This window comes from Saccopteryx leptura, chromosome 9 (assembly GCF_036850995.1).
Source record: "Saccopteryx leptura isolate mSacLep1 chromosome 9, mSacLep1_pri_phased_curated, whole genome shotgun sequence".
In the NCBI taxonomy this organism is placed as follows: Eukaryota; Metazoa; Chordata; class Mammalia; order Chiroptera; family Emballonuridae; genus Saccopteryx; species Saccopteryx leptura.
The window spans coordinates 43,459,910-43,528,649 of record NC_089511.1 but is presented as its reverse complement, the minus strand read 5'-3'; the positions used below and the strand labels follow the sequence as shown (position 1 = coordinate 43,528,649).

General features: G+C 43.7%; 1 pseudogene; it reads left to right on the top strand.

Annotated features, from left to right (window-relative positions):
* The first annotated feature begins 27,366 nt into the window (after window positions 1–27,366).
* On the top strand, window positions 27,367–49,813 carry LOC136381485 (Wilms tumor protein 1-interacting protein-like; annotated as a pseudogene).
* The last annotated feature ends 18,927 nt before the right edge of the window (window positions 49,814–68,740 follow it).

The window sequence follows — 68,740 nt, the reverse complement described above, 5'->3', positions numbered from 1 at the left end:
CCGGGTGAACCCCGGTCGGGCGCATGCGGGAGTCTGTCTGACTGTCTCTCCCCATTTCCAGCTTTGGAAAAATACAAAAAACAAAACAAAACAAAACAAAAAAACCCAACAGCTGACACCAACCCAAGAAGAGAAAGAACCAACACAACTGGTAGTGGGTGGCACACAGCACTAAACCTAGACTAAGCAACTACAAAAGCACCACGCCCCAAAAGGAAGAGTCTAGCAGGCACTGGACATGGTGGAGAATAAGTACGCCCAAAAGAACAGACACTGCACAATGTGGAATACAAATGATCAAGGTTGACCCATAGAGCCAACCAGCCTGAAGTAATAACCATATTCACAAAAGAAGCACCTGCATTCAATACATACAAAAGGAGGGAAAATAGTCCCTCAAAAAGACTTTTTAGAACAAGGAAAGACTTTGTAGAAACTGTCCAGAGTGTGGGCATACCACACTTCTGGGAAACTGAAGCAACACTCACCAGACTGCTGGGGCAACATCCTACTGAGGACTGTGAAAAAAGTCTGGACAGACTGACACCTGGGCAAAGAGGCAAAGTCACACTCATCGCCTTTCCTAATCCCTGAATTGCTGCAGGCTTTAGAATTTACCAGAAGTTTTTTCAGTGGTGGAGCACAAAGTGCAGCCTGCAGACAAAGGTTTCAGAAGGTAGAACTCAGAGAATCTTGGCATTTTCAGTGGACCTTCCCCAGGCCCAGTGTGGGTTAAAGTCAGCCTAGGTGTGCAACTTGGGATTTCCATTTGCACCTGGGCCCAGCAGAGGCAGCCACAAACTCTGGACTGCTTGTAGCTCCAAGAAGGATGCTGAGGGTTAATGACGGGCAGTGTCCTCCACTGGTCTGCATCAGGTTTCTGCCAGGGAGGCCCAGGGCTGGCACATCCAGTGCCCAGCCGCAGACAACAATGGTTCAGAACCTAACAACCCTTGCTAGAGTGGTATCCTAAGGAATGGCTCCTCACACCTGGCGCATCTGAAACAAGTTCTGCTCTCTGTGATCAGCTCTGACACAGCGGCTCATGTGCATTAGATAAGGTGGAGCTTCATATTCAGTGACCTGGAGGCTGGATATCCTGCCCTGCTGGGCTAGATTCTACAGGAGGAAGGACAGAGGCTTGGAGCATGGACATTTAAAGTGTGGGTCCCTGTGAGCCTATTGTTGGATTTGGTCAAGAGGCTTAGCCACATACTCTGGGGCCAAGTCAGCCCAAGGAGAGGACTCTTTCAGTCTTCCTCCCTGAGACCAAGGTTCACCAGCTCTAAGAACTTCTACAGAAGAGACTGTCGGCCCCACTCGATTGGACCCTGTTTTTCACCTAGCTGGGAGTTATAAAATTTGAGTATCCAGCAAACACTGAGGGATTGGGCTCTGAAGCAGGATCCACATTTCCCATACTGAACTCTGGAATAATAGACCCGTGAAGTAGGGGGTCTCACTGAAATTGTATTCACGACTTCAACTGCCCTAATCCAACAAGCTTGCACCCTGTAGAGGAGTTCATTGGGTGAGGCCAGACTGAGAACACACTATAGTCTTTCTACCAAAAACTCGTTGGGAAGACAGGAAGCTACAAGAGGAGGTGAAGCAACTGAGAAGTGGAGGCAAACCTCAAGAAGATTGAGGCTCTTATGGATCTGCAGTCATCTCTGAGCAGGAGGAAGCTGATCCTTATCCACTGGTTGGCCCATCCCATACTACCCAGGCACCAAAAACACAGACACAAACAGCAGAAAGAGCAGTGGCGCAGGCCCTGGCCAGTCGGAACAGCGGTAGAGCATCGGCCTGGCGTGCGGGGGACCCGGGTTCGATTCCCGGCCAGAACACATAGGAGAAGCGCCCATTTGCTTCTTCACCCCCATCCCCTCCTTCCTCTCTGTCTCTCTTTTCCCCTCCCGCAGCCAAGGCTCCATTGGAGCAAAGATGGCCCAGGCGCTGGGGATGGCTCCTTGGCCTCTGCCCCAGGCACTAGAGTGTCTCTGGTCGTGGCAGAGTGATGCCCCGGAGGGGCAGAGCATCGCCCCTGGTGGGCGTGCCGGGTGGATCCCGGTCGGGCGCATGCGGGAGTCTGTCTGACTGTCTCTTCCCGTTTGCAGCTTCAGAAAAAAAAATACAAAAAAAAAAAAAAAAAAAAAAAGAGCAGTGGTGCAGACAAGTTACCCATAGCAGGTTATAAACAACAGTTGACACCAACCCAAGATCTAGTACCAACACAACTGATAGTGGGTGGCAGACAGCACCAAACCTAGACTAAGCAACTACAAAAGCACCACGCCCCAAAAGGAAGAGTCTAGCCGGCACTGGACATGGTGGAGAATAAATACGCCCAACAGAACAGATACTGCAGAATGTGGAATACAAATGATCAAGGTTGATCCATAGAGCCAACCAGCCTGAATTAATAACCATATTCACAAAAGGACCACCTGCATTCAATACTCACATATGACAGGAGGGAAAATAGTACCCTGAAAAAGAATTTTTAGAACAAGGAAAATAGGTGCCCTGGAAGTTTATAACAAAAAGGCTATCTTCCTCATAAAGACACCAAAAAATTTCAAAGTCAGACATTGCTACCTAATACACAGAAAAAAATGGGCAGACAAAAAAATGCAACCCAAATGATCAACAGGAGAAATTTTCAGAAAAAGAACTGAATGAAATAGAAGTAACGCAAATACCAGATGAAGAGTTTAAAATAATGATTCTCTGAGTGCTCAAGGGTCCTAGAGCAACAATGGATGGGCAATTGAACACCTACATAAAGAGAGAGCAAGCACCAAAAAGGACACTGAAATCATAAAAAAACAACTCGTTAGAAATGACAAATACAATATCAGAAATGAAGACTGCACTAGTTGAATCAACAGCAGGCTGGATAAAACAGAGGATCAAATCAACTATTTTTTTTTTTCTGAAGCTGGAAACGGGGACAGACAGTCAGACAGACTTCCGCATGCGCCCGACCAGGATCCACCTGGCACGCCAACCAGCGGCGACACTCTGCCCAGCAAGGGGCGATGCTCTGACCCTCTGGGGCATCGCTCTGTTGCGACCAGAGCCACTCCTGCACCTGGGGCAGAGGCCAAGGAGACATCCCCAGCGCCCGGGCCATCTTTGCTCCAATGGAGCCTCGGCTGCGGGAGGGGAAGAGAGGGACAGAGAGGAAGAAGAGGGGGAGGGGTGGAGAAGCAGATGGGCGCTTCTCCTGTGTGCCGTGGCCGGGAATCGAACCCGGGACTTCTGCACGCCAGGCCGACGCTCTACCACTGAGCCAACCAGCCAGGGCTCGAATCAACTATTTAAAAGATAATATAAGCAAGGCTCTGGCATTTGGCTCAGTGGTAAAACGTCAGCCTGGCGTGCAGGAGACCCGGGTTTGATTCCCGACCAGGGCACACAGGAGAAGAACCCATCTGCTTCTCCACTCCTCCCCCGCTCCTTCCTCTCTGTCTCTCTCTTCCCCTCCCACAGCCAAGGCTCCATTGGAGCAAAGTTGGCCCGGGCAGTGAGGATGGCTCTGTGACCTCTGCCTCAGGTGCTAGAATGGCTCTGGTTGCAACAGAGCGACACCCCAGATGGGCAGAGCATCACCTCTTCGTGGGCTGGCTAGGTGGATCCCGTTTCCAACTTCAGAAAAATACAAAAAGAAAAAAAAGATAATATAAACAGAAGCACAAAAGTAGAGCAGCAAATGCAAAGAGGTGAAAAGAGACTGAGGAAAATCTAAGAGACCTCGGTGACCACATGAAGAGAAACAACATCCACATCATAGAGGTTCCTGAAGGATAAGAGAACGAACAAGGGATAGAGAACCCGTTTGAAGAATTCATAGCTGAAAATTTCTTTAAATTGATGATGGTAAAAGTCACCAAGGTCCAGGAGCACAGAGACTCCCATTAAAGAGGAAACGAAGGAGGCCTACATGAAGGCACATCATAATTAAAATGTCAAGGTTAGGAGACAAAGAAAGAATACTAAAAGCTGCAAGGGAAAAGCAGTTAATTACCTGCAAAGGAGCCCCCATAAGGATGATATCCAATTTCTCAACAGAAACACTTGAGGCCAGAAGGGATTGGCAAAAGATATCCAAAGGGGTGCAAAACAAGAACCTCCAAGCAAGACTGCTTTCTCCAGCAAGGCTATCGTTTAAAATTGGAGGAGAAATTAAAAGCTTCCCAGACAAAAAAAGACTCAAGGAATTCATTACAACCATACCAGTGCTGCAAGATGTATTAAGGGGCCTGCTGTAAAAGGTCCAAAGGGAAAAAAAGGAGAAGAAATTGAGGAACAGTGGATTGTAGATTTAAAGAATAAAATGATGGGGCCCTGGCCGGTTGGCTCAGCGGTAGAGCGTCGGCCTAGCATGCGGAGGACCCGGGTTCGATTCCCGGCCAGGGCACACAGGAGAAGCGCTCATTTGCTTCTCCACCCCTCCGCCGCGCTTTCCTCTCTGTCTCTCTCTTCCCCTCCCGCAGCCAAGGCTCCATTGGAGCAAAGATGGCCCGGGTGCTGGGGATGGCTCTGTGGCCTCTGCCTCAGGCGCTAGAGTGGCTCTGGTCGCAACATGGCGACGCCCAGGATGGGCAGAGCATCGCCCCCTGGTGGGCAGAGCATCGCCCCTGGTGGGCGTGCCGGGTGGATCCCGGTCGGGCGCATGCGGGAGTCTGTCTGACTGTCTCTCCCTGTTTCCAGCTTCAGAAAAATGAAAAAAAAAAAAAAAAAAAAAAAAAAAAAAAAGAATAAAATGATGGATTCTAAGATGGCGACAGAGTAGACACACATTCCAATTGCCACTTCCTAGGACCAAATTGATTAAACCTAATTTAAGAACAATCATCTCAAAAAAACCAACTTTGGACTGAACAAAGCGTAGTATATAACCAAGGATCATAGAAGAAACCACATTGAGACTGGTAGGAAGGGCTGAAATGCAAAAGCACTGCCCTGCTCCCAGGTGTGAGTGGCAGCTGAGGGACTGGAGGGACTCTCAGTGTGGGGAGCGTCGCCCTTAGAGTTGTGGGCACTCAGGTCCAGGCCCAGAGTCCCAACCTAGGGCCTTAGAGCCTAGAAGCGGTGCCTACACAGCCTGTGGAGGTGAAAAGAGCCAGGTTACTGTCTGCGGGAAAGAGTCAGAGCTCTGAGACGCCATTCCATCTGAAAGGGCCCATGCAGAAAATCTTATTCACAGCCACTTACCCTGGACCCTAGTAGAGGGAGAATTGAGTGGACTAGAGTTGCATGAGGGGAGTTTAAATTTGGAGGCCCAGGGAAAGACACTGTTGGGGAAGGCCACAGGAACCCCTGTGCTGAGTCATTCTCCAATACTGCAGTTACCATCATTCTTGGGTGAAGCATTCCCTCTGAGCAGCATCAGCCTAGGGAGAAGCAACAGCTCCGTCCTCTGAGTCTCTCCTGCACGAGTCATGGTGACTTGGTTGGGCTGAGTAATCCGGAAGCAAGGGGCATGTCAGTGACCCAGTTTTCTAGGTGTAAAGGCTGTGGCTATCCCCAATACACTCCTGAGTTTAAGACCAATACTTTCACCTCATGAAAGACTCTGTAGGAACTGTCCAGAGTGCAGCGTACCGCACTTCTGGGAACTGAGGCCACACTCACCAGACTCCTGGACCCACAACCTACTGATGACTGTGCAAAAAGTCTGCACAGACTGACTCCTGGGGCAGAGAGGCAAAGTCACACTCATCACCTTTTCTTAATCCCTGAATTGCCGCAGGCTCTAGTATTTACCAGAGGTTTTTTCAGTGGTGGAGTACAAAATGCAGCAGGCCGACAAAGGTTTCAGGAGATGGAACTCAGAGAATCTTGGCATTTTCAGCGAACCTCCCTCCAGGCCCAGTGTGGGTTAAAGTCAGCCTAGGTGTGCAACTTGGGATTTCCATCTGTACCTGGGCCCAGCAGAGGCAGCCATAAACTGTGGACTGCTTGTAGCTCCAAGAAGGTTGCTGAGGGCCAGTCACGGGCAGTGTCTTCCTCTGATCTGCACCTGGCTTCTGTCAGGGAGGCTCAGGGCTGGCACATAACAGAGCCCAGCTGCAGAGGACATTGGTTCAGAACCTAACAACCCTTGCTAGAGTGGTATCCTAAGGAATGGCTCCTCTCACCTGGCCCAGCTGAGGCAAGTTCCGCTCTCTGGGATCAGCACTGGCACAGCAGCTCATGTACATTAGATAAGGTGGTGCTTCATATTCAGCTGACCTGAACGCTGGATATTCTGCCCTGCTGGGCTAGATTCCACAGGAGAAGGACAGAGGCTTGGAGCATGGACATTTAAAGTGTGGGTCCCTGTGAGCCTGTTGTTGGGTCTGATCAAAGGGCTTAGCCATATACTCTGAGGCCACGTCAGCCCCAGGAGAGGACTCTCTCAGTCTTCCTACCGAAGACCAAGGTCTCACCAACAGTAAGAACTTCTACAGAAGGGACTGTCGGCCTCACTCGATGTGACCCTACTTTCCACATTGCCTGGGAAAAATAAAAGTTGAGTATCTAGAAATGACTGGAGGATTGGGCTCTGAAGAAGGAGCCACATTCCTCATACTGAACTTTTTACTAAGTACCCCTGAATTTGGGGGTCCCACTGAAATTGTATTCCTGACTTTAGCTGCCCTAATCCAACAAGCTTGCAACCTGTAGAGGAGCTCTTTGGGTGAGGCCAGTCTGAGACCACACTACAGTCTTTCTATTGAAATCTTGTTGAAAGACAGGCACCTACAAGAGGAGGTGGATCAGCTGAGAAGTGGAGGAAAATCTTGTGGAGTTTGAGGCTTTTATGGAGCTGCAGTCAAATCTGAGCAGGAGGAAGCTGATCCTTTTACAGTACTTGGCCCATTCCATACTAGTCAGGCACAGAAAACACAGAAAAAAACAGCATAAAGAGCAAAAGCACAGACAAATAGCCCACAGCGGGTTACAAACAATAGCTGACTCCAACCCAAGAAGATCTAGAACCAACACAAATGGTAGTGGGTGACAGACAGCACCAAACCTAGACTAAGCACTACAAAAGCACCTTGCCCCAAAAGGAAGAGTCTAGCCGGCACTGGACATGGTGGAGAATAAATACGCCCAACAGAACAGACACTGCACAATGTAGAATACAAATGATCAAGGTTCACCCATAGAGCCAACCAGGCTGAAATAATAACCATATTCACAAAAGGATTATCTGCATTCAATACTCACATACAACAGAAGGGAAAACAGTCCCTCAAAAAGAATTTTTAGAATAGGTGGCCTGGAGATTAATACCAACAAGCCTATCTTCATCAAAAATTCACCACTAAAATTCAAAGTCAGACATTGCTACGTTATACACAGAAGGAACGAGCCGATAAAGAGATGTGACTCAAGTGATCAACAGGAGAAATTTCCCAAAAACAGAACTGAATGAAATAAAAGTAACCAAACTACCTGATGAAGTGTTTAAAATAATGATTCTTAGGGTGCTCAAGGGTCCTAGAGCAACAATGAATAGTCATAATGAGCACCTACAGAAAGAGATAGCAAACACCAAATAGGACTCTGAAATAATAAAAAAACAACCCATCAGAAATGACAAATACAGTATCAGTAATGAATACTGCACTAGTTGAATCAACAGCAGGCTGGATAAAGCAGTGGATCGAATCAGCAATTTAAAACTTAAGATAAACAGAAGCACAGAAATAGAGCAGCAAAATTGAAAGAGAAAACGCAGACACAAACAGCATAAAGAGCAGTAGCACAGACAAATACCCCAAAGCAGGTAGAAATAATAACGGATGCTAATCCAATATTTATAACTTTAGAGAGGTTGGTTGGGTGAGGCCAGTCTGGTCCAACTCTACAGTCTTTCTTCAGAAGCCTCTGTAGGAAGAAAGACAGCTGCAAGAGAAGGTGGAGCTGCTGAGAAATGGATGCAAATCTAATGGAGCTATGTGCTTTATAAGAAGCCTGAAGTAGTAGTGTGTAGCAGACAGGACCAACCCTAGACTCGGCTAGCTGCACAAGCAGCATGTGCATAGGAAGAATCTAGCAGGCACCAAACACTATGAAGAATAAATACACACAAGAGGACAGACATTGGACAGTGTGTAATACACATGATTATGGTTGAACCTTAGAGCCTGGAAGCCTGAAGTAGTAATGGTTCTGACTAAATGAACAATTGCATTCAATATTCACCAGTAGGAGGGAATATAGTACCATTAAGGTGCATTCCTAAGACAAGGAAAATAGCAGGCCTAAAGGACAATATTACCAGGTTTATCCTCCTCGTAAAGAGAACACAAAAATTTCAAAGTCAGATAGTGCTACCTAATACAGAGACAAAGAAAGCAAACGAAGAAATGTGACCCAAATGAATCAAGAATAGAAATCTCCAGTAAAATAATTAAATGATATAAAAGTAACCAAACTACCATACACAAAATTTAAACTAATGATTCTTACAATGCTCATGAATTGTAGAGCAATAATAGATGGACATAATTAGCACCTAAATAAAAAGATAGAAAACATTAAAAAAGACATTGAAATCATTAAATTTGACAGGGTGACATTTCCCTGTATTGATGAAGAAAAAGTCATACAAGTTGAAGAAGCACAGAGACTCCCATTAAAGAGGAAAACAAGGAGGTCAGAAATGAAAAGTACAATATCATAAATGAAGATTGCACTAGAAGGAATCAACAGTATGCTGGATAAAGCAGCAGATTGAATCAGTGATTTAGAAGACATGATAAATGCACATGCCCCTCTATTTTCATCTCAGCATTGTTCACAGTGGCCAAGACATGGAAACAGCCTAAGAGCACTTCAATAGAGAATTGGATAAAAAAGATATGGTACATATATACAATGGAATACTACTCAGCAATAAGAAATGATGACATAGTATCATTTACAACAATATGGATGGACCCTGAGAACATTATACTGAGTGAAATAAGTAAACCAGAAAAAGCTAAGAACTGTATGATTCTATACATAGGTGGGATACAAAATTGAAACTCATGGTCATTGAAAAAAGTACATCGGTTACCAGGGGGATGGAAAGGGAGATGGGGAAGGTTTTGGGGGGAAAGGGGAAGGACTTTAAAAGAAACAAAATATAAAGTGACAGATGATAATTAGACTTTGGGTGATGGATATACAGCATAATGGATTGTTCAAGTGAAGTGGAGAAGTTTTCTCTAAATTTATGTACTCTGGTTGACCAATGTCACCCTGTCAAATTTAATTGTCTAAATAAAAAGAAAAAATAGAAGACAAGATAAACATAACCAAATAAGTAACGCTGCAAAATGCAAAGAGTTGCAAAATGACTGAGGAAACTTTAAGAGACCTTGGTGATAACATGAAGAAAAACAACATCCACATCATAGGGGTTCCTGAAGGATAAGAGAATGAACAAAAATTGAAAACCTGTTTGAGGAAATCATAGCTGAAAATTTCCCTATATTGATGAAGAAAAAGCCATACAAGTTGAAGAAGCACAGAAACTCCCATTAAAGAGGAAACCAAGGAGGCCTACACCAAGACACATCACAATTAAATTGCGAAAGTTAAGAGACAAAGAAAGAATACTAAAAGCTGCAAGGGAAAAGCAGTTAATTATCTGCAGAGGAGCCCCATAAGGAGGATATCCAACTTCTCAATAGAAACACTTGAGGCCAGAAGGGAATGGCAAGAAGTATTCAAAGTAATGCAGAACAAGAGCCTACAACCAAGACTGCTTTGTCTGTGAAGACTATTGTTTAACATTGAAGAAGAAATAAAGAGCTTTCTAGACCAAAAAAAGAAAAAAACATTCAGTGAATTGATTAAAACGCAATCAGAATTGTAAGAACTGTTAAGGGGCATACTATAAAAAAAAAGAAAGAAAATTGAGAAAAATAGGATTGTACATTTAAAGAATAAAAGGGCAATAAATATGTACACATCAATTATAACCTTAAATATAAATGGATTAAATGCTCTAATCACAGGACATAGGGAAGCTGCATGGATTAGAAAATAGAACCCAAAGTTATGCTGTCTACAGGAGACTCACCTCAGAACAAACGACACACATTGATTAAAAGTGAAGAAATGGAAAAAAGTATTTCATGCAAATGGAAATGAAAAGAAAGCTGGGATAGCAATACTTATATATGATAAAATAGACTTTAAAACAAAGGTTAGTGTAAGAGATAAAGAAGGTCACTACATAATGATGAGAGTAATCCAAGAGGAGGATATAACCATTGTAAATTCTCAGCAAACAAAAGTCCTGGACCGGATGTCTTCACAGCCAAATTTTACCAAACATTCAAAGAAGAATTAACACCTGTCATTCTCAAGAAATTTAGAAAAATTCAAGAGAAGGAAAAACTTCCAATCTCTTTTTATGAGGTAAGTATGATCCTCATTCCAAAACCAGGTAAAGATACCAGAAAAAACAACAACAAACAAGCTATAGGCCAATATCCCTGATGAACAGATATGCTAAAATTCTCAACAGAATATTAGCAAACTGGATCCAACAATACCTTAAAAAACTAATACATCATGATCAATTGGGATTTATTCCAGGGAGGAAAGGCTGGTATAATATCTAATATATAATATTTTCTAAAATCAATAAATGTGATTCATCACATAAACCAAAGGAAGGATAAAATTACATAATTATATCAATAGATGCAGGAAAGTATTTGATAAAGTATTTGTATTAGGTGATATTTATGCACCTAATACAAGAGCATCTAAATCAGTGGTTCTCAACCTTTCTAATGCCATGACCTCGCAATACAGTTCCTCATGTTGCGGTGACCCCAAACCAAAAAATAATTTTGGTGGCTACTTCATAACTGTAATTTTGCTACAGTTATGATTCAGAATATAAGTACCTCATATGCATTATGTATTTTTTGATGGTTTTAGGCGACCCTGCTGGGTTCGCGACCCACAGGTTGAGAACCGCTGATCTAAATATATAAAACAACTTTTTACAGATATATAGGGAAAGATAAACAGCAATACTATAATAGGGGATGTTAATACCTCATTAACATCAATGGAAAGATCTTCCAGACAGAAAACTAACCAAGATACAGTGGCCTTAAATGACACACTTGATCAAATGGATTTAATTTATATCTTCCGAACTTTTCACCCCAAAGCAACAGAATATACATTCTTTTCAAGTGCTCATGGTACATTCTCTAGGATAGTCCACAAGTTAGGACACAGAATGAGTCTCAATAAATTTAAGAAGATTGAAATCATATCAAGTATCTTCTCTGAACACAATGGCATGAAACTAGAAATCAAATACAATAGAAAAACTGAAAAACATTCTAACACTTGGAGGTTAAATACCATGTTATTACATAACAAATGGGTTAACAATGACATCAAGGAAGAAATCAGAAATTTTCTTGAAACAAATGAAAATGAACATATAACAACTCAAAATTTATGGAATACAGCAAAAGAGTTTTGAGAGGGAAGTTCATAGCATTACAGGCTGACCTTAAAGAAGCAAGAAAAAGCTCAAATAAACAACTTAATGCTGCACCTAAAAGAACTAGAAAAAGAACAACAAATAAAGCCCAGAGGAAGTAGAATGAAGAAACTAATAAAGATCAGAATGGAAATAAATACATAGAGGCTAAAAAAACATTAGAGAAGATCAATGAAACTAAGAGCTGGTTCTTTGAAAAGGTATACAAGATTGATAAATCTTTAATCAGACCCATCCAGAACAAAAAGAGAGAACTCAAATAAAATTAGAAAAGAAAGTGAAGATGTAACAACTGACATCACAGAAATACAAAGGATTGTAAGAAAATACTATGAAGAACAAAACGCCAAAAAGTTGGACAACCTAGGTGAAATGGATAAATTCCTAGAAACATAAGTCCTTCCAAAACTCAATCTTGAAGAATCAGCAAACCTAAACAGACCTATTACAACAAATGAAATTGAAATAGTTATCAAAAAATTCTCAGCAAACAAAAGTCCTGGACCAGATGGCTTCACAGGCAAATTTTACCAAACATTCAAAGAAGAATTAACACCTATCTTTCTCAAGCAATTTCAAAAAATTCAAGGGAAGGAAAAACTTCCAAGCTCTCTTTATGAGGTAAGTATGATCCTCATTCCAAAACCAGGTAAAGATACCAGAAAAAAACAAAACAAAACTATAGGCCAATATCCCTGATGAACAGATATGCTAAAATTCTCAACAGAATATTAGCAAACTGGATCCAACAATACCTTAAAAAACTAATAAATCATGATCAAGTGGGATTTATTCCAGGGAGTGAAGACTGGTATATATTAGCAAATCAATAAATGTGATTCATCACATAAACCAAAGGAAGGATAAAAATTACATAATTATATCAATAGATGCAGGAAAGTATTTGATAAATCCCAGCACCCATTTTATGATCAAAACTCTCAGCAAAATGAGAATACCGGAAACATAACATAATAAAGGCCATCTATGACAAACAGACAGCCAACATAATAATCAATGCACAAAAATTAAAACCAATTCTGTTAAGATCAGAAACAAGGCACAGGTGCCCCCTTTCACCACTTTTATTCCACACAGTTGTGGAAGTCCAAGTGGAAGCATATATTGTGTTCATGGATAGGAAGAATAAACATCATTATAATGCTTATATTACCCAAAGCAATTTATAAGTTCAGTGCAATTCCTATTAAAATTCCAATGGCATACTTCAAAAATCCAGATTAAATATTCCAAAAATTTATATGAAACTAAAAAAGAACACAAATAGCCTCAGCAATCCTGAGAATAAAGATTGAAGTGGGAAGTCTCACACTTCCTGATATCAAGTTATACTACAAGGCCATTGTACTCAAAACAGCTTGGTACTGGCATAAGAACAGACATACAGATCAATGGAAAAGAACAGAGAACCCAGAAATACACCCACGCCTTTATGGTCAATTGATATTTAACAAAGGTGGTAAAAGCATACAATAGAGTAGAGACACTCTCTTTCATACATGGTGTTGGGAAAATTGGACATGTACATGCAAAAAAAAAATGAAACTAGATCACTAACTTACACCATTCATAAAAATAAACTCAAAATGCACAAAAGACTTCGATGTAAATAACGAAACCATAAATATCTTGGAAAAAAACATACGCAGTAAACTCTCCGATATTACTTGCAGCAATATTTTTGCTGATTTATATCCACAAGCAAGTGAAATAAAGAACAGGATGAACAAATGGGACTATATCAAACTAAAAATCTTTTGCACAGCAAAGAACTCCATGAACAAAATAAAAAGAAAACCCACACAATGGGAGAACATATTCACCAATTCACTTGATAAGGGGTTAATAACCAAAATTTATAAAGAACTTCTAAAACTCAATACCAGGAAGACAATCCAATCAAAAAATGGGCAAAATAAATGAACAGACACTTCTCCAAAGAGGACATCCAGATGGCCAATAGGCATATGAAAAAATGCTCAACATCACTAATCATTAGAGAAATGCACATTAAAACAACAATGAGATATCACTTCACACCAGTCAGTATGGCGCTCATCAACAAAACAACACAGAGTAAGTGCTGGCGAGGATGTGGAGAAAAGGGAACCCTCCTGCACTGCTGGTGGGAATGCAGACTGGTGCAGCCACTGTGGAAAACAGTATGGAGATTCCTCAAGAAATTAAAAATCGAACTGCCTTTTGACCCAGTAATACCACTTTTAGGAATATACCCCAAGAACACCATAGCACTGTTTGAAAAGAAGAAATGTACCCCCATGTTTATGGCAGCATTGTTCACAGTAGATCTGGAAACAGCCCAAGTATCTGTCAGTAGACAGGTGGATTAAAAAGCTTTGATACATGTATACTATGGAATACTACTCAGCTATAAGAAATGATAACTTTGGATCATTTACAACAACATGGATGGACCTTAATAACATTATACTGAGCGAAATAAGTAAATAAGAAAAAACTAAGAACTATATGATTCCATACATATGTGGGACATAAAAATGAGACTCAGAGTCATGGACAAGAGTTTGGAGGTTACAGGGAGGGGAGGGAGAGGAAGGGGGTGGGGGAGGGGGGGTACAAAGAAAACCAGTTAGAAGGTGATGGAAGACAATTGGACTTTGGTGATGGAAATGCAGCATAATCAAATGTCAAAATAACCTAGAGATGTTTTATCTGAACTTATGTACCCTGATTTATCAATGTCACCCTATTAAAATTAATTTAAAAAAATACCTACTGTGATTTTCTTTACTAATTTTGAACTTTGTAATAACAAAGTAGTATACAATTTAGAGTATGATAATATATTTATTTTAAATAAAAAGAAATTCCTGGGTCTACTGTAACACTTTTCTTAGAACAAAATGGTTGAACTAAAAAAAAGAAAAATAAAAAAACCCTAAGTAATACATGGAGTTTATACATTGCTTTATAATTTATTTGTAATATGCTTTTACTTGCTTTGTCAATAAAATTTATTTTTATATTTTATGGATAAGAAAATTCGGGCTTTGCCAGGTTCATCCCCTACTCAAAGTCCAATCACCAATAAGAGTTGGATTCAGAGGTGAACTTCACTCTTATGAAGCCATGTCAGAACTACTTGGATCCCAGCACCTTCCCTCTCAGCCAAAAATACACTGTTACTTCACCATCGGAGTGCAGTGTACAATTCCGTAGAGGAACATCATGCTTTCCATATTTTTTGAGTGGAAGTGCTTTGGAAGCAGTAACATTTTAAGGTGTTCTTAGCAAGAGACACCTGTATAAATTAAAGATTTAAGAATTTACTAGGGAAAGTGAAAAGAGGTATCTTTATGTCACAATTTAACACAAGCTAGTTCTATGACAAGTTATATATGCATGAAATAAATACTATAGCAAAGAACATGTCCTGGCTAATAATATCATATATGGCTATATTAGAGTTATAATTTGATTAGCACGATTAGACAATCAGACATATGGCAGGGATCATATGAAATAAACTTTGCAAAATGTGTGCATAAAATTTACTAAAATCTGTTAGCACAGTACAGTAGTGTTACATAGAATTTTTAGTTTTAAAATGAATAATTCTGCAAATTCTAAAATTATTTGTGAGGAAGGTCTAATTTTAGAAACTTTTGTTGCTGTGGAAATAGAACTTGAAAGGTAGGGGACACTTCAAACATAGGGTGTCACCCAGGAAAAATCTTCAAAGGCAGTTTGAGTGGAATAATAATACCAGAACCTTAAAATGGGCCAAATTTCTTATAGAAAAAAATTAAGTTCTTGACTAATATTCGTCTGAATCACATTACATCTACCACTCATAGAAATATATAAAGCTATTATAAAAAACAGTAATGAGAGCTGGGAAAAGACAAGGAAAGTAAAGAAGGTAATAAAAGTCATGTTCACAATGCAATTCTTGGGGGATAAAATTGAGTCAACACCCCAGAGCTATGAGATTGTGGTTTTGTCTAGCACGGAGGACCCAACAGGCATGTGGATGGAGGGACTGAGTGTAGTCAGAGACCCTGATCCATCCCTTGTCTATGCTCAGAAACGAGCCAGGAATTCCTAAATCACAGGGGAGTGCTCATTGCAGTTGCCAAGCTATGTTCAGAAAACTTTGTTGTCTGCATGCTAATAAAATATTATTCAGAGTTCTTCCTACAAAAACCATCTATCAAATAAGAAGGTGAGATGGAATGACCTCCAAGATCTCTTGTAGCTTTAACAAGATAACTTTATGGTAAGTAAAAAAGGTCTAATTGTATTTTTAATAAATAAAATAAATAGTTAGGAATTTTTATTAAAAATCCATGAGTCAGGGACTCTTTTATTCAGAGGGTAGGAGAATGGATAGCTCAGTTTATACAACCAAATTTCTCTTATGTTTGGAGTGCAATTTCTGTGTGTACATAATGAATGCAATCCTCCCAATTGATACTTGTTTTTAATTCCTTTTTCCCCCTCCATTTGGCAGTTGCTTTTTTTTTTTTTTACACATCAGTTTAGCAATTTGTTTGGTTATTTTCTTCCACGTAATGACTATGTTTAAAATAGTCTTTGGCTAGATGCCTAGAGGCTCTTAGGCAGGGGTCCCCACACTTTTTACACAGGGGGCCAGTTCACTGTCCCTCAGACCATTGGAGGGTCAGGCTATAAAAAAAAAACTATGAACAAATCCCTATGCACACTGCACATATCTTATTTTAAAGTAAAAATACAAAATGAGAACAAATACAATATTTAAAATAAGGAACAAGTAAATTTAAATCAACAAACTGACCAGTATTTCAATGGGAACTATGGGCCTGCTGTTGGCTAATGAGATGGTTAAAGTGCTCCTCTCACTGAGCACCAATGAAAGAGGTCCCCTTCCGGAAGTGTGGCGGGGGCGGGATAAATGGCCTCAAGGGGCCGCATGCGGCCCGCGGTTCATAGATTGGGGACCTCTGTTCTTAGATGTTGGGTGTCATATAAACAAAACTAATTACTCAGTTCAGTGCCAGTATCAGATGAGTGGCAATGAGAACTTAATTGAGAAAAAAAAAGTAAGAATTTTAACATAATGTTTTATAAAATAAATAATAGACGTTATTCTATATTTTTATACATTTATAGTACGGGAGGGGTGTTGGCAAGGGTGTAAAGAAGAATAAATCAAATATAAGGTGACAGAAAATGAGTTGACTTTGGGTGATGGACACACAACATAATCAACAGTTCAAATGCTATAGAAATGTGTACCTGAAACCTCTGTACTCTTATGAATCCACGTCACCCTGTTATATTTAATTTTTTAAATAAAATTTTAAAAATATATATGTTTAGTGTTTATTTTTTTCAAATGTTCTCAGACACATCATTTTATCTGGTTATCAAAACTAATCTTGTGCTGGACACTAGAGATATCATCAACCGCATTTTAGAAAGTTAGGGGACAAGCCTCAGAGCCCTTGTGCTGCCACAAATGTTTTCCTTGTAATCATTGGCTCGACAGATACTTACTGAAAACCTACTAATTGCCAGATGTCGCAGAAGGAGTTGTAACGCGACCAACCACCCCACCTTGTCCAGAGCGGAGGAATTTTTTGGGAAGCAGACTTTCAGTGCTAAAAACAGGACTGTTTTGGGAAAATTGTGATGTTTTGTCATCTTAACAGCACATCACGGGGGTTCAAGTCATGAAAGAAGCTACGTGCCAGATGGAGAACTCTCTGGCTTACACTATTCTGTCCTCACTCAGGCCCTTTCTCTGGACCCCACTCCCAGCTCTCTACCAAAAGTTCTCTTCAGTGTTGACAATAATCCCATAAGTATCAAAAAGAACCTCCTGCTCCCCAACTGCTCAAAGCTATTCAACATTCAACTACCTGATATTCCCTTCGACTTCATGTTTTTCCCTTTGCCTTCCTCTTTTTCTTAGTAATGACCTCCATTTTACAATCTGAACTTCCACCATTAACCACTGACACCCAAGTTTATATCCACAGCAGCAATATGACACACATGGATGCATCTGGTGGAAAAAAACCCATTCCACTGTCCATCCCACTAAGTATTCAAATGAACTAAATTTCCAGACAAAATGATTTTGTTTCCTCCACAGTCAATTCCTCCTCTCAACTCTGTTGTTTGGCCACACCCCTTGGTCCCCAGGTCTAAATCACAATCATCATTTGTTCTTTTCAAGGCCTCTACTGTGTCACCGGTTTTCAGCAAGCAGTTCTTTAGAAAGTTTTTCCCATGTCCCCCCCCTTTTTTTTTTTTTTTGCTTTTCCTGCTGTTACCACTATAGCTAAGTTCCTCTTTCTCTCTCTTGGATTGCTGGTTCAGTCTCCTGGTAAAGCATACCCCTCCCCCCTCTCCCATTCATTTCTTTCTTTATTCTAATTGAGTCTCACTGGTCCCAGATGACAGTGCATTCTGGTCCTTAGCCCTGCTGTGCTTTCTATGCACTACACTTACTAGTCAAAATAAAGTACTCGCCACGCAGTCCTTTCCTCTCTTATTATGTTTTTGCATATGTTATTCTTTACATATGAAATATTTTTGATAGATGCATGAATTTACCAGGAATAACAACTGTACTTTTGCTGTTCCGCTTGGCTGCCTGACCCCACCCTTAATTACTGGACAATCGCCCCTGGGACAGAGGGGTTCCAGGAAGCTGGTCAATTACCCAAGAAAGAGAATTCAGAAAGCCGAATATACCAGCACACCCTTGCTCGAGGCTATCCCCAACCCTATAAAATTTTGCCTCCATCTGTTTTTGAGGCCCTTCTTCCCGAAGAAGTGCCCCGGCAGGTCTTTCTCCTCTAATAAAGCCTGCACATCTGGTGTTCGAGTGCCGTCTCATTCTTTCAAGTTTTACTTGTCAAAATCTTACTCATCTTTCAAGCCAATTTTAAAGTTTCATAGATTTTGTTTTTTGTAGTTCCAAAAGGATGTCAGCATTGCCTCCTTTGAACTCATTTCACTTGTATCCTGAACAGCTCACCTCACCTGCTTTATATTATAATTATTTGTATCCTTTTCTTAGGCTTCCAACTACTGTGTACAGCTTGAGACCCATTTGGTGTCTTGCTCATTCCAGAATCCCACAGACATTAAGTTTCTATAAAAGATTGAATTGCTCTAACTTCTCTCCCAGTTCCAGCTTTAAAAATGCATTTTGTACATAAGACATTTTGGATATTTGAAATATAGTGTGATTTCAACAAATATATAATTAATACATTGACATTATTATTTTTTAAAAATGAAACACGCCAGGATTATCCAACATCAATGCAACATTTCCGAGTACAGAGGCATTCACTCCCGATTCCAGCACGACCTGAGTGCGCATGTCTGTACACACATGGTGTCGGCCCGGCCAGCTCCTTATCAGCACCTCTGCAGAAAGGGCCGCAGAGACGGAGACCCATGTCAGGATGGGCAATCACTTGTGTTCAGAAAATAGATTTTAATTGAGTAATTTTTCAGATGGTTGAAACTGAATTGGTATAGCACCGCAGAAAGAATGCCTGTTGTGGGCCTGAATTGTTTCTACCCATTTAGTGAGGGCCACAATGTAAGTCTGCAATCCATGAAATTTGGGAATTATAAATGTTTGGCTTTTTAGGACAGTCCAAAAAGAAACCCCTCAAGTTGGGCCTTAAAGAGTTTCACTTAATTAACTTGGACTCAACTAAAATATTGGAACTAAAAGATTCATCATACTACAGTATTTGCGGAGTCTTTCCAGAGACAATTTCAAAAATAGCAAAGTTGAAGAAAGCTAGTCATTGTTCATGTTTTCAAAATATTCTCCTAAAGGCTTTGGGTTTGCATCTGGAGGGAGAAATAAGAGACTGATGAGAAGAAAATCATACTATCTCTCACTTTATTTAGTCACTGTACCCTCCCCTTTAACGCAGTTGGTCATAAAGTTCCTTGGGCCATGCATGAACAATTCAAGGACTGCTACTTCACACAATGCTGTCAGCCAGCCCACCCAGCATCGCCACTCATACTGCCCACTCCGCATGACAACTCAGCCTGCCCACTCAGCCTGTCCACTCCACGTGGCCACTCAGCCTGCCCAATCTACCTGACCATTCCACATTGCCATTCAACCTGGCTACTCTGCATGGCCACTCAGCCTGCCCATTCTGCATGGCCATTCAGCCTGGTCACTCAGCCTGGCAAATCCGCCAGGCCACTCAGCAGGGCCCCTTGGCCTGGTCACTCCGCATGGTCATTCAGTTTGTCCACTCCACATGGCCACTCAGCATGGCCCATTTACATGGCCGCTCTGACTGGCCATTCCACATGGCCACTCGGCCAGCCCACTCAGCCTGCCCACTCTGCATGGCCACTCAGCCTGGCCCCTCAGCCTGCCCACTCCGCATGGACACTCAGTCTGCCCACTTAGCATGGCCACTCAGCATGTCCACTCTGCCTGGCCCGTCAGCATGATTGCTTTGACTGGCCACTCCGCATAAACACTTAGCCTGACCCCTCAGCCGGCCCACTCAGCATGGCCACTCAGCATGCCCACTCCGCATTGCCATTCATCCTGGCCACTCCACATGGCCATTCAGCCTGGTCACTCAGCCTGGCAAACTGCCAGGCCACTCAGCCTGGCCCCTCAGCCTGCCCATTCTGCATGCCTACTCCACATGGCCCCTCAGCCTGCCCATTCTGCATGCCTACTCCACATGGCCCCTCAGCCTAGTCCCTCAGCCTGTACGCTAAGCCTGGCCCCTCAGCCTACCCACTGCACATGGCCCCTTGGTCTGGACCCTCAGCATGGTCCCTCTGCATGGCCCCAGACTGGCCACTTAGCCTGGCCCTTCAGCCTGCCCACTCCACATGGCCACTCAGCCTGCCCACTCTGCCTGTCCCATCAAGTTGGCCCCTCAGCCTTGCCACTCAGTCTGGCCCTTCAGCCTGTCCACTTAGCCTGGTCCCACGGCCTTTCCACTCAACATGGACCCACAGCCTGCCCACTCCACATGGCCTCTTAGCCTGGCCCTTCCGCATGGCCCATCAGCCTGGCCACTCAGCCTGTCCACTCCACATGGCCACTCAGGCCCCTCAAACTGCCCACTCAGCCTGGCCCATCAGGCTGGCCCCTCAGCCTGGCCACACAGCCTGCCCACTCCACATGGACCCGCAGCCTGCCCAAATAGCCTGGCCACTCAGCCTGCCCATGGCCTCTCAGCCTGGCCTCAAAGCCTGCACTCAGCTGACTTGTTTGAGGTCTCTGGGTCTGCAGGCGGGATTCCCAGCAGGACTCAGACTCCCAGGCCACATGTTGTGCCCACTATAATTAAGTCAAAGGAGGTTTCTTAGTAAGAGATCCTTTGAGAATCACACTCAAGTTTGTACAAATAATTTAAGACTTAGCCACACTCATTGTACCCCTTTACTCATAGCATGCTGGGAACTTTCTCAAATTGTTAAAAGAATAAGAAAATAGAAGACTAAAACAAAATTTCTATTATTATCGTATGTTTAATAACAGGATAATTTCATTGGGCTTTGATATTCGTTCACTAATGAGAAATGTGTGCACTCAGTCACCACATAGTCATGTGGGAGTTACAGACATAGGAGCAGGTGTTCTCTCATCATTCTTCCAGTCACTTCTAAAGGTTTAAGGGATAGTCTCCCATAGGTGTCTTTCACAGAACTTTCTGGGCGAGTTCTTATGTAGGAAGAGCACTTCCTTGGCTGGTCAGATCAATCATAACTTCATTGCCTTCATTTTCCTTCTCCGGATCTGCCTCCACTTTTATAGTCCTCCACATATTTCCAAGAGCAGCACAAAATGAGTAAATCTCTGGTGGGTTTTTCGGATCATGTACTTCTTCCCTAGTTTGTTGGATAATATACCTTAGGACAGTGGTAGTCAGCCTGGTCCCTACCGCCCACTAGTGGGCATTCCAGCTTTCATGGTGGGCAGCAGTGGAGCAACCAAAGTATAAATAAAAAGATAGATTTAACTATAGTAAGTTGTTTCATAAAGATTTATTCTGCCAAACTTAGCAAAAATTCGACATAAAGTACTTGGTAAGTAATTATTATTATATACTTTCACTTGCTGTAACTCTGCTTTCTAAATTTTAAAAAGTAAAGTTACTTCCTTACTTTATAAATCAGCATTACTGTGGAACCAGTGGGTGGTTAGAAAATTTTACTACTAACAGTGATACAAAAGTGGGCGGTAGGTATAAAATTGTTGACCTCCCCTGCCTTAGGAGGTGGATAGTTCAAACTTTAAAATGGGAAATTAGAACCAGATAATTAGACAAAGATATACTTAGAGAAATCAGAGCAGCAGGTCAGCATAAGGCATTTCTGTCATTTTCGTATGTGTTGATAGCATGATGCTCTAGAACTCTTAAAGTCACATTACAAGTTGTACCTAACCAAGGTCTACCCGGCATGCCCACCAGGGGGCGATACTCTGCAAATCTAGTTGCAACTGGAGCCATTCTAGCCCCTGAGTGGAGGCCATGGAGCCATCCTCAGCACCTGGGCCACTTTGCTCTAATGGAGCCTTGGCTGTGGGATGAGAAGAGAGAGAGAGAAAGAAAGGAGAGCTAGAAGGGTGGAGAAGCAGATGGGTGCTTCTCCTGTGTGCCCTGGCTGGGAATCAAATCCAGAACTTCCACACGCCGGGCCGACGCTCTACCGCAGAGCTAACTGGCCAGGGCCTAGAAGTTCTTATTTTCTTGATGTCCATCTCCTCACTAGCTGGTGTGCACTCCAGGCCAGTGTTTGTCTGGGTCTCCAGAGTGCCTGGTGCATGGTTGGTACCATAGCCTGAATCAGACCTGCCTTGGCCTTTAGGATCTAGACTTAAGACTTCCCGCCCCCATTTATTTGCAAGTCCAAGTACAGCCTGAGTTGCCCAATAAGGAGCCAAGGGTCGGACATAAAGAACCAAGAACCGGGGTTTACTTGAGTGCTATGCACGGTGCACCAAGTGTGTGTGTGTGTCCAGGCAGTATACACAGGGCCCTTGTGCAAGGCCAGCCATTCAGTGCTCATGCCTGGAAGCAAGACCCTTGAGTGCTGGATCCACTGTGTGTGTGTGTGTGTGTGTGTCAAGTGGACCCTTTCCTGTCCTATAAAGAGAGTTACCTTGGAGTACAGAGAGGACCTGAGAGGCTCCCAAGGACACCAGGTCTCTGTGGGCCTCCTTGGCCTGGAGGATTATGGTCCTGAAACATTTGGCTCACCTGCTGTCTATGCCCAACTGCTCCCTTTCACTCCCGTCTTCTCACACCAATGCACACGCTCCTCCAGGCCTGCTGTGCCCATGGAGCTGCCCACATCACATATACCTGCTCTTCCCGCTGGTTCCCGGACTGTCCTATAACCTCTGCCTTACCTTCCTGATGTTACATGCCACACACCTGTCATAGGCGGCTGCACGACACAGTTGACTGTAACCTCTTTGTGACAGTGCCTGGGCCATCAGTGCCCTGTCCACTGTCAGCCTTGTGGAGACAGGCTGGGGTTTGAGGTCAGGGAGATGCATTTCACCAGGCTTGATGTTTACTCCCCCTTCATCAATCCCAAATTAGTTTGGAAATTCAGCTTTTACCTGAGCCAGTGGTGCTGATGAGAATTTCCAGCCTCTTCTGAGGGTCCTGTGCCTGGGCTGTGGCCTAGTGTTGCCACATTCCTGAGCTGTGTCCTCCCATGCCCTGTCTGTGTTCCTCTTTTGAGGACAAGGTCTGCCTCTTGTGTTACTATTTCAGTTATCACCTTTATCTTTTTTTTTCTTTCTTTTTTTGTGTGACAGAGACAGAGCGGGAGAGATAGTGACAGGCAGAAAGAGAGAGATGGGAAGAATCAATTTTTCGTTGCAGCTCCTTAGTTGTTCATTGATTGCTTTCTCATAAGTGCCTTGACCAGGAGGCTACAGCAGAGCGAGTGACCCCTTGCTCAAACCAGTGACCCTGGGCTCAAACTAGCAAACAAGGGGCCATGTCTATGATCCCATACTCAAGCTGGTGACCCTGCACTCAAGCTGATGAGCCCGCGCTCAAGTCGGTGACCCCAGGGTTTCGAACCTGGGTCCTTTGTGTCCCAGTCCGGTTCTCTATCCACTACGCCACTGCCTGGTCAAGCTGACATGTTTATCTTGTTTTCTTAACTATTTAATTGACTCATCAAAGGTGGAGGATTTACATTACTCAAAACCTCTGTCGCACAGGGAAGAAACTAAATTTGAGCCAGCTAAATTAAAATTTTCTACTCAATTCTATACCCGTTATGCATTTTCATAACACCTAAGTAGAGTTCAGATGATGAAATTAATGCACAAATGAATGCAAACAGGCTAACATATTCTCATAGAACTAAAGTCTCCTATCTAGTATAAAACCCTCTATTGGATGAAAACATTTTCTCTTCCTCTCCCCTTTCTCCTTTTCTCTCTCTCTCTCTCTCTCTCTCTCTCTTTTTCTCTCTCTCTCCCTCCCTCCCTCCCTCCCAAGATTTTTTATTACCTGACCAGGCAGTGGTGCAGAAGATACTGTGTCGGCTTAGAACTCTGAGGACTCAGATTTGAAACCGTGAGGTTGTTGGCTTGAGCCCAAAGCTCTCTGGCTTGAAGCCCAAGGTCACTGGCTTGAGCAAAGGGTAACTCGCTCTGCTATAACCTCCCGGTCAAGGCACATATGAGAAAAGCAATCAGTGAGCAACTAAGATGCCACAAGTATGAGTTGATGCTTCTCAGCTCTTTCCCTTCCTGTCTGTCCCTGTCCGTCCCCTTTAATTGCGCCCGCATGTGTCATAAGACAAAATTTTTTTAATTATTTAAAATTTTTGACAGAGACAGAGTCTGAGAGAGGATCCCATGCTCAAGTCAGCAACCCCTGCTCAAGCCGATGACCTCAAGGTTTTGAACCTGGGTCCTTAGCATCCTCGGCTGACACTCAATCCACTGTGCCACAGCTTGGTCAGGCAGAATTGCTTCTGTTTCTGATTTGGGTTGTTGTTGTTATTTCCTATTATTATAGTGAGTTTTAGCTGAATCTGAGCTCCAATATACTTTTTAAATCTTGGAAGCTTTAAGTAGGGCAGGTAGGGATGGAACAGTTATTTAAGGACCCCCTTTGAGAGAAGAGATCTCCCTCTGAGCTCCTTTTTAGAAGGTTGGAGAGCTTGAGCTCTGGTGGTGCAGTGGGTAAAATGTCGACCTGGAGCACTCAGTTCACCGGTTTAAATCCCTGGGCTTCCCTGGACAGGGCACATATGGGAGTTGATGCTTCCTGCTCCTCCCACTTCTCTTTCTCTCTCTCTCCTCTCTCTAAAAATGAATAACAAAATCTAAAAAATAAAAGAAGGCTGGAGATACTAGGACTGTGGATTATATATATAATGTGATAAACAGTTTTTGCTGACATTGTTATCTGTATTTTGCGTTGTTTCCCTGGAATAGATCCTTGGAGCACTACTGCTTATAGGAGCTTTCATTTAAAAAATATTTAATTTATTAATTTTAGAGAGAGGAAGGTAGAGACAGACAGAGAGACAGAGAGAGAGATAGGAACATGGATCTGTTCCTATGTGTGCCTTGACCAGAGATAGAACTGGCAACCTCTGTGCTTTGGGATGATGCTCTAACCAACCGAGCTATCTGGCCTGGGCAGAGTTTTCATTTGGGAGGATGTAACTCTGAAGTTGGTCTTCCTAACAGGATGTGCCAACTTATACCACTACCAATAAAATATATGCAAGTTTCACCACACTCGACCAAATTTCCATTAAAAAAAATGTTTTTCCTAAAAATTTATTGTCTGACTGGTGATGGCACAGTGAATAGAGAGTTGGCCAGGAACGCTGAGTTTCCTAGTTTGAAACCCCAAGGTTGTCAGCTTGAGCAAGGGGTCGTCAGCTTGGGTGTGGGGTCGCTGGCTGAGTTTGAGCAGCCTCCCTCAAGCATGAGAAGCAATGAACAACTAAAGTGAAGCAACTATGAATGGATCCTTCTCATCTCTCTCCTCTCTCTAAAAAAATTTTTTTTAATTGCTTGATTTTAGAGAGAGAAGAATAGGGACAGAGAGGAACATTGATCTGTTCCTGTATGTACCCTGACCAGGGACTGAATGGGCCAGCTGTGCACTTTGGGATGAAGCTCAAACCAACAAAGCTATCCAGCCAGGGCAAAATTTCCATTTTAAAAAGGGAGATAATGGGAAAATGATATCTCATTGTTGATAATTTCTTTCGTTTCTCAGATAATTTTTAAAAAAGATTTTAATAATTTTAGAGAGAGGAGCTGGGTTGGGGGAGGAGTGCGAAGTATCAGCTTATAGTAGATACTTCTCTTACGTGCCTTGACTGGGCATGCCCCGGATTTCAAACAGGTGACCTCGGCATTCGAGGTCCATGCTTTATCCCCTGTGCCACCATAGGTGAGGCTCAGGTCACTTTTTAATCGCCAGCTCTTTGGATAATTGTTCCCCAAAACGCTTGTCCTCACCTGTGCCTGCCCCATTACCCTGAGCATGGGGACTGGGGGTGGTGTTGATGCTGCAAGCTCTGAGAGGTGCTGGGGAGGAGCTGCGGGGTGGGACACTGGTCAACTGCCTGCTGAGGACAATGGGCCACGACGGGCTCCTCAGCAATGTGGGGGCCCACGTCCTGACCAGTGTGCACCAGGACAATTCCGGGTTCAGGCTCCCCGCTTCCAGAGTCACTGTGGGTTCCCTGCTGGAATTCTCTGCTGCGGGAGGGGCTGGAAAAGAGACTCATCCACTGGAGATCCTGACAGATAAGGGTTTGCATACCTTATCGGCTGTGTGAAATTAATGACAAGGGCTTTGTAGCTTGTGTTTTTGGGGACAAAACCTTAGACACCTCTCTTCCTCCCCTCACCTCGTGTGGCCCCCAAAGCCCCACCTCATACCTGAAGGCAAGTGCTGGAAAAACGGGGAGTCCTAATATGTCTTGGTGACTGAAAATGGTGGCCATAGCCTAGGGCTAGCCATCCACTGGCTCAACCTGACATCTGCTTGGGCCTGGCTTGGCCTTGGAGTCTTGCATAGAGCAACCAGAAGCAAGGAGTAATCCGCAATTAACCCCAGCTTCCTGCACTAGGCGCCTTCGCCAACAGACAGATGGGGGTTCCGGAAAGCAGTGAGGAACCGCATGGTGCAGGGCTGGACTGGGGTCTTGGGGTCACGCGAGATCCTGGGGGGGCATATGCTCCAGATGTAGAGGATTTTCCAGGGCCCTGGATCTGGCGGAGCGTTTCAGGGGAAGGCAAGAGTTTTGAAAGTGTGGCAGATCTGGGAAGTAGGACGAGGGAGTTTGTGGGAAATGTTTGTAAGCTTCTATTTCTCCCGCTAGAGGGCGGGACCCGCCTACAGCTCAGCTCGCGCGGATCCGTGACCCTTCCACAGACCCGACAGTCCCGGCGCAAGACGGCGGCCACAGCTCGCCTCTGGACCGCCCAGGGGCAGTTCCGAAAAACAGCCAGGGCGACCCGGCGCGGGGTTCCGGCGGTGCCTCTGCGCCCCTCCATGCTCCTCCAGCTCCGGCGCCGCCACCTCCACTCCCCACACACCAGGGGCCGCAGTGCCGTCTCCTTCCTCGCATTCCCGCCCCACAAAGGAGTTCCCCGCAGTCACCGCGCCGCGGGGAAGGGGGCGTGGCCGGCGTCTCCGAGCGCACATTTCTCCGCCGCGAGCGCCCAGGTCCCGGACCGCGCTCCCGGGCGGGCTCGGGTTTCGGGCGGACGATGCGGCGGCGCGGCCGGAGCGGCGGCGGGAAGCTGAAGCGGAGGTGAGGCGCGAGGGCCGGCGGGCCGGGCCAGGCAGCGCTCCCGGGTAGCCGAGCACGAGGCGGCTCTGCCCCTGCGGGAGCTGCAGCCTGGCGGCGACTCTCCGGACCGGGGTCGGCGGGGGCCGAGGCTCGGGCTCGGAAACGAGGCGGCGCCGGCGCTGGGCCTCCGAGGGAAGGCGGCGCCAGTGGCCCCGAAGCCGGGACGGACGGACTGAGCCGTGGGGAGCGCGGCCCGCGGCGCGCGGCGGCCCCGAGATGAGCGCGCAGCCAGCGGGCAGCCCGCGGGCCAGCCTGCCGGGCTCCGACAGCGGCGACGGCAGCGGCAGCGCCCGTTCCAGCGGCAGCAGCCTGGGCTACGACCAGCGCCACGGCAGTCTGTGCTCAGGCCGCTCGGACCCGCGTCCCGGTCCGGAGCCGCCGTCGGTGGGCAGCGCCCGCTCCAGCGGGTCCCGTCTCGGCTCCCGCGGCTCGGCCGGCGCTTACCCCGACCTGCTCCTGCCCGGCCCCGGCCCCGCGCCGACTCGCTCCCCCGAGTCTGCCGGGCCGGCCCCCTTCCCTCTGCCTTCGCTCCAGCTGCCCCTGGGCCGAGAGGGCGGCCCGAGCGCGGCGGAGCGGCGGCTGGAGGCGTTGACCCGAGAGCTGGAGCGGGCGCTGGAAGCGCGCACGGCGCGGGATTCCTTCGGTGAGCGGTCGGGACGGCCCCGGGGTTGCGTCCGGCTCGGGCGAGCACAGCCTGGGTGACTGGGGCTGGGCGTTGTTAGGGGCCGGGATGGGAAGGGGAGCCGGTGGCCTGTTTTGCCGGAAGTGTGTGAGTGTGGACCGCCGTCCTCGCGTCTCAGTCTCCCAGCCAGAAAGGGGCTCTGGGAAAGGGAGTTGAAGCCCTTACCCCAACTGGGAGAAAAAGCCATGTAAATATGTAGGCACAACAAGCCATTTCTGGCTAATTTCTTCTTAACTCCTGGCACTTACTTCTGTTCATCCTACTGGATACTTTGTGACCAGGGTCGGATAAATTGTGTAGGGACCCATCCCCCTGGTGTTTGCTCTCCCAGCAGCAGTGTCGTTTGTAGACAGTAAGCAGGGCGGTGGAGTGGCCGGGTTGCCACCGGACAACCTCTTACCTGAGTGTTTGGTGATGGTAGCCATTGGAGGTAGAGTGTGTGAGGGAGGGAGAGTCCACCCTGTAGCAGAAGGGACCAACCAGTCTCTGGGCTGTCCTCTCTCTAAGCTTTGCTTTGTATGTGGCATGTTTCCAGAGGGGATCCTGCTGGGCAGCATTTGTAAACCTCAGCAGTTTCTGAGTCCTCATTTCCCATTCGGACCCTGGGTCTCACAGAACCCTGTTAGTCCTTTGGACAACAGTAAGACTCTTAGGCTTGAGGTTCTGAGAAGATGCCTGGGGCTTCCTTCCCTCCCTTACTGCTGGGCTGGACAGTTCAGGCAGCGGACTCTAATGGGAGGTAAGGGGGTAGCTGGTGTTCATCCTGCCAGGGATGGAGGCTGTCCTGGGTTCCCTGCATTCATTTCAGCTTGCAGCTCAGGACCGCCCTGAGCTGGATCTGGAGGGAGGAGGAAGCTGTATGTGACAGGTCAGATGGGGGTATTGCAGGCAAAGGGAAGAATGTGGGCAAAGCAAGCCAGGAGCAGGTGGCTTGTTGCACTCCATTATCTTGGGTTGCAGACCAGGAGGGGTCAGGTGGTCCAGGGAGTGTGTGGGCCTGCCTTTGGGAGAGTAAGCACATCTGGGAGCTCTAGGGTAAGAATTTGTGGTGTGGCTGCTATGACATGGTCTGGGAGTGTCCTGGGAGCAAGGCAGTGAGTTAGGAAGCTGTTTCCTCTCTGGACTGTCTTCTGAGGAGAAAGACTTTCCATTGCTCTGTGGACAGATCATTCATTCTCCTGTCCCTATGCTTTGCAGAAGCTGTTGGAGTGTGTTCTGGGGACCTCCGCAGGTACTTATGAGTCTGTGTGGCATGGAGGTGGCTATACCCAGGCAGCTAATGGGAGAAGTGAAGGGGTCCCAGGCACAAGACCATAAGAGCAGTGGGTTCTCCTTTCTAAAGGGAGCTGCTCCTAAGTTCCGGCCCATTAAAGTCATGTGGGAGGGGGAGGTGAGGGATGATATATCTTTTTTTCTCTAAGAGAAGCCAGATTTAGGTAACATTTTTCTTTTTTTTCTTTTTTTTTTTTTAAATAAATTTTTATTTTAATGGGGTGACATCAATAAATCAGGGTACATACATTCAAAGAAAACATTTCCAGGTTATCTTGTCATTTAGTTCTGTTGCATACCCATCCCCCAAAGAGAGATCGTCCTCCGCCACCCTCCATCCAGTTCTCTCTGTCCCCCTCCCCCTCCCCCTCTCCCTCCTTCCCTCCCCCCACCCCCCATAGCCACCACACTCCTGTCCATGCCTCCTAGTCTCGCTTTTATGTCCCCCCAATGTATGGAATCCTGCAGTTCCTGTTTTTTTCTGATTCGCTTATTTCACCCCGCACAATGCTACCAAGAGTCCACCATTCTGCTATAAGTGATCCGATGTCACCATTTCTCCTAGCTGAATAATATACCATGGTGTATATGTGCCCCATCTTCTTCATCCAGTCCTCTATTTTTTTTTACAGTGATTAAAAGCCTTTAAGCAAACTCTTGGCCCATACAGCAAGAATCCCTAAAAGAGTAGTGTCCTTAACATGTTCCCCAAGTCGAAGATGGCCCCATCACCATGCCAAATCCCTGAAAAATACAACCCAACCCCAGTTCAGTCTGTTAGGAGCTGTCACAGGGAGCAGGAGTCCAGGAAAGTTCCCCACAGGAAAAGTCCACATGGCACTGGAATTGTTGTCACCATTCTATACTTTGCAGCTCATGTCCAAGTCCCAATGACCGCTGCTTCTAGCTGGTAATGATTCAGGTAGACTGGGAAAAGCCATTTGGCAGCATGCGTGGATATGGAGCTTCTGTTCTCCTCTGCCTGGAGAGATGAGACCAGGTTGCTTTTCCCTGGAGCTCTGTGACTGTGGCCTGGTAAAGAGAACCTTGGGATACACTAAGCTGGGTGGCAAAGGTAAATTCATAATACAAGTTGGCAAAAGGAGGAAAGAGAGCTCTAAATTAGGAGTAGGTCCCAGCCTGAAATATGAATGGGGCATTGAGGAAGGAGGGATAAAGGAAACACTATATATTAAGCAAAGCAGCAGAAAATAGGACTATCAACACCCACAACAGAGATCTTTGAGGGAAGAATAAAAAACCTGACTATTCAGGCAAAATATAGTTAAGTGGCCCTTGTGCGAATGAGATCAGTTTACCTGCTTCTTGGAAGAAATACCCTAGGCTCGTCCACAGTATCGTAGATGGGGCCCACGGCCCTGGGTACCTTCAGCCTTCAGTGGCAAACCCCAGCTTTCTGGGCAAGGTTAGGTCATAGGTGGCTGGAGCAGGGCTGGAAGAGACTGAACCCTCCCTTAGAGGAGCGAGGGGGAAGCCCACCTTCCAGTGTCCCTGTTTCCTCACAGCAGAGGTGTGTAAGCCTGGCAGGCTTTAGCTCAATGACCTTTCCACTATTGAAGCAGGACCCAGATGGCATCCTATGAGACCCCTTTGGGGTGTTGGAGCCTTTAAGGGTGTATCCTAAAAGCTGGTAGTTCCCCTGATCTCTATTGGGCTTTTTCTGCCTCTAGGTATCTTAAAAGCCATTCTCAGAAGATCTCGCTGAGGGGTTTGAGGATCCCCATCTGCCTATATAAATCTTTTCCATATATCTGGAGCTATTTGGAAAAAAGACAGAACAGTGTTATTAGCTAGATCTAATAAAGAAGGTAGTAGTTTGCAGGCGAAAAAGATTTGGTGTCTCCTGTTCAAAATAAATTAAATTTTTTTTTTTTTTTAAGTAAAAAGCATGATATGGTAGACCCGTCGGAGTCATTGGCCAGGTGTGCAGGATTCCCGGGTTCGATTCTTGGCCAGAGCACACAGGAGAAGCGCCCATCTACCTCTCCACTCCTCCCCCTCTCCTTCCTCTTCATCTCTCTCCTCCCACCCACAGCCAAGGCTCCACTGGAGCAAATCCACCCTGGGCACTAAGGATGTCCCCATGACCTCTGCCCCAGTCACTAGAATGGCTCCGGTCCTAACAGAGCAACACCCCAGATGGGCAGAGCATTCCCCCCAGTAGGCATGCCAGGTGGATCCCAGTCAGGCGCATGCAGGAGTCTGTCTGACTGCCTCCCCATCCCCATCCTCAGAAATATACAAAAAATAAATAAATAAAAGAAAAAATACTAAAAAAAAAAGGGGGGGGGGCATTCCCTTGTGCTTAAGCTCCAGGGAACATAGAGTGAGCTTGAGTATGTCCTATGAAACATGGAGCTCTATGTTGACATATAAGTCTTTGAAGAAGGAGGAACTGCTGAGATAGTTTATCAGCATTTGTCCCTAAGACACCAGTCTTTATAGTGGGAACACCATATGTAAATATTTGCTGTCTGTCTATAGATTAAGGGAGGAATATGGCAAATGCTGAAAAGCCATAATCTTTGTGCCCCTCCCTCTCCTCCCCCCACCCTGTAACCCCAACACTGTTGTTCATGTCTCTGAGTCTCATCTTTATGTCCCACCTATGTATGGAAACGTATAGTTTTTAGTTTTTTCTGATTTACTTCTTTCACTCAGTATAATGTTATCAAGGCCCATCCATGTTGTTGTAAAAGATCCTATGTCATCATTTCTTATGGCTGAGTAGTATTCCATAGTATATATATATACCAAAGCTTTTTAATCCACTCGTCCTCTGATGGACACTTGGGCTGTTTCCAAATCTTTGCTATTGTGAACAATGCTGCCATAAACATGGGGGTGCATTTCTTCTTTTCAAACAGTGCTATGGTGTTCTTGGGGTATATTCCTAACAGTGGTATAGCTGGGTCAAAAGGCAGTTCAATTTTTAATTTCTTGAGGAATCTCCATACTGTTTTCCACAGTGGCTGCACCAGTCTGCATTCCTACCAGCAGTGCAGGAGGGTTCCCTTTTCTCCACATCCTCGCCAGCACTTATTCTATGTTGTTTTGTTGATGAGCGCCATTCTGACTGGTGTGAGGTGATATCTCATTGTGGTTTTAATTTGCATTTCTCTAATCATTAGTGATGTTGAACATTTTTTCATATGCCTATTGGCCATCTGTGTGTCCTCTTTGGAGAAGTGTCTATTCATTTCTTTTGCCCATTTTTGGATTGGATTGTTTGTCTTCCTGGTATTAAGTTTTACAAGTTCTTTATAAATTTTGGTTATTAACCCCTTATCAGACGCTATGTCAAATATATTCTCCCATTGTGTAGTTTGTCTTTTTATTCTGTTCTTATTGTCTTTAGCTGTGCAGAAGCTTTTTAGTTTGATAAAGTCCCATTTGTTTATCCTGTCTTTTATTTCACTTGCCTGTGGAGACAAATCAGCAAATATATTGCTGCGAGAGATGTCAGAGAGCTTACTGCCTATGTTTTCTTCTAAGATGCTTATGGTTTCACGGCTTACATTCAAGTCTTTTATCCATTTTGAGTTTGTTTTTGTGAGTGGTGTAAGTTGGTGGTCTAGTTTCATTTTTTTGCAGGTAGCTGTCCAGTTTTCCCAACACCATTTGTTGAAGAGGCTGTCTTTACTCCATTGTATTGTCTTACCTCCTTTGTCAAATATCAGTTGTCCATAGAGCTGTGGGTTTACTTCTGAGTTCTCTATTCTGTTCCATTGATCTATATGCCTGTTCTTATGCCAGTACCATGCTGTTTTGAGTACAATGGCCTTATAATATAACTTGATATCTGGAAGTGTGATACCTCCCGCTTTTTTCTTCCTTTTCAGGATTGCTGAGGCTATTCGTGTTCTTTTTTGGTTCCATATAAATTTTTGGAATATGTGTTCTATGTCTTTGAAGTAAGTCATTGGTATTTTCATTGGTATTGCATTGAATTTATAAATTGCTTTCGGTAATATAGACATTTTAATGATGTTTATTCTTCCTAACCATGAGCACGGTATATGCCTCCACTTATTCGTATCTTCCCTGATTTCTTTTATCAATGTTTTATAATTTTCCGAGTACAAGTCTTTAATCTCCTTGGTTAGATTTATTCCTAGGTACTTTATTTTTTTGGTTGCAATGGTAAAGGGGATTGATTCCCTGATTTCTCTTTCTGACAGTTCATTATTAGTGTATAAAAATGCCTCTGATTTCTGAGTATTGATTTTATATCCTGCCACCTTGCCAAATTCTTTTATCAGGTCTAGTAGTTTTTTGACTGAGACTTTAGGGTTTTCTATATACAACAGCATGTCATCTGCAAATAATGATAGTTTTACTTCTTCTTTTCCAATTTGGATGCCTTTTATTTCTTTTTCTTGTCTGATTGCTGTGGCGAGGACTTCCAGAACTATGTTGAATAAGAGTGGTGAAAGGGGGCACCCCTGCCTTGTTCCTGATCTTAAGGGGATTGCTTTTAATTTTTGCCCATTGAGTATGATGTTGGCTGTGGGTTTGTCATAGATGGCCTTTATCATGTTGAGGTATGTTCCCTGTATTCCCACTTTGCTGAGAGTTTTGATCATGAATGGGTGCTGGACTTGATCAAATGCTTTTTCTGCATCTATTGAAATTATCATGTGGTTTTTCTCCTTTCTTTTGTTTATGTGATGAATCACGTTGATTGATTTGCGAATGTTGTACCAGCCTTGCCTCCCAAGAATAAATCCTACTTGATCATGGTGTATGATTTTTTCCATATATTGCTGGATCCGGTTTGCTAATATTTTATTGAGGATTCTTGCATCTAAGTTCATCAGGGATATTGGCCTATAATTTTCTTTTTTTGTGTTGTCTTTGCCTGGTTTTGGAATCAGAATTATGCTCGCCTCATAAAAGGAGTTTGGAAGTCTTCCTTCTTCTTGAATTTTTTGAAATAGCTTGAGAAGGATAGGAGTTAGTTCTTCTTTGAATATTTGGTAGAATTCACTTGTGAAGCCATCAGGCCCAGGACTTTTCTTTTTTGGGAGTTTTTTGATTACTGTTTTGATCTCATTTGTTGTAATTGGTCTGTTTAGGTTTTCTGATTCTTCCAGATTGATTTTTGGAAGATTATATGATTCAAGGAATTTGTCCATTTCATCTAGGTTGTCTAGTTTTTTGGCGTACAGTTCTTCATAGTATTTTCTTACAATATTTTGTATTTCTGTTGTGTCAGTTGTTATTTCTCCACTCTCGTTTCTAATTTTATTTATTTGAGTCCTCTCTCTTTTTTTCTTGGTGAGTCTTGTTGAAGGTTCATCAATCTTGTTTACCTTTTCAAAGAACCAGCTCCTGGTTTCATTGATCCCCTCTGTATTGTTTCTTTAGCCTCTATGTCATTTATTTCTGCTCTGATCTTTATTATTTCCTTCCTTCTACTAGCTCTGGGCTTTACTTGCTGTTCTTTTTCTAGTTCTTTTAGATGCAGGGTTAAGTTGTTTATTTGAGCTTTTTCTAGCTTCTTGAGGTATGCCTGTAATGCTATAAACTTCCCTTTCAGGACTGCTTTTGCTGTGTCCCATAAATTTTGAGTTGATGTATGCTCATTATCGTTTGTTTCTAGGAATTTTTAAATTTCTTCTTTGATCTCCATGTTAACCCATTCGTTGTTTAATAACGTACTATTTAGTTTCCAAGTGTTTGAATGTTTTTCAATTTTTCTATTGTGGTTGATTTCTAGTTTAATGCCATTGTGATCAGAGAAAGTGCTCGATATGATTTCAATCTTCTTAAATTTGTTGAGCCCGCTTTTGTGCCCTAACATGTGGTCTATTCTAGAGAATGTACCATGAGCACTTGAAAAGAATGTATATTCTGCTGTTTTAGGGTGAAAGGTTCTGAAGATATCTATTAAATCGAGTTGATCTAGTATGTCCTTTAAGTCTGCTGTTTCTTTGTTAATTTTCTTTCTTGAGGATCTATCTAATGATGTTAATGGGGTATTGAAATCTCCTACTATTATAGTATTGCTGTTGATCTCGCCCTTTAAGTCTATCAAAGTCTGCTTTATATATTTAGGTGCTCCTGTATTAGGTGCGTAGATATTTATAATGGTTATATCTTCCTTTTGGATTGCTCCCTTTATCATTATGTAGTGACCTTCTTTATCTCTAACTATGGTCTTTGTTCTAAAGTCCATTTTGTCTGATATAAGTATTGCTACCCCAGCTTTTTTTTCATTTCCATTTTCATGAAATATTTTTTTCCATCCTTTTATCTTCAGTCTGTGTGCATCTTTTGATTTAAGGTGTGTCTCTTGTAGACAGCATATGCATGGGTCCTGTTTTCTTATCCATGAAGCTACCCTATGTCTCTTGATCGGATCATTTAATCCATTAACATTTAAGGTTATTACTGATATGTAATTGTTTATTGCCATTTTTTTTTCTTTAATACTGTTTTTCTCTTTTGCTATATTCTTTTTTTCCTTTGATCTGTTTACAACAGGTCCCTTAGCATTTCTTGCAGCCTTGGTTTGGTTGCAGTGAAATCCTTGAGTTTTTTTTTGTCTGTAAAGCTTTTTATTTCTCCTTCAATTTTAAATGATAGCCTTGCTGGATAAAGTAGTCTTGGTTGTAGGTTCTTGTTCTGCATTACTTTGAATATTTCTTGCCATTCCCTTCTGGCCTCAAATGTTTCTGTTGAGAAGTCAGAAGTCATCCTTATGGGGGCTCCTTTGTAGGTGATAGTCTTTTTTTCTCTAGCAGCTTTTAATATTTTCTCTTTATCATTTAGCTTTGGTAATTTAATTATGATGTGTCTTGGTGTTAGTTTCTTTGGGTTTCTCCTTAATGGAGTTCTCTGTGCTTCCTAAACATGTGAAATGTTTTCCTGCCTTAATTGGGGGAAGTTTTCCGCTATAATATGTTTGAACAAAGTCTCTATCCCTTGTTCTTTCTCTTCTTCTTCAGGAACCCCTATGATGCGGATGTTATTTCTCTTCATGTTGTCACAGAGCTCTCTTAGAGTTTCCTCAGACTTTTTGAGTCTCTTTTCTTTTTTCTGCTCTGCTTCCATGCCTTTATTTATTGTGTCCTCTAACTCACTGATTCGATTCTCTGCTTCATCCATCCTGCTTTTAATTCCTTCCTTTGTATTCTTTATTTCAGATATTGTATTTGTCATTTCTGTCTGATTCTTTTTTATTATTTCAATGTCCTTTTTTATATTTGTTATCTCTTTATTTAGGTTTTCGTAATGGCCATCTATGGTGGTTCTAATATCTTTGAGCATCCTAATAATCATTATTTTAAACTCTGCATCTGGTAATTTGGTTATATCTGATTCACTTAGGTCCTTTTCTGGGGATTTCTCTTGGGTTTATTTGTGTTGTATTTCTCTGCCTCCGCATTTTCTCTTCACGGGAGTGGCTGTGATCACGTGCTTGGGTGCGCAAGGGTTGGTGGCCTTGGCCTTTGCCCCGCCCCCGTGTGTGACGTTATGCTCGTTCCTGAGGGCACTGGCGAGCACCTTTGTTCAGCTGCGGGTCTCCGCCTGTTTCTGAGCTTTCGCCCTGCCTTTGCAGGATGATCCCACTCAAGGAACAGCTGCTAGCCTTGGCTCTACTGTCGGGCAGGGCTGCGTGCTCAAGCTCAGCTCCGTAGCGGAACTCCGCCTCTTCTGGGTTTTTGGCTCCACCCCCGCGGGAGGAGCCGGCTACCAAGTCAGACCGCAAGCCTGGGTTGCACGGGCAGGGCTGTGCTCCTCTACCCTTGCTCTGGGGCTGGTTTCTACCCTTTCCAGGTTTCCCGCCCTTCTCCCGGAGGCTGGATTACAGGCTGCTGGCAGCTGAGCTTGGCCGCTTTTGCACGCCCCCTTCTCCCTAGCCGGGCAAGATTGAGCTCACACCTGAGCCCAGTAGTGGCCAGCCGGCTTCCACCCCTGCCAGCAGAACCGCGCTTTTGTCTCCCGCTGCCGCCCGCTCTCCGGTGCGCCCTCAGCCGCGTGGGTGGGGGCGTTGCAGCTCGGACCCTAAGACTCACTACTGTAGACCCGAAAGCTCCCTCCTTCTATGCTACTCTGCTCTGAATGCTGCAGGGGAGCTTGTTTGGCTGCTCTCCTGCTTCCCTTTGCTGGTATTGCTGTTTCCGGGGGAAATCTTCACTTCAGCTTTGGGGAGTGACTCGTCCCAGGGGTTAGGGTGGCTATCTCCCAAAATGTTTCTCCCTATGCCTCCTAGATTGCACTCTCTTCCTGTTACTGTGGTTCTCTCCCCTCTCCTTCCGTCCCCAGGAGCCCCGGGTTAGTGTTTGTGAGAGAGATGTTCTGCGCGGTCCCTTTAAGAAGGATCCTGGGTCTGAGAAATCAGACTCTCTCTCAAATAGTATCCTGACTTGTTTCCAGCTAAATACTGTCCTTACGTTTCTTCTGGGCTCTGGGGCTGCAGGCTGGGGCTTTGTTCCTGGGGCTCAGGACCTTTTCCCCTCTGCTAAACTCCCTTCCCGCCACGCGAGCCTCTCCCTGCTGCCGTTCGCTCCGAGAAGCTGGGCAGCCCTCTCCGTGTTTCCGCTTTTCCTACCAGTCTCTGTGTGGCTTCTTCAGCATTCCTTGGTTGAAGAGTCCTTTTAGTTTAGTCCAAAGTTGGTTTTTCCAGCTGATAGTTCATAAAATTAGTTTTTAATCCACTTTGGTTCTGGGAGGTAGATGCTGGTACGTCTGCCTACTCCAGCGCCATCTTGTCTCTCTCGGTAACATTTTTCTGATTTCAAAAATACAAGTAACTGAATAGTTTAAAATTTTGCACAAGGACGTCTGCAGGTAGCCTGAGCTCAGGGATCTGTGATGAACCTGTTTCTCAGGGTGTTTCTTCCTCTCTGGCCCCTTCCTTCCTGGCTCTGGCAGTAGCTGACCTCCCGTTCCCTCTGTCTCTCCTCACCCAGCTTGGAGTCCATTGCCTTTACCCAGCCAACAGCCTCAAGCTTCCGGATCCTCTTTAAGTTTGGTGACCTCTCTGCCTTGTCCTCAGCCACCCACTCCCAAGCCACACCCTGTTTTTTCTGCGCTGCTGCCATCTCCAGTTCTGACTGTGGCCTGCATCTCATTAGTACCTCTGTCTCCTACAGTCGCTATCTGTCCTGCAGAGCCCAGCTCTGTGCCTGAGCTGCAGCTCCATTTTTCGCTGCGTGCCAGGGGCAGAGCGATGGTCTTCTGGTCTTCTCGGCACCATCCATCGCCCTTAGCCTTGGTCAGTTCCCTCTAATTCCCTCAGGAACCTTCCTCTCTCCTCCAGCCCTGCCTTTCCTGCTTTGCTGAGAAAGTTGAGGTCAGCAGCTGTCTTCCCCAGTGGCTTCCTGTTCCCTTCCCCACAGCTCTCAAGTCCACGTCATCTGAGGACAAATACCCTTCCATCTCCAACCCCATCTTCACCTTTACTGTTCCCACCCGTGCTTTTCCTTTGGTTACAAATATGGTCAAGAGTCTTCCCTGCCCTGTGGTGGCGCAGTGGATAAAGTGTCGACCTGGAACCCTGAGGTTACAGGTTTGAAACCCTGGGCTTGCCTGGTCAAGGCACATATGATATGGGAGGAGTTGATGCTTCCTTCTCTTCCTCCCCTTCTCTCTCTCTCTCTCTCTCTCTCTCTCTTCTCTTTAAAATGAATAAATAAAATACATTAAAAAATCTTAAAAAAAAGGTTTTTCTTATTAAAAATAAAAATCCCCAAAGCTGCATGGCCACGCGGTCTGGTTGCCCCTTTCATCTCATCTTTTCAGCCGGGCGTCCGGTTAGCATCGTCTTTGCTCATCCACTCTGATCTCCTCTTACTGGGCTGACCCTGTTCTTGCATATGACCTTGGTGACTCTCCTGGGTGTTTGCCAGGCCTTGTGGGTCTGGACCTCACTGCTACATCTCATGGGTGGAGTTGTCTCTCCTTAAAACTTTCTGCTCTCTGAATTGTTTTCAAAGGTTTATATTTTATTTATGTTTTTAGAGAAAGAGGATGGTGGAGAGAGAGAGAGAGAGAGAGAGAGAGAAAAAGATTGATTTGTTGTTCCACATATCTATGTATTTATTGTTTAATTCTTGGATGTGCCCTAACTGAGGATTGAACCCACAGTCTTGGCTATCAGGACGACACTCTGATCAATTACGTTACTGGCTTGGGTTGCTCCCTGACTTTCTGAGGTCCCTCCTGCTTCTGGTTCTTCTTCAGTATATTCTTGTTAAAATGATGCAGGCACATATTTAGGGAAATGTCAAAGAGAACTAAAAACCTCATGATGCAGGGTCATAGCCCATCATTCTTCCTGTGTCCCGCAGGCAGCTGACCTCTATTTTCTTTACCACATAGGCCGATAACTTAGACAAGTGAAAGAAAAGATTGGGGATTCAGAGTCGATGGACTAGAGCGAAGGTTTGAGAGTGGGTGGGTCATTTTCACTTTAGAAAGAAACGTCTTATAGAAATGTGCACTTAAAACTTATGACCTCTTTTTTAAATTAAATTTAATGCATTGACACTGATAAATCAGGGTACTTATGTTGAGAGAAAATGTCTCCAGGTTATTTTGACATTTGATTATGCTGTATACCCCTCAACCAAAGTCAAATTGTCTTCGGTTACCTTCTATCTGGTTTTCTTGGTGCCCCCCCCTCTCTCCTTCCTCGCTCCATCAACCCCCCCAACCCCCCACCCCCGTTACCATCACATTCGTGTCCATGTCTCTGAGTCTCATTTTTATATGCCATCTATGTATGGATTCATATAGTTCTTAGTTTTTTCTGATTTACTTATTTCACTCCATATAATTTTATCAAGGTCCATCTATGTTATTATAAATGATCCAATGTCATCATTTCTTATGACTGAGTAGTATTCCATAGTATATATGTACCAAAGCTTTTTAATCCACTCGTCCTCTGATGGACACTTGGGCTGTTTCCAGATCTTCGCTATTGTGAACAATGCTGCCACAAACATGGGGGTGCATTTCCCCTTTTGGAACCGTTCTATGGTGTTCTTGGGGTATATTCCTAAAAGTGGGATAGCTGGGTCAAAAGGCAGTTCGATTTTCAGTTGTTTGAGGAATATCCGTACTGTTTTCCACAGTGGCTGCACCAGTCTGCATTCCCACCAGCAGTGCAGGAGGGTTGCCTTTTCTCCACATCCTTGCCAGCACTTATTCTGTGTTGTTTTGTTGATGAGCGCCATTCTGGCTGGTGTGAGGTGATATCTCATTGTGGTTTTGATTTGCATTTCTCTAATGATTAGTGATGTTGAGCATTTTTTTCATATGCCTATTGGCCATCTGTATGTCCTCTTTGGAGAAGTGTCTATTCATTTGTTTTTCCCATTTTTTCATTGGATTGTCTTCCTGGTGTTGAGATTTAAAAGTTCCTTATAAATTTTGGTTATGAACCCCTTATGAGACGTATTGTCAAATATGTTCTCCCACTGTGTAGTTTGTCTTTTTATTCTGTTCTTATTGTCTTGAGCTGTGCAAAAGCTTTTTAATTTGATATAGTCCCATTTGTTTATCCTGTCTTTTATTTCACTTCCCTGTGGAGATAAATCAGCAAATATATTGCCCCGAGAGATGTCAGAGAGCTTACTGCCTATGTTTTCTTCTATGATGCTTATGGTTTCACGGCTTACATTTAAGTCTTTAATTTTATTTTGAGTTTATTTTTGTGAGTGGTGTAAGCTGGTGTTCTAGTTTCATTTTTTTGCAGGTAGCTGTCCAGTTTTCCAATACCATTTGTTAAAGAGGCTGTCTTTACTCCATTGTATTTCCTTACCTCCTTTGTCAAATATCATTTGTCTATAGAGCTGTGGGTTTATTTCTGGGCTCTCTTTTCTGTTCCATTGATCTATATGCCTGTTCTTATGTCAGTACCAAGCTGTTTTGAGTACAATGGCCTTGTAGTATAACTTGATATCAGGAAGTGTGATACCTCCCACTTTATTCTTCTTTCTTAAGATTCCTGAGGCTATTCGTGTTCTTTTTTGGTTCCCTATAAATTTTTGGAATATGTGATCTATATCTTTGAAGTATGTCATTGGTATTTTAACTGGTATTGTATTGAATTTATAGATTGCTTTGGGTAATATAGACATTTTAATGATGTTTATTCTTCCTAACCATGAACACGGTATATGCTTCCACTTGTTTGTATCTTCCTTGATTTCTTTTATCAATGATTTATAATTTTCCAGTACAAGTCTTTAGTCTCCTTGGTTAAGTTTAGTCCTAGGTACTTTATTTTTTTGGTTGTAATAGTGAAGGGGATTGTTTCCTTAATTTCTCTTTCTGGCTGTTCATTGTTGGTGTATAAAAATGCCTCTGATTTCTGAGTATTGATTTTATATCTTGCCACTTTGCTGAATTCATTCATCAGGTCCAGTAGTTTTTTGACTGAGACTTTGGGGTTTTCTGTATACAAATCATATCATCTGCAAATAATGATAGGTTTACTTCTTCTTTTCCAACTTGATGCCTTTTATTTCATCTCCTTGTCTGATTGCTGTGGCTAGGACTTACAGGACTATGTTGAATAAGAGTGGTAAAAAGGGGCACCCCTGCCTTGTTCTTGATCTTAAGGGGATTGCTTTTAATTTTTGCCCATTGAGTATGATGTTGGCTGTGGGTTTCTCATAGGTGGCTTTTATCATGTTGAGGTATGTTCCCTGTATTCCCACTGTGCTGAGAGTGTTGATCATGAATGGGTGCTGGATTTTATCGTATGCTTTTTCTGCATCTATTTAAATTATCATATGGTTTTTCTCCTTCTTTTTGTTTATGTGATGAATCACATTGATTGATTTACGAATATTGTCCAGCCTTGCCTCCCCAGAAGAAATCCCACTTGATCATAGTGTATGATTTTTTCCATATATTGTTGGATCTGGTTTGCTAATATTTTGTTGAGGATTTTAGCATCTATATTCATCAGAGATATTGGCCTATAATTTTCTTTCTTTGTGTTGTCTTTGCCTGGTTTTGGAATCAGAATTATGCTCGCCTCAGAAAAGGAGCTTGGAAGTCTTCGTTCCTCTTGAATTTTTTGAAATAGCTTGAGAAGGATAGGAGTTAGTTCTTCTTTGAATATTTGGTAGAATTCAGTTGTGAAGCCTTCAGGCCCTGGACTTTTCTTTGTTGGGAGTTTTTTGATAGCTGTTTTGATCTCATTTGGTGTAATCGGTCTGTTTAGGTTTTCTGATACTTCCAGATTGATTTTTGGAAGATCGTATGTTTCATGGAATTTGTCCATTTCATCTAGATTGTCTAGTTTTTTGGCATATAGTTCTTCATAGTATTTTCTTACAATATTTTGTATTTCTGTTATGTCAGTTGTTATTTCTCCACTCTCATTTCTAATTTTATTTATTTGAGTCCTCTTTTTTTTTTCGGTGAGTCTAGTTAAAGGTTCATCGATCTTGTTTACCTTTTCAAAGAACCAGCTCCTAGTTTTATTGATCCTCTGTATTGTTTCTTTACCCTCTATGTCATTTATTTCTGTTCTGATCTTTTTTTTTTATTTCTTTCCTTCTACTACATTTGGGATTTACTTGCTATTCTTCTTCTAGTTCTTTTAGATGCAGGGTTAAGTTGTTTATTTGAGCTTTTTTAGTTTCTTAAGGTGTGCCTGTAGTGCTATGAACTTCCCTCTCAGTACTGCTTTTGCTTTGTCCCATATATTTTGAGTTGTTGTATGCTCATTGTCATTTGTTTCTAAGATTTTAAAAAATTTCTTCTTTGATCTCATTCTTAATCCATTTGTTATTTAACAACCTGCTGTTTAGTTTCCATGTGTTTGAGAATTTTTCAGCTTTTTTGTTGTGGTTCATTTCTAGTTTCATGGCATTGTGATCGGAGAAAGTGCTTGATGTGATTTCAATCTTCTTACATTTGTGGAGACCGCTTTTGTGCCCTAACATGTGGTCTATACTAGAGAATGTACCATGAGCACTTGAAAAGAATGTATATTCTGCTTTTTTAGGGTGTAAGATTCTGAAGATATCTATTAAATCAAGTTGATCTAGTGTGTCCTTTAGGTCTGCTGTTTCTTTATTTTCTTTCTTGAGGATCTATCTAGTGATGTTAGTGGGGTATTGAAATCTCCTACTATTATAGTATTGCTGTTGATCTCGTTCTTTAAATCCATCAAAGTCTGCTTTCTATATTTAGGTGCTCCTATAGTAGGTGCATAGATATTTATAATAGTTATATCTGCCTGTTGGATTACTCCCTTTATCATTATGTAATGACTTTTTTTTTATCTCTTACTATATCCTTTGTTTTAAAGTCCATTTTGTCTGATATAAGTATTGCTATCCCAGCTTTTTTTTCATTTCCATTTGCATGAAATGTTATTTTCCATCCTTTTTCCTTCATTGTATGTGCATCTTTTGTTCTAAGGTGTATCTCTTGTAGACAAGCATATGTACGGGTGCTGTTTTCTTATCCATGCAGCTATCCTATGTCTTTTGATTGGGTCATTTAAACCATTTACATTTATGGTTATTATTGATATGTAGTTGTTTATTGCCGTTTTATTCTTTAAAGCTGTATTCCTTTTTTGTTATATTCTTTTCCCACTTTGATATGTTTACAATAGGCCCATTAACATTTCCTGCAGCATTGGTTTGGTTGTAATGAATGCCTTGAGTTTTTGGGGGTTTTTTTTGTCTGGGAAACTTTTTATTTCTCCTTCGATTTTAAATGATAGTCTTGCTGGATAACATAGTCTTGATTGTAGGTTCTTGTTCTGCATTACTTTGAATATTTTTTGCCATTCCTTTCCATCCTTAAGTGTTTCTGTTGAGAAGTCGGATGTCATCCTTATGGGGTCTCCTTTGTAGGTGATAGCTTTTTTTTCTCTTGCTGCTTTTAATATTTTCTCTTTATCACTTAGCTTTGGTATTTTAATTATGGTGTATCTTGGTGTAGGTTTTTTTGGGTTTCTTTTTTATGTTGTTCTCTGTGCTTCTTGAACTTGTGAGAGTTTCTCCATCAATTTAGGGAAGTTTTCAGCTATGATATGATTGAACAAGTCTCTATCCCTTGTTCTTTCTCTTCTTTTTTTGGGAACCCCTATGATGTGGATGTTATTTCTCTTCATGTTGTCACAGAGCTCTCAGAGTTTCCTTAGACTTTTTGAGTCTCTTTTCTTTTTGTCTTCTCTGCTTTCTTGCCTTCATTCAAGTTGTCCTCCAACTCGCTGATTCGATCCTCAGCTCTATCCATCATGTTTTTAATTCCTTCCATTGTGGTCTTCATTTCTGATATTGTATTTGTCATCTTGGACTGATTCTTTTTTAATATTTCAATATCCTTTTTTATACTTGCTATTACTTTATTTAGGTGTTTATAATGACCATCCATTTTTGTTCTAAGATCCCTAAGCATCCTTACAATCATTATATTGAACTCTCTATCTGAAAATTTGATTATTTCCATATCACTCAGGTCATCTCCTGAAGGTTTCTCTTGTGGTTTCACTTGGATTGCACTTCTTTGTCTTCTCATTATCTGTGTTTGGGTGTTTTGTTTGTAGAGTTGGTTGAGTGTAGGCTTGGTGTTATCTGCCTCCAGTTTTCAATTGTGTTATTTCTAGGTCTTCTTGGGTTGGCATCAGCTATCATTTGTAATCCACTTTTGGATTTGGGCTGCTTTGAAGTCGTGATTTGTTTGTCTTCTTAACAGGTGATAGTCTTGTTTACTAATCTCAGCAGGGGGCTTCTTTGAAACTATCCAGGAATGGGATGGGTGTAACCTGAGACTCTGAAGACCTCTTCTACCAATTAATCTCTCTGGGGGCAGGTAGTTTTCTCAGCTTCAGTAGGAGGAGGTGTATCTCAGATCTCCATGGAGACCTGAGTTATTGCCCCTCCTCCCCACTTCTTGTTTTCAGCTGTGTTTTGTTGTGCTGATTGGAACTGGAGAGATGTCTGGAGATCTGTGGTGGGAAGCAATTTAGCCTTGTTTTGTGGAAGGATCAGTCCCTCCCCCAGCTATGGCCGACTCCAGCACTGGATGAGTCAGCTTTTTAAGTCGGCTCCTGCATTCCTTGGCCCCTCACCGTCTGTCCCTCTCTCTCCGCTTTACACTTGGAAGATAAGCCAGTCCTTTCAACACACCTGCTCCCTGGTCACCAGGCAAGTGGCTGTGAGCAGTATTTTCTGCTCTTTTCCCTGGAGTGAGAACCGCTCTGGGCTCTCAGCCTTACCCCCCCCATGCTGTTCCTGTAAGCAGGGGAGATTCAGGAGCTCCCTACCAGGTTTGTTGTGACTTCTTCTTTGCTCCTTGGTTTTTGAGAACTCTTCTTGTAGTCCATAGTTGGTTTTTCACACTGATTTTTCCAAAATTGATTTGTATTCCAGTTTGGTTGTGAGAGCTAGGCATCTGTGTGTCTGCCTACTCCGCTGCCATCTAACCTACGCACTCTTATTGATCAATTTCACCTCATTAAATATAATTTTCTAAAATCTTTTTAAGAAATTGAAAAAAAAGAAAGAATAGTCTGGCTCCAATATTTGGGATGTGTGATTGGGGGTCAGGCTGTGACACCATGAGGATGTTGAAATAACCATTGGGGATGAGAATTGATGATGGTGAATCAGGTAGTTGGAGTGAGGGAAGGGAATTCAGTCAAGATCAGGGAATAGGGGCCGAGATCAGAGTTGCAGGTGGGAGAGAGCCGACCCGGATGTTCCCTGAAACCTGGCCTCCCCAAAGTGCCATTTCTTGAGCAGTAACTCGGAGGAAGAGCAGTTTTATGGAGGACCCTGGACCTCTGTTCTGGACCTGGAGTGGCCTGGAGGCCATCTGGGAGGTGGAGCAGTGAGTGCAGAGAGGGATCCTGGCTGGGGCAGAGCCCTCTGCGGGGTGTTTAGAGGGTCTGGGACTGCCCAGGGAGACCTGCAGATATATTTTATGTTTGCCATCTGCATTTCAGAACATTTATGTTAGTAATTCAGTATGGAAAGATTTCGTATAGAAATTTAGATATCTCACTTTTCTTGAAAAAATAGGATCTTTAGCAATGCTGGACCTGCATGTCCATCCAGTAGCGGTTAGCAGAGCCAAGGCATGGCTGTGACTTCTGGTGTCCATGGCTCTCCTCCATTCACCTAGGTCCTCAGCAGCCACCTCTACATTCCTGCCTGTGTTTTCTAGCAAATGAAGCAGTCCTCCTACCCCTGGGAGAACAGGCATGGGTGACCCAAGACAGAGTAGGAGAATACTCACTAGAGCTGGGAAGGGCGAGGAACCAAAAAGCCAGGTGCAGGTCATATCCTGGAAACCAAAGAGGAGAGGTCCCCTTCCAGCAGTATGTGAAGAGGAAGTCATGAGTTTGCACAGTTAGGAGATGACAGTGTAGAACTAAACTTTCTTCCTTGACTGAGGGGAGGAAGAAAATGGGTGGCCGATGGTAAGAGAAAGTCTTTTTAAAGCTGGAAGAGGCTTCATCACGATTAAATGTCATGGAGAGAGATCAGGTAGAACGCAGGAGGGAATGGGTAAGGGCAGCGTGTCCTAGAGCAGCCAGAAGATTTTGGATTCAGAGGGCATGTGGAACATTCTTTAAGTCCTCTGGGGACAGGGACACTCTGGGTAACTTTGAGAAGGGGACTTCTGCTGTGTGGGCTGGGCACCTGTGGGCTGGGTCTGAAGGAGGGCTGGTCAGGGAGTCTCCTAGGGGTAGTGTCAGGCTTTGCCCTGGCATTGCTGGCGGCCTCTCTAGTACCGCCCCGCCTCTGCCTGCTAGGCTCCCCACCCTGTGCTGCAAGGGGTGGTCTCCGATTCCACCCAGTCTTCCTAGTGCCTGATTAGCAGCTTCCCTTTTTTCTATTCTTTCTTTCTTTTCTTTTTTTAAAAACAGAGTCAGAGAGAGAGAGAGAGGGGCAGACAGCGGGACCGATAGGGACAGACAGACAGGAAGGGAGAAATGAGAAGCATTAGTCATCAGTTTTTTTTGCGACAACTTAGTTGTTCATTGAATACTTTCTCATATGTGCCTTGACCGCGGGGTTACAGCAAAATGAGTAACTCCTTGGTCATGCCAGCAGCCTTTGGGGTGAAGCCAGCGACCATGGGGTCATGTCTATAATCCCTCGATCAATGTAGCTACTCTGCACTCACGTTGGTGAGCCTGTGTTCAAGCTGGATGAGCCCGCACTAAGCCAGCGACTTCGGGATTTGGAACTTGGGTCCTCTGTGTCCCAGTCTTACACTCAGTCCATTGCGCCACCACCTGGTCAGGCAGTTTTCCCTTTTGTTCTTTAAATTTTTAAAAAATACTTTTCTGTTTTTTAGAGAGAGAGAGAGAAGCATCAACTTGTTCCACTTATGTGTACTCACTGGTTGCTTCTTGTGCATGCACTAACTAGAGATTGAACCTGTGACCTTGGTCCACCAGGACGAATATTAAGCCACTGAATCACCTGGCTGGGACCCCTCCCTTATTTTTCAGACCTCTGCTCAGATCTCACCTGATCCCCGGAACCTGCTCTGACTGCCCTACTTAAAAATCACACAGACATGGTTTTAAACAGCCTTATTTTCCTCCATAGCACTTTCTTCCTCCTTAGATATTTATGTGTTGTGGTCTCTATCCTTGCACTGGAATACAGGCTCCTTGAGGGTGGGGACTTGATTGGTGCATGGCAGAATGTCTACCACCTAAATGTGCTGGGCATGTGGCAGGTCATTGCCGTCAGAGTCCTGACTGAACAAGAATAAGTGAGCCTTATGGTTCATATGTGGACAGTATGACCGGGGAGGGTCAGTGACTGCTCTGCTTGTGTCTGTGTGGTCTTCATTGTTCTGTCTCATAGACAGAAGGAAGGATATTTCTGTAGTCCGAAGAGCAGGCCGTTGGTGACTTTCTAGGTATAAACCATCATAATGATTTTGAGGCGAGGATGACTCTGTACCAGGTGCTCTGCTGAACAGCAACAGCAACTAACCTTAAGTAGTGGGTCCCCGTATCGTCCCCAGGTTAGGCATTAGTGAGTGCGTGATGGAGGCCTAGAGAAGTTCACTTGCCCAATGTTGCCTGATGGGGAGCATTAGGGCTGGGATTTGGATGCACCAGCTGCATATTTATGGTACTAACTGCTCTGTCCTGCCTCTTCTCCCACAGGCATTTGCATCAAGTGTGGGCTTGGTATCTACAGAGCAAGGCAAGCGTGCCAGCAATGGGGAGCCTGTATCATACCGATTGCTTCCCCTGTGACTCCTGTGGTAGGTAACCTCTTTCTGGCCCCTCTCACACCATGGACCACATAGGAAAGAGAGAAAGAGAGAGAGAAACATCGATTTGTTGTTCCACTTATTTATGCATTCATTGGTTGATTCTTGTATGTACCCTGACTGGTTGCAGGGATTGAACCTGCAACCTTGCTGTATCAGGACAACGCTCTAACCAACATAGCTACCTGGCCAGAGCCTTTAATATTTTATTTTATAAAAGTACGATAACAGGCACAGTGTTAAGTCAAATCATTTTGAGAAGTTGTTTTTGCAACAGCAGAAAAACACTTATCTTTCCATTATTGTAGGAGTTCCTCACGCGTCTTAGATAAAAGTTTTTTTCGTTGATTATGTGTGTTGTAAATTCTTTATCTGACCTAATTGTACTTCATTACTTTCTGAATGAAGACTTCTGATGAAAAGAAATTCTTTATAAAGTCTAATGAATCTTTGTTTGCTTCAAGAAAGTGTTGCTTTTGATGTCCTCTCCATGAAATCTTTGTAGTCTCTTGCTTTAGATGTCTGGTTTTATTTTGTCAGCATATTAGACATGCCTATACTATATTATGCATCTAACATTTCCACTATCTGATATCATCTGAACTTCTACTTATACTATTTAATGTTTCTCCTCTCTCTTGGTCGCGATCCTTGTTTTCTCATGTTTTGTAATTTTTGATTGTGGGAATATGCCTGTGAGAATTCCTTGAGGTCTTTATTGATGGTGCATTTTCCCAGGGAATGTTTGAATACTTTCTATTAAGAAAGTTTTAAACTTGAATGGGGAAAAATGTATTTTTTCTTTTATGAGTATTCTTTTTTTTTATGTGAGAGAAGGAGAGATAGAGAGACAGACTCTCCTGCATGTGCCCAGACTGGGATTCACCGAGGACATCCTGTGGGCAGCAGCGATTCCCGAAGAGGTTCTACCTGCGGGAGTGGTTCAGAGGACCGGGAGAGCATCGGAGGGTGGATCTCAGCTCCCGGAAACCAAGCGTCTATAAAAAGGTTTGAGTCAGGAGCATCCCCTTCATAATATCAAAATAAGGTACTAGACTCTTACTGAGGTATCACTGAAAGTATCTTGGACTTATTAAGTGTTTTTGCTGGAGGCAGTCAGGCAGGTATCAATCTTTCTGATTTGTCTTATGCTTCTCTGTACAGGATTAGAAGTGGTGACTGTTTTGGGTTAAAATAAGCTAGTTCTCCGCTGCCAAAAGAATGTTTCGCTAGTCTTCCTCATTTCTCACCAGTCTCCTCAGATTTGTGGTCAATTTTAAACCATGTGGTACTATGTCAAACACAAATTAACAAACTTTTAAATTGGTTTCCTTGAAGAAGACCCTGATTTTAGTTTGGGCCTTATGACCTAACATTAAACAAAAAGGAAATTACAGGGTCCTATTTTGTCAATTCTGGGTAAATATGTAAGCCAATGAAAACAGTCTTGCTTGACCAGGCAGTGGCACAGTGGATAGAATGTTGTACAGGGATGCAGAGGACCCAGCTTCGAGACCCTGAGGTCGCCAGCTTGAGCACGGGCTCATCTGGTTTTAGCAAAGCTCACCAGCTTGGAACCAAGGTCGCTGGCTTGAGCAAGGGGTTACTTGGTCTGCTGAAGGCCCGCGGTCAAGGCACATATAATAAAGCAATCACTGAACAACTAAGGTGTCGCAAAGAAAAACTGATGATTGATGCTTCTCATCTCTTTCCGTTCCTTTCTGTCCCTATCTATCCCTCTCTCTGACTCTCTCTCTGTCTCTGTAAATAAAAAAAGGAAGAAAAAAAGTCTTACTACGCGCTAGTATGGTGGGTCAGTGGATAGTGTCGTCTTTGCTTGTAGAGGTCCTGCGTTTGACCGCGTCAGGGTCCAGATGAGAAAACCTGTGCCTGACTCCCCACCTGCTCTTGACATGAGAAGTCAGAGCTCAGGGTTCCAGGTTGCAGGCGGACTGCATTCTCTTCATAGTCCTTGGGACACTGAAGGCCAGGGCAGGAGGGATCGGGCTTACCTGGTCTTCAGACCCTGTGTATTTTGTGGAAGGGGCACCAGTTGCAGGCTGTGTCTTCCCAGATGAATTCACCCTGCAGGCAGGTGTGTATCAAGACTGAGAGTTCTCTTGTTTTAAAAGAAAGTATCATTCTAGGCCAGGAGCACACCAGGTTGCAGTCAGGGGAGCCAGCTCAGGCATACTTCATTGGGGCAGGCAGGCAGCCTGTGTTGTTTGTGAGTGTTCAGGGGTCCCCTCACCACACTCAGTCGGCACTCCCAGACTCACCTTCCTAGGAGGCCATGCTGCTGGTTTTAGTCTGTTCAGTCTTCAGCTGCCTGGCCCAGCTGGGCTGACGGAAGTGTTTCAGTGAGGTTTCCCGACATCTGACCAGTCTGGCCTGTTTTATCTTTCGTTAGGGCAGGGAGATGGCAGTAGATCTGGATGCCTATGTTCTGCAGGGAAGGGGGGAAGGAGGGTGTGGAGAAGCCCCTCCAGGGAGCCTTGACCTCCAGCTGTTCTTTCTCCACATCCTCATGAGCTCACTGCTGTCCCCAGAAAGGCTGCGGGAACACAGTCTTCACCCAGCTAGACGCTGAAGGCCAAACTGCAGAGCTCAACAACTGCCCTCTGAGTGTCCAGGACCTCAGAGACCAGGGTCACTTGCCCCAAAGTCATCCCTGCCTTCCCCAGCTTCCAAGTTGCAAAACCTTACAGCAGGTTTTCGCCTCTCCTCCCACTGCCACGTCCGCCATGCAGAGTCTTTGCTTTGCCAGAGGTCCTGGTCACTGTCTACTGGGGGGCTGGTTAGGGGAGTAGGGTGTGTCCCAGGCACAGGGTAAGTCTCCTCTTCTGAGTGAGGGGGACTGTGCTTGGCCACATGGAGGCAAGGAGTCTGTAGGGAAAAATGCCCTGTGTTTATCAGCCTAGTACCCCTTTGTAATGGAGCTTAGAGAGCCTGTATGGACTCAGAGGAGGTTGGTACCATTTCTCTGGCCTGTGCACCAATGCCCAGGAAGGGCATCCACTAGGTGACACGGGCCAGATGCCCAGACAGCTGAGAACTTGCTGCAGAAATGGGTCTTCCTGGGTCACTGGAGGGCTCACGAGGATGACCTGCAGTTGCTGTCTGCTATGGTCTCATTCCTGTTTTTGGTAGGTGCTTGATAGACTGATCTTCGAGAGGATTTTGTAACCAGTGGCAAGGACTCCTGGCCCTGGGCACAGTTTGCAGGCTGTCTCAGGACAGGGATTTTGGTGGGAAAAGGGGGGGAGGGGCGGGTGCTCCATCGCCCCAGAGTTCTGAAGGGCCTGAAGGGGACTGTGGGCTAGAGGAGGAGTGAAGGGCAGGGCCAGGGTGGAGGAGAGGAGAAGAAGCAGAACGGGGGTGGGGGTGGGTTCATGGACTGCCTAGTGGTTCAATGCAGGCTATAGGGCTTGTAGCATTTCATGGGAGTGGGGGGCCTGCTGGGGAGAAGTGGGAACTTGGTTTGGTGAGGTGGGGGAGCTTGGGGAGAGTGAGGCCGAGGTCTCAGATTGGGGTCCTGCGAAAGGATGTGGAGAAGAGCAGCTGAGGACGAAGGGACATGAGAAATGGAAGGTGGAAGGGGTTTTGGTGATAAGAGGAAATTGGAGAGCAGGGACTTGTGAAGGGGAAGGTGGAGGGGGTTTACCGGAAGCAGAAGGAAAGCGGGATGGCTTCTTCATCGCACGAACGCTCGAACAGAGTGAGGGCAAGATCCACCCGTGGGGTCTGGCATCTACTTCTGCCCTTGTGACCTTATAAGCAGAGGATTCTAGAGAGAGTCCGGGAAGCCTGCCTGAAGCACGTCTGTGTGCACTGTAGTTCTCTCTGTATTCAGTGCACTTTACCTTCATATGGATTGGTGTTAAGGTTCAGGTGTAGGGCGCAGTGGTTAGACAAGCGTACACTTTACAGAGTGTCCACTGGATACTTCCAGTACCCACCTAGCAACATGCATGGTTATTACAATATTATTGATTGCATTTCCTGTGATTTAGTTTACATTCTGGGACTATTTTATATCTCTGAATCTTTACTTGTTATTCTCTTCACTTTTTAAAATCTAGTCACTTGAAACCCTGCCTCCTTATGTCCACCATCAGTCTGTTGTCTGTATTTGTGAATCTGATTCTGTTTTGTTTGTTCGTTGATATTGCTCTCTAGATTCCATTTAAAAGTGCAATCATGTGGTATTTGTCTTTCTCTGACTTATTTCACTGAGCATACTAAGCTCTATGTCCATCGAATCTGTCACAAATGGTAAGATTTCATATTTTTGCATGAATAGCACTCCAAGGTATGTATGTACCACGCTTAATTTTTTTTATTTTTAAGTGAGAAGAGGGGAGACAGACAGACTCTTGCATGCACCCTGACTGTGATCTCCCATCAACCTCGGTCTGGTGCCGATGCTTGAATCAACCGAGCTCTCCTCAGTGCCTGAGGCTGACACTCGCTTGGACCAATTGAGGTAATGGCTTTGAGAGGGAAAGAGAGAGAGAAGGAGGAGATGGAGGGGTACGAGAAGCAGAAGGGCATTTCCCATGTGTACTCTGCCCGGGTATGGAACCCAGGACGTCCTCACGCCGAGCCGAAGCCCCATGTACTGAGCTAGCTGGCCAGGGCAACCATTAACATTTCTTACTTTATTTTATTCATTCATTTATTATTTAGAAAACTAAATTTAACAGGGTGACATTGATCAAAAGAATACATAGATTTCAGGTATATACGTTCACAGCATTTGAATAGCCGATTATGTGGTATACCCATAACCCAATCTCAAATCATTTTCCGTCACTTTTATGTGTCTGTGATCTTTTCCTTCCTTGGAGACACCACCTGCACAGTGGTAATCGGATTTTATGTCCCTGCTGGGCTTTTCCTGATTCGTAGTGTTTCAGTGAAGCTTCTCCCAGTATTTCAGTTAAGTGGACATGATCTAACCATCCTTTCCCCTTACACGGTTGTGGGGAAATTTAGTTTTTTGTTTTGTTAATTTTGTTTTCGTCTGAAAACAATTTTTCTTTTTTATTTATTTATTTTTTTGTTTTTTTAATTTTTTGTATTATTCTGAAGTTGGAAACGGGGAGGCAGTCAGACAGACTCCTGCATGTGCCCCAGTGGGATCCACTTGGCATGCCCACCAGGGGACGATGCTCTGCCCATCTGGGGCATCACTCTGTTGCATCCAGAGGCATTCTAGCACCTGAGGCAGAGGCCATAGAGCCATCCCCAGCGCCCGGGCCAATTTTGCTCCAATAGAGCCTTGGCTACGGGAGGGGAAGAGAGAGACAGGGGAAGGAGAAGGGGAGGGGTGGAGTAGCAGATGGACGCTTCTCCTGTGTGCCTTGGCCGGGAATTGAACCCGGGACTCCTGCACGCCAGGCCGACGCTCTACCCCTGAGCCAACTGGCCAGGGCCTGGGAAATCTAGTTTTAAAAGGAAAGGTCTCTGAGTAAGGAGAGGACGACGATTCCACGATGCAATCACACAGGGACACCTTTCCTTGATCCCTAACAGGAGTGAAAATCTGTGGGAACTGGAGTCCGTGGTGTGGGCGGGGAGACCTCTTTACTCAATTCCCCTGGAAGGCTGAATGAGGTGGAGGATGTTCAGAAGTCTCCTAACCTGTTAGCGTGTAGAGCTGTGGGACATCCAACCTGGTAAGTGCCCATCTTCTTTCCAGGGCCCTTCACGTGGACTTCCATGTCCTCTTGGGCATGTGCACCTCGGGCTGTGTGCATGTTTGCACATGCGCAGTGCCACCGTGTGCTATGCTTAGTGTGGGTGTCCAAGTCACCGCTGTCCGTTATTCCCACGTTTGGTTTCTGTTGAGTGAGGAGGTCAGGGTGAGCCGGGCTGGACACTGCTTCCTTGGGTCCCAGCCTAGAGGATGCGGGGCTGTGCGGACAAGAGTGCGCGCGGACTGGCCGAGTTTCCAGCTGGGACTCGGGACCACAAACCCCTGGTCCGCGGGCCAGGTCCATGGGGAGGCAGCGCGGGTGCGGGGTCCTGCCTCGGCCTCCTGTCCGCATCGCGGAGGCCCGCAAGCAGGAGGCGCGGTACAGTGAGTCCCAGCGGGTCAGAGTCTCCGGTGCGCAGTCTTGGGAGGCGCGGAGGCCAGAACCCCAGAGCGCAGCGGGTGGGGTGGAGGGGCATCCACATCCCGGAGCCTCGGAGGCCGCGGTGCTGATCTGCGAGTTCGAAGGGGTAGGTCTGCGTGTGCGGCGCAGGGTAGATTCTGCATCTTCCGGGGGCGGTGAGCAGGGCCGGGGACTCGCCCAGGGCTGAGGACAGGAGAGTGGGTGAGAGGGAGCTTTCTGACTGCTTCTAGGAGATGCTTGCATCTGCCCGGGAGGTCAGGGGCAGGCTGCCCCGGAATGGGCGCGCCCCTGGGACCTGTGATTTCTGGGTCTCCTGGCGGGGCTGAAGACGCATGTCCCCTCCTCCCTGCGCACCCCAACACCTCTTTCGCCCTCGCCAGATCCAAACGTGACTGTATTCCGGAAGGACCTTTGTTTTCTGATGGGGTGAATGTATGTGGATTCCCGTTGGTTCTGCCTTGTTGATGATCCCATGCTCACGCTTAGGACCTCGGAGGTTCCAACCAGGAGCTTCAAGTGGACACTCCGTTTACTGCACCAGCACCAGTCAGGTTGTATTACCGTTTTCTTCATAAAGCTTAAGTGCAGTGCTAACCAACTTTAGTCAGATAAACAAAACCATGTCTGGATGCATATGTATTACAATTCTGATGCTCAGTCTGTTTTCTGTGGACTCCTTGCATTTTAGCGATTGAGAGAAACAGTAAGAAAATATGTGGAGACTTTGCTTGGGGTACGGGGGTCACGATATGGGGGATTGAGAATGGTGTACAGAGTGGGACATTTGCAAACATGTTAACAGAATTTAAATTTTTTTTAAAAAGCTACGAAAGATTATGTAAAGAGATTAACAGGAATTTTTTTCCCACAATTTATTTAATGGCAGCCGATTATTTTAAGTGGAGTCAGTGTTCATATTCATCAATGAGAGTAACTGATCTAGTTACCTCTGATCATTTTGGAGTTACAGTGGTTCAGGTGTGTGTTTGTCCTCTATCACCCTTTTAGCCCCGTTTGAGTGAGTGTTCACAGGGTGTCATTTTGTTGAGCTTTCTGTGGTGGTTCTTGTGCTGGCGGTTTTGGCCTTAACAAGCCAGGTTACTCAAGACCTCAATGACTTATCTTCTCCTAGGTCCTTTTTTCGCAATCGCTATGCTTTTCCAAGAGCAGCGGAAAATGCGGATTGCTGGGTGAGCTTTCCCAATCTGCTTTGTGATGCCTTTGAGGAGGGTTAGAAAATTGCGTGCTTAAAAATGGGATAGTAGAGGAGTGACGTCAGAGAAATGGCACTGTGAGGGGTGCTCCGGATACCTCTGCTGAAATGTCAACAAATTCAACAACTAGAGACAGAAAATCCCAGGAGCATATGAAATACACATACATCAAACAAGGTACGATTGGTTGAAAAGGTGTCTGAATATATAACCCACTCTGAAGGAAATAAGACGGAGAACGGAGTATTCCGCTTTCCTCAGTGACCTGAGAAAGGGCTGCTTTCACTTGGAACTGAGAGGAAGAGAGGGCTAGGGCGAGGGACCTCTGATGTACAACAACATGGATGGACCTTGATAACATTATACTGAGTGAAATAAGTAAATCAGAAAAAACTAAGAACTATATGATTTCATACATAAGTGGGACATAAAAATGAGACTCAGGGACAGGGACAAGAATGTGGTGGTTATGGCAGGGGTGGGGGAGGAGAGTATGGGGGTGGGGTAGCGGAGAGTCACAAAGAAAACCAGATAGAAGGTGACAGAAGACTATTTGACTTTGGGTGATGGGTATGCAATATAATGAAATGTCAAAATAACCTGGAGATGTTTTTCTGAATCGATGTACCCTGATTGATTGGTGTCACCCCATTAAAATTAATAATAAAGGGGGAAAATGGGATAGTAGAAATAGATAAAAGACATTATGTAAAATGTAGTTACTAGTATGTTGGATCAGGAGCAAGTACTATCTCTTTGTCAAATTCATGTGTATAGGTAGTACGACACTTTGGGGTTTTTGAAAGTGAGCTGCAATATGACCAATGTCCTTGGCAGCCATAGAAAAGGAAAACAGCATTTATTACATGCTATAGGCTATAAGAAGAGGAACCATTTTATTTGTGGGTTGTAAAGATTTCCTAGGACTTGGAAATTTTTCTGTGATAAAGTTGATACAATGTGGCTAGCTTTCATAATGACAACCAGTGCATCTTTGCTATACATGGCTTATACTCACGTTTTTTTTTAAGCCAGGGAGACAGGCAGACAAACAGAAAGACAGACAAGGACAGAGAGACAGGAAGGGAGAGAAATGAGAAGCATCAACCTGTTTTTGTGGCACTTTAATTGTTCACTGATCACTTTCTCTTACGTGCCTTGACCAGGGGCTCCAGTTGAGCGAGAGAACCCTTGCTCAATCTAGCGACCTTGGGCTGAAGACAGTGACCCTGGGCTTCAAAGCCAGCGAGGTCTCTGCTCAAGCCAGTGACCATGGAGCCATGTTTAGGATCCCACACTCAATCTGGCCACCCATGCTCAAGCTGGTGACCTTGCAGTTTCTAACCTGGGACCTCAGCGTCCCAGGTTGTCACTCCATATACTTGGCCACCACCTGGTCAGGCTGTACTCGATTTTGTAAGCAGAGGTCTTCCTGCTGAAGGAGAAGTTGGTGCTTATGATATTTCCAGGCACCAAAACACATGATCCAAAAAGACACTTTCCATCTTTACTGTTTAATTTAGGGATCAAAGTGAAGTCGCTGGGCACAGACCTGCTCAGATATTTCTGTTAGTCTGTTTATTAGGTTTCCCAGAAAACAATACAAAAAATATTCTCTCGTCAAGATGTCCTCACTTTCCACTTCCTCATTTAATTCTCAGTGTCTTGCCTTTGTCCTCATGACTTTGCTTTATGTGTTTATAAAGATTAGCAGTGACTAAATTAAAGTCAAATCCAGCGAACATTTTCCAGTCTTTTGTCCTGTGACCATTCATCTGCTTTGACAATTTACTTCCAAACTGATACTATTTACTATTCTCCCTTTACTTGTCTTAAAAAATTTACCTGTAGGCATTTCTTTATGCATCTTTGAACAATTAGGAATATTTCAAAAGTCAGTGGATATACCCAACAATGCCATTCTTATATAAATAATATCTGGTGTTCAATGTTTCTCAGGTTTTTTTTCATTTTTTTTTCTTGTTTTTTTATTCAGTGAGTGAGAGGGGAGGCAGAGAGACAGACGCCCACATGTGCCCCGACCGGGATCCATGGGGAAAACTCAGTAGGAGGCGATGCTCTGCCCATCTGCTGCCTTCATTTCTCGATTTCTCAGCAACTGATCTCAGCTCAGAAGAGAGGGGTATATGTAGTCTTCTGAATGAGTGTTTCAGCTCCCTTTGGATATATTCCCAGAAGTGTATATGCTGGTCATAGTCTGCCATTTTTAATGATTTGAGGTAACTCCATACTATCATACTTTCTACAGTGGCTGTAGCAGTCTACTTTCCCACCGACGATGCATAAGGGTTTATTTTTCTCCCCACCATCACCAGCACTTGTGGTTCTTTGATTGATTGATTGATTTATTCTTTTTTTCATTCTTTTTTTTTGACAGAGAGTCAGAGAGAGGGACAGATATGGACAGACAGACAGGAAGGGAGAGAGATGAGAAGCATCAATTCTTTATTGCGACACCTTAGTTGTTCATTGATTGCTTTCTCATATGTGCCTTGACCGGGGGGCTATAGCAGACCGAGTGACCCCTTGCTCGAGCCAGCGACCTTGGGCAAGTTGGCAAGCTTTGCTTAAACCAGATGACACCACCCTCAAGTTGGCGACATTGGGGTCTTGAACCTGGGTCCTCTGTGTCCCAGTCCGACACTCTATCCACTGTGCCACTGCCTGGTCAGGGTTATTTGTTGATGATAGGCATTCTGAGAGGTATAAGGTGATATGTCATAGTGGTTTTAATTGGCATTTCTTGGATATTGAAGGACAGGGAGCGTCTTTTCTTTTTTTTTGCTCGGCTGTATATACTCTATCATGCAGCTGCATATCATGACAGTGTCACCTCTTCTTTTCCGATGTGGTTGTCAATTATTTCTTCTTCTTGTCTGATTGCTGTGGGACTGCCAGTCTCTATTGAATATAAGTGGTGATAGCGGACATTCTGGTCTTAATTTGTTTTTGCCTATTGAGTATAATGTTTGCTGTAGGTTTGTCATAGGTGGCCGTTACTACATTGAGGTATGTTCCGATGATTCGTATTTTGCTGAAAGTTTTTAATATAAATAGGTGCTATATTTTATTAAATGCTCTTTCTGCATATTTTGATGTGATCATGTGATATTATTCTTCATTTTGTGTGCAGTGTATATTATGTTGATTGATTTAGGGATGTTGTACCAACCTTGCATCCCTGGAAGAAATCCCACCTAATGATGGTTTATGACCTTAATGTGTTGCTGGTCCAGTTAGCTAATATTTTTTTGAGGATTTTAGCATCTATGTTCATCAGGGATATTGACCAATAATTTTTATTTTTTTAATTTGTAGTGTATTTACCTGGTTTTAGAACTAGGATACTACTGGCCTCATAAAATGAGGTTGGGAGTCTTCCTTGCTTGAGAAATATTCGGAATAGTTTGAGAAGGATAGGAGTTAATTCTTCTTTGATTGTTTGGAACAATTCACTGGTGAAGCCTTCCGGTTCAGGACTTTTGTTTGTTGGGATGTTTTTTTTTATTTTTGCTTCAATTTAACTGCTATAATCTTTCTATTCAGATTCTCTCGTTCTTAAAAAAAAAAGCCTGACTTGGCGTTGGCACTGGGGACAAAGTGTGGGAATGGGACACAGAGGACTCAAGTTCAAAATCTTGTGGTTTTCAGCTTGAGCGTGGACTTATCTGGCTTGAGTGTGGGTTCACTAGCTTGAATTTGGGGTTGCTGGTGCGAGTGTGGGATCATAGACATGACCCCATGGTAGGTGGCTTGAGCCCATGGAGTGCTGGCTTAAAGTACAAGGTCACTGGCTTGAGCCCTGGGTCCCTGGCTTGAGTAGGTGATTACTTGCTCTATTGTAGCCCCCGGACAAGACACATATGTGCAAGTAATCAGTGAGAAACTAAGGTGCCACAATGAAGAATTGATGCTTCTTATCTTTCTACTTCCTGCCTTTCTGTTCTTATCTGTCCCTCTGTCCGTGTTTTTCTTGTCTCTCTCTCTCTGTCTCTGTCAAAAAAAAAAAAAAAAAGATTTTCTAGTTCTTTGTGATTCATTCTTGGAAATTGTATGTTTCTAGGCATTCTTCTATGTTATCCACATTGTTTTATTTGTTGCTGTATAACTGTAATATTTTATTTTTGGTGTAACTGTAAAAAGAATTTTTTTGAGTTAATTTTATGAAGTTTTATTGTGGTATATATGAAAGGAATAGACCTCTGTGTCTTGATTTTGTATCCTGAGACCTTACTCTTTTGGTTTATTGTTTATAACAAACTTTCTTTGGATTCTTTGGGGTTTATCCATTTCTTCTAGATTGTTGAATTTGGTGGCATATAATTTGTCATAGTATTCTACAATGATTTTTAGTATATTTATTATGTCTGTGGTAATGTCTTTTATTTGGAATTTTGTTTATATGAGTCCTTCTTTTTTCATGAGTGAATCTAACCAGAGGTTTGTCATTTTATTGATCTTTTCAAAGAACCAGCTCTTGTTAGTATTAATTTTTCTGTATTTTTTGTTGTATTAATTTTTTCTGTAGTCTTTCTGTTCTCTATTTCATTTATTTCTGCTCTAATTTTTACTGTGTCTTCTTTTCTGCTGATTTTGGGTTGCCTTTGTTCTTTTTTTGGTAGTCCCTTAAGATGTGATGTTAAGTTGCTTATTTGGTATCTATCTCTCTCATTTCCAGATGTAAGCTTGGAAAGATATAAACTTCCCTCTTATTACTGTTTTAGCTGTATCCCTGAAATTTTGATAAGTCCTGCTGTCATTTTTATTTTTGTATTTTTCTGAAGTTAAAAGTGGAGCGGCAGTCACAGACTCCTGCATGTACCTGACTGGGATCCACCTGGCATGCCCACCAGGGGGCGATGCTCTGCCCATCTGAGGTGTTGCTCGGTCTTGGCCAGAGCCATTCTAGCACCTGAGGCGGAGGCCATGGATCTGCCCCCAGTGCCTGGGGCCAACCTCGCTCCAAAGGAACCTTGGCTGCAGGAAGGGAAGGGAGAAACAGAAAGAAGAGAGGAAAGAGTGGAGAAGCAGATTGGTGCTTCTTCTGTGTGCCCTGACTGGGGATCAAACCCTGGTCTTCCACACACTGGGCCAATGCTCTATCTCTGGGCCAATTGTCATTTTTGTTTGTGTGTATATATCTTTTGATCTTGCTTTTATTTCTTCTTTGACCCTGTCATTTTTTGGAGGAAGTTGTTTAATTTCTAACTTTTTGTGGGTTTCTTCTTTTTTTTGCAGTTGAATTCTAACTTCAAAGCCTTATGATTAGAGGATATGCTTAGTATAATTGCAGTCATCCTGAATTTGTTAATGTTAGTTTTGTGGTCCAACATGTGGTCTCTTCTTAAAAATGTTCCATGTACACAGGAGAAAAATGTATACTCTGCACTTCTGGGATGAAATGTCCTGTAAATATCTATTATGTCCATTGAGTCTAGTGTGTCATTTAAGGCCAATATTTCTTTAATGATTTTCTGTTTAAATGATCGATGTAGAGTCATCAGTGGTGTGTTGAGACATTGAGTATGATTGTTTTCTGTCTTTTTCTAGTTTCATATCATTTAGCAGACTTCTTATATATATATATATTGGAGCTCCCTGATGTGGTACATATATATTAAGAAGAGTTATATCTCCTTGATACAGTTTCTTTTTCCATTTTTTTTAGAGGGACAGATTGATAGTCAGAGAGAGGAATAGATAGGGACAGACAAACAGAAATGGAGAGAGATGAGAAGCATCAATCATCCGTTTTTCGTTGGGACTCCTTAGTTGTTTGTTGATTGCTTTCTCATATGTGCCTTGACCGCGGCTTTCAGCAGACCGAGTAACCCCTGCTCGAGCTAGCGACCTTGGGTCCAAGCTAGTGAGCTTTTTTGCTCAAGCCAAATGAGCCCGCGCTCAAGCTAGTGACCTTGAGGACTCAAACCTGGGTCCTTCCGCATCCCAGTCCGATGCTCTATTCACTGCTCCACCGACTTGTCAGGCGATACATTTTATTTTTTATCATTACGAAATGACCATCTTTGTCTCTGGTTACCTTTGTTGTCCTGAAGTCAGTGTTGTCAGATATGCGTATGGCTACACCCACTTTTCTTGGGTGTATTTGCTTAGAGAATTGTTTTCTAACCTTTCACTTTGAATCTACTTTTGTCCTTGCAGTTTAGATGTGTCTCTGAAGGCAGCCTACAGTTAGGTTTTGCTTTTTGATCCAATCTGCTACTCTTTATCGCGTAATTAGTGAGTTCAATGCCCTTACGTCTAGGGTAATTATTGACAGTTGAGGATTTCCTATAGCCATTTTATGTATTGCTTTCTGATAGCACTGTGTCTCATTTAGTTCTCTTTTATGTTTCTGTCAGTTGTTTTTGTTTGGTGGTATTCCGTATTTCTCTCCCCTGTTTTTCTTTTTTTAAGCTGTGTGTTTCATTAGTGTTATTTTCATGGGTGATTACTATTAGGTGTTTAAGAGAAAAATTGTCATATTTTCAAGAGTCCATTATCTAACGAGTGCTTCTGCACTCCATCCTCCTTTGCTACAGCTGATCTTTATCCTTTCCCCTTATACGTTAATGTTGTCACAGATTATCTTGTTGGAGCTTTTACTTGTAGTTTTGATTTGTTTTATTCTTTGTGTCTGGTTGGATAACCTCCTCCTTGAGCATTTCCTGCAGTGGGTGTTTTCTGGTGTTAAATTCCCACAGCTTCTGTTTGAGTATAAAATTTTCATTTATCCTTCATATTGAAGGACAGTGTTGATGGATATAGTATTCTTGCTCATAATTCCTGTCTTTAATTAGCTTAAATGTTAGGGTCGCCACTCTTCTGGCTTGTAGAGTTTCTTCTGAGAAATCTGACAGTCACCTAATGGGCCTTTTGTTATATGTTATATTCTTTTTTTTTTTATCTTACTGCCTTGAGGATTCTGTTTTTTCATTGATTAGTAAGACTTTCATTATGCTGCACTATGGAGTAGGTTTTTAGCATTGAGGCAACTTGATGTTCTGTTTGCTTCTTGGATTCGAGGCTCTAACTCTTTCCACAGGCTTGGGAAGTTCTCATCAATTATTTGTTTGAATACGCACCTGCTCCATTCCCTTTTCCCTCTCTTTTTCTGATATGCCCTGTTATTCTTATATTGCTCTTTCTGATGGAGTCACACAATTCTTATAGAGCTCTGTCATTTTTCTAAACTCATGAGTCTCTCTCTTCTTCTCCCTGTAGTATTTTTAGTTGCCTGTCTTCACTGTCACTGATTCCCTCTTCCATCTAGCGTGTTCTATTAGCTAAACTTGCCACCTCATTTTCCGGTTCATATATTGAGTTGTTCATCTCTGTTTGGTTCTTTTTTAAAGTTTTAATCTCCTTGGAGATGTACTCTTTCTGTTCATTACTTTGTTTTTGAGCTCATTAAATTGCTTATTAGTGTTTTCTAGCATCTTATTGTGTAAATTTAAAACTTTAATTTTGAATTGTCTGTCATTTATCTCCAAGGTTTTCATGTAGTTGAGATGTTTTATTTCTAGAGCTCTGTCTGTGCTACGTCAGTGTCTTGTGTATTGATGATATTTGATTTTTTCTTCCTTGATGGCATTTGAGAGTGAAATTGTTAAGAATTCTAAGAAGAGACAAAGAAAAAATGAAAAATAAAAATTGTAAAAATACAGTGAAGCAATAAAAATTCTAAAATAATAAGTAGAAAAATAAAACTACAGAAAACAAAAATCAGAAACCAAGAAAAAGAAGAAAAAAAGGAGGAAAATGAAATAAAAATTAGAAAACACTGTAAAAATTAAGAGTAAAAACATATTTTTTTTTTTTTGTATTTACTGAGAAGTGTAGGTTTAAGGTCACTGGGTCTGCAGGTGTCATTGCTAATAGGACTCAGATTCCTAGGCCAAGTCTCCTGTCCACTGTGTTACCGTTCTTCTAATAAAAGCTAAAGTGCAGCGCTAACCAAGTTTAGTGCGACACACAGAACCATGCCTTAATGCACTCATTATCTCACTTTTGGGAGCTCAAATTCTGCATTCCTGTTGATTCTTTGATTTTTAAGAATTGAAAGAAAGAGTAAGAAAACATGTAAACAGATTAGCAGCATTTAAAATTTTTTTTTAATTTAATGGTGGTCAATTCTTTGCAAAAAGAGTCAATGTTTATATTTACCTATGAGAGTAACAGGTTTATTTGCTCTGATTTTGTAGTAACAATGTCAGGTGTTTCCTCTCTGTTACCCTGTTACCCCTTCTGAGTGTTCACAGGGTGTGGTTTCATTGAGCTTCTTTGCTGGTGTTTTTACCGGCAGATTTGGCCTCAACAAGCCAGTTTTCTCATGACTTCACTGACTTTATCCACTGTGAACAATCTCTACACTTTACCAAGAGTAGCGGAAAATGCAGGAATCGAAGGTAAGCTTTCTCACTCTACTTTGTGATGCATTTTGGGAGATTTAGGAGAATCTATACTGGAAAATGGAGCATAGATATAGATAAAAGTTATTATGTAAAATGCAGTTGATAGAATGTCAGATCAGCAGCTTGAATCTTTGTTAAATTCGCATACATAGGTAGTGTGGTACCTTAGGGCTGTTGAGGTTAAGCTGAGATTATGACCATGTGTTTGATAGTGACAGAAAAAGGGAAATACCTTCCATTACATGCTTTGTATGGAGTATTAGAAGAGGAACTGATTTTATGTGTGTGTTGTAAAGGTTTCCTAGGACTTGGAAATTATTCTGTAATAAAGCTGATATAAGATGTAGCTTTCACTGTGATAACCAGTGAATCATAGCGACACATGGAGTATACTCGGTTTTGTAAGCAGAGGTCCTCCTGTTCAAGGAGAACTTGGTGCTTATGATTTGTCCAGGCACCAAAATACTGTGATTCAGGTAGACACCTTCCCATCCTTACTGGTGAATCCAGGGATAGAAGTATTCTCTCATAAAGATGTCCTCGCTTCCCATTCCAGCTTCAGTTGTCAGTGTCTTCCCTTAGTCCTTACCACTCTGCCACATCTGTTGGTAAAGGTTAGCAGTCACCTAATTATAGTCAAATCCACGGCACATTTTTTAGTCCTTCTTCTCCCCTTACCATTCATCAGCCTTTGGAATTTGTTACTTCCAAATTGATGTTTTCTCTTGTTTTACTCGGCTTTAAAAAATTCACCTGGTCCTGGCCAGTTTGCTCAGTGGTAGAGTGTCGGCCCAGGATGTGGAAGTTCCAGGTTTGATTCCCGGTCAGGGCACACAGGAGAAGCACCCATCTGCTTTTCCACCCTTAGCCTTCTCCTTTCTCTCTGTCTCTCTCTTCCCCTCCCACAGCCAAGGCTCCCCTGGACCAAGGTTATCCTGGGTGCTGAGGACAGCTCCATGGCCTCCACCTCAAGTGCTAGAATGGCTCTGGCTGCAACAGAGCAACGCCCCAGATGGGCAGAGCATCACCCCCTGGTGGGCTCTTTGGGTGGATCCCAGTCAGGTGCATGCGGGAATCTGTCTGACTGCTTCCCTTCTTCTAACTTCAGAAAAATATAAAAAGAAAAAATCATCTGTAGTTATTTCTATGTGTATTCTTGAATGATAAAGAGTCTTTGAAAAAATGGGTGGGGATACTCACAATACCGTTCTTTCTTATACAATATTGAGTGTTCAGAGTTCCAGTGTTCTAAATGTTTTCTGGTTTATTGTTTTCAGTCACGGTACAAATAGAGATTTTTTTTTTTTCCTGTGGCATAGTTGTGTTTTTGTTGTTGTTGTTGTTTTTTTTTGTTTTTTTTTACAGAGACAGAGAGACAGTCAGAGAGAGGGATAGAGAGGAACAGACAGGAATGGAGAGAGACGAGAAGGACCAATCACCAGTCCCTTGTTGCGACACCTTAGTTGTTCATTGACTGGCCCCTCACATATGCCCTGATCTTGGGCCCCCAGCAGACGGAGCTACCCCTTGCTCGAGCCAGCGACCTTGGGTCCAAGCTGGCGAGCCCTGCTCAGACCAGATGAGCCCATGCTCAAGCTGGTGACCTCGGGGTCTCGAACCTGGGTCCTCCGCATCCCAGTCCGACACTCTATCCACTGTGCCACCGCATGGTCAGACAATCACGGTGCAAATAGAGTTTATATGTTTCAGTTGGTAGTTAGGTTTTGTATCTTTTAATAGTAACTCCCCCTTTATGTCTCCTGTGTTATTTCTTTGCAATTTGTGTTTTGAAGAAATCGGATTGTTTATCCTCAGTTTCTCACAGTCAGGACTGTGTTGATTGCTCTGCCATCTGTTTTAACTCAAAAAAATTTTAACTTCCTCATATTTCTTGTAAAGTTAGTAAGTTACTTGGGAAGTTTACTCAGCTTTAGGGTCAGTTATTTTGGCAAGGGTACTGTCCATGACATGTATCTTCTTCATTCTAGAAGCCTGTCCTGTTCCTGGGTTTGCTTTGTGATGTTAGCATCTTTTGATTGATGTTATTTGCCTTGATCCACATATTCCGTAGGGAAGAAGAGATGGTGCTATGCATCTTTACCATTTCTTCCTCACTTACTAGCTGGAATCCTTTTCCAGAGGAAAGCATCTCCTCTCTACTAGGTTCTGGGGTCATCCAAGATAGACCACTTTTTAAAATATTGAACAGGCTCCTGAGCAGCAGGATTTTGAGTGCATTTCATTGTGTTATTGTTATGAGGTCATCGTTTAAATTAATTTTATGTATTTTAGTGTATTGAAGTCGTTACTCTTTTTGATGTTTAAGTGGGTTCATTTTTGAATCACTTTGCCTTAGTTTCTGAGTCGTTTTGAAACACTCCCTATGTATTAGATAGCATTCTCTTTTATTCAATATTTAGTTTTGGAAAAACTTCACCGTTACGGAACAGTGTATTTTGGGGGGGGGTTGGTCACAGAGACAGAGAGAGGGATAGACAGACAAGAAGGGGGAGAGATAAGAAGCATTATTTCTTCGTTGTGGTACTTTAGTTAGTTGTTCATTGATTGCTTTCTCATAAGTGCCTGGACTGGGGGGCTACAGCAGACCAAGCGACCCCTTGCTCAAGCCAACGACCTTGGGCTCAAGCTGGTGAGCTGTGCTCAAACCAAAGGAGCCCGCACTCATGCTGGTGACCTTGGGGTTTTGAACCTGGGTCCTCTGTGTCCCAGTCCTACGCTCTCTCCACTGCACCAACACATGGTCAGCCTGAAGTTGTTACTCTTTTTGATATTTAAGTGGGTCCATGTTTGAATTGCTTCTCATTAGTTTCTGAATCTTTTTGAAACATTCCCTATGTATTAGATAGTATTCTCTTTTATTCAACATTTCATTTTGAAAAAAACCTTCACATTTACAGAACAGTTACAGGATTGTATGAAGAACCTCCATATTTCTTTTTCTCAGACATTTGTGCGGAGGGGACTCGCTGCTCACACCCAGCTCTCCAGTTTCCCCGTAATTTAAAGGAGCCTCTGTAACGTCGCTGCTGCACTAGGTTTCCCGTCATCCATTTCCCTTCCTAACCTTGAGAGTTTAAGGCTTAGAATCAGGGACCACAGACAACTGATAAACAGGGGAGAGGGGTGTTTCCTGCTCACTTAAAAGGGAGACATTTAATTAAAATATTAGTAAATAGAGTCCTGTGATAACGTCATACAGTATAGACTGTGAAACTGTTATTCCCCTTTGTTAAGAAAAGAAAAACCAGCCCTGGACGGTTGGCTCAGCGATAGAGCGTTGGCCTGGTGTGCAGGGGACCCGGGTTCGATTCCCGGCCAGGGCACATAGGAGAAGCGCCCATTTGCTTCTCCACCCCCACCCCCTCCTTCCTCTCTGTCTCTCTCTTCCCCTCCCGCAGCCAAGACTCCATTGGAGCAAAGATGGCCCGGGCGCTGGGGATGGCTCCTTGGCCTCTGCCCCTGGCGCTAGAGTGGCTCTGGTCAGGGCAGAGCATCGCCCCCTGGTGGGCAGAGCGTCGCCCCTGGTGGGCGTGCCGGGTGGATCCCGGTCGGGCGTACGCGGGAGTCTGTCTGACTGTCTCTCCCCGTTTCCAGCTTCAGAAAAATGCCAAAAAAAAAAAAAAAAAGGAAAAGAAAAACCCAGAGTGGACACACAGACAAGTTTTTTTCTGTGATTCTTCTTCGCTCAGTTCCTCTAGCTCCTCCCATGTCTTAAATTGGTGTGTTACCTGAGCTATTGCAATGGCCTGGGAGCACCCCATTATTTCACTCGTCATGTCTTCAGCTTCTCCCATCTCCCCTGCAAAGCTTTGGGTGAAACTGTCTCCACACCCACACCAGTTCATTGTCTGACCACCGGAGAACTGACAGAGCTCCCGGCCATGCTCAGTGTGTTGTATACTGAACACTCTGCTGGTCCTTGTCCCTGATTCCTGGGAGGAAGTCCGTAATCTTCAGAATTTCCTGAGTGATAGAAGTGTCAGTGACAGATGCCAGGCCCTCTGGGCACACCAGGGTTTATGTTAGGAGCTGACTCACGGTGGGGGCCAGTAGGTTAAAGAACAACCTTTTTATTCCAGGTCAGGGAGTAGAGCCCAGTGTCTGAGGGAAGATGGGTCTGGAGATTGAGTTCAACCACATGGCCAGAGATTGAAAGGATTGTGAATAGATATTGAAATTTCAGGGAAAACTCAGGTTATCCAAGTTCAAGTGAGTGTCTCTGGCGTATGAAACTCACATGTGTGCTGTGAGGGAGGCCTAGACTGAGGGCACGGAAGCTGGCTACCTAGGAGCGTCCCGCACACCCAGTGATCCCAGTTCCCAGGACG